The 71,670-nt window shown below is 40.1% G+C and overlaps 4 protein-coding genes and 2 pseudogenes across 5 annotated transcripts in view; 1 reads left to right on the forward strand and 5 right to left on the reverse strand.

Moving 5' to 3' along the window:
• Positions 1–4,165: 4,165 nt before the first annotated feature.
• On the reverse strand, positions 4,166–7,210 carry LOC146503356 (P2Y purinoceptor 13-like). 2 transcript variants are annotated; one of them, XM_085184813.1, is made up of 5 exons: positions 6,663–7,210; positions 6,342–6,363; positions 5,565–5,768; positions 5,073–5,462; positions 4,166–4,734 (listed from the first exon to the last, which is right to left on the reverse strand). In XM_085184813.1, exons 3-5 carry the CDS (start codon positions 5,748–5,750, stop codon positions 4,240–4,242), a joined length of 1,071 nt encoding a protein of 356 aa, XP_085040939.1. In that variant the 5' UTR covers positions 5,751–5,768; positions 6,342–6,363; positions 6,663–7,210; the 3' UTR covers positions 4,166–4,239. The 2 variants fall into 2 exon arrangements, with proteins under 2 accessions (XP_085040939.1, XP_085040940.1); XM_085184814.1 differs by lacking the exon at positions 6,342–6,363.
• A 39-nt stretch (positions 7,211–7,249) lies between these two features.
• Positions 7,250–9,293, reverse strand: LOC146503357 (P2Y purinoceptor 13 pseudogene; annotated as a pseudogene).
• A 3,766-nt stretch (positions 9,294–13,059) lies between these two features.
• LOC146503358 (P2Y purinoceptor 13 pseudogene) lies at positions 13,060–15,767 on the reverse strand (annotated as a pseudogene).
• Positions 15,768–15,828: 61 nt separating this feature from the next.
• On the reverse strand, positions 15,829–20,512 carry LOC146503359 (P2Y purinoceptor 12-like). The gene is made up of 3 exons (XM_085184817.1): positions 20,380–20,512; positions 19,809–20,065; positions 15,829–18,321 (listed from the first exon to the last, which is right to left on the reverse strand). Exons 2-3 carry the CDS (start codon positions 20,058–20,060, stop codon positions 17,476–17,478), a joined length of 1,098 nt encoding a protein of 365 aa, XP_085040943.1. The 5' UTR covers positions 20,061–20,065; positions 20,380–20,512; the 3' UTR covers positions 15,829–17,475.
• An 8,971-nt stretch (positions 20,513–29,483) lies between these two features.
• igsf10 (immunoglobulin superfamily, member 10) lies at positions 29,484–50,376 on the reverse strand. The gene is made up of 10 exons (XM_085184816.1): positions 50,065–50,376; positions 49,504–49,782; positions 45,893–46,022; positions 43,576–43,966; positions 42,225–42,989; positions 40,223–42,001; positions 38,534–40,114; positions 37,363–38,266; positions 36,003–36,369; positions 29,484–35,913 (listed from the first exon to the last, which is right to left on the reverse strand). Exons 2-10 carry the CDS (start codon positions 49,704–49,706, stop codon positions 34,363–34,365), a joined length of 7,671 nt encoding a protein of 2,556 aa, XP_085040942.1. The 5' UTR covers positions 49,707–49,782; positions 50,065–50,376; the 3' UTR covers positions 29,484–34,362.
• A 17,613-nt stretch (positions 50,377–67,989) lies between these two features.
• aadac (arylacetamide deacetylase) overlaps positions 67,990–71,670 on the forward strand; it is an 8,752-nt gene continuing 5,071 nt past the window's right edge. Inside the window, exons 1-3 of the mRNA XM_085184818.1 lie at positions 67,990–68,965; positions 70,303–70,531; positions 71,079–71,148. Of these exons, the coding sequence (XP_085040944.1) occupies positions 68,825–68,965; positions 70,303–70,531; positions 71,079–71,148 (440 nt within the window). The 5' untranslated portion in view covers positions 67,990–68,824. The remainder of the gene's footprint in view (positions 68,966–70,302; positions 70,532–71,078; positions 71,149–71,670) is intronic.

The following is a 71,670-nucleotide window of genomic DNA, read 5'->3' on the forward strand; positions in this document are numbered from 1 at the left end:
TATATGCTATATTTTTCCATTGTATAGTCACCTGAAATATATGAATACTTAGCAGTAAATCAGGAATAATAAAACAGATTTTAGCTTCATGAAATACTTTGCAACAGGGATTTTTTTGGTTGTTGCACATTTAAAAATGAGACAATGTTTAGACATCAACATGTCAAAAACTATACAAAACTACAAACTACAAAAACTTAGTGGGTGGGGGGCACTGATAGTCACAAAATAAACAAATGCTATTTTCATTACACTTACATGTTAGATTGAGCAAATATGATAAATTGTATTTCAAAAACCCATACTCAGACATTCGTGATGCATCCGTCTCAAATTACAGACGCTGATTTGATGGTAAGACAGACCAGTGACAGACCAGGATTTTATCTTTTAATAGTTTTCAAGATTTTCATGTTTAAACATTTTACAGCGTGAAAAAAAAAGCCTAAAAGGGGGTCAACCGATCATCTTGAAACTTATTTGATATATGAAGTTTAAATTTTATAACAGCCCAACTTTGGACTATAAATCTTTTATACAAATCAGAGAGAGCTGAGCAGAATGCTCACGTTGATTTAAGAACGGCATGACCCATGTGCCAATTCGATATTTTGTGGTATTTTATGTTTTTACCCTCAAGCGGGTCACCTCAAAAACTGTACCCAGTGTTCATCTGTAGCGCGTGTAGGCTGACTGTCCACTGTTTATCTCAGCAAGCAGTCAGTATGCTGTGAGTCTACTCTGCAGGAGGTTGTAACGTTTTATGAAAGGAGACAGATACAGGTTGAGGAGTCAGTGTCGCTGTCCGATGACACAGACACAATTGTTGTGGAACTCCTGAACTTTTCTGTCAGTAAGGACTGCTGTCTTTGGTACTCTGCTGTCTTTGGTACTTTGTTAGTTGCTGTTAGCATCTCTTAGCTGCTAGCAGCTTAGCAGAGAAGACAGTTTCTTCCCCCAGGCTGTCACTCTGACGAACACTGTGAAATAACCCAATGTTATATTACTCCATCCATCCATCCATCCATCCATCCATCCATCCATCCATCCATTTTCCTCTGTTTATCTGGGGAAGGGTCTCAGGGCAGCAGCCTAAGCAGAGAAGCACAGACCTCCCTCTCTCTGGCCACCGATTCCTGGTTGTGCGGCAGAACACCAAGCTGTTCCCAAGCGGGCTGCAACATATAGTCTCTCCAGTATATCCTGGGTCTGCCCCTGAGCCTTCTCCCAGTGGAACATGCCCCGACACCTCACCCAGGAGTCTCCCAGGAGGCATCCTTGTCAGATGCCCTAACCACCTCAACTGGCTCCTTTCGATGTTTTACGCTCAGCTCTCTCATTGCAGCACCACAGCACCAATCTGTCTGGCGATCTCCTGCGCTCCTCTCCCCCCTCACTCGTGATCAAGACCCCGAGATACTTCAATTGATTCTGATTCTATGTATATATTTTTTCAGATTTTTTTTTTACTGTATTGTAACCAAATGTAGATTCTGTACAATATAAATATATAATCCTAACATATTTAATTAGTTGACTCTGTATAAAAAGAAACAAACCAAAAAAAAAACCCAAAACAGAACAAGTCAAATTATGTTAAAAAATACTGTTGAACAGCTTCTTGCGTTCTGCAGAGACTGCTATGTGGACATCGGTTTCTGATAGTGGTTTGAACTCACCCTGCAATTAATAGACAACTATGTCACAGCTGGCTGTGGTGATCTAAAATGTGTAAAAATAACATACTTGACCTGCAGTTTAAGTCTAATAAACTTCCTAAAATGACAGTGAGTGTTTTAAAATGGTTTCATCCCAGCTGTTGCCACCTGTGTATATATTGTGTGAGTTTCCCTTTGTTTGTCGTCTGTTCGTCTAGCTCAGGTACTAGATGTTTCATGTTTCGTGTTTCCACATGTCTGCTTTTGGGTCCACGTTTCAGCCTTCACACGGTCTGTCAGTGCAGACCCTGACATTACTGGTTTTGCTGACATGTGAGCTACACAACCATGCAAGTAAATGTCAGTCCCTACCTCATGTTATAGATCCCTAGTCATAGAATTCTGTTTCTGCGGAAATGGGTAGGTAACATTATCTTTGGGGGGTTTATTTAATTTCCATGAATGTAATTTGGTATTTCTCATAATTCACTACTATCATCTGTCAGAGTATTTAATCTGAAGGTGATGAATGGTCCTTCCCCCGGCTGCAGTTGCTACTCTCCCCACTCAGTAGCTCATTAATTTCCTGCCCAAATATCAGCCTCTGTCGTAACCAACAGTGGGTGGGGTGGAGAAAGATCATATTTCATTATTATAATAATCAAACCCACATGCAGACTGGATTATAAATCAGATGGGAAGTGACATTAATTCTGCCGAACCAGTTTGTGAATGTCCAGAAGCCCATCTTCGGGGTGTGGTAGTGTGGGGAAAAAGTCCATTAATTCCAGATCTGTATTCTTTTTCTCATCCCTTGTTCAATATGAAAATTTATCAGAAGCTGCTGCAGCATTGTGAAAGGCAGTATACTATACTTGGAAATTCTTGCAGCATTGCTGGGCGTTGTTCTAGTTGGGCTGCAGTGGTTGTTATCAAATAGCTGATCTCCTGCAGTGCGCTATGTGTCTGCGTTTCTGTCCTCATGTTGGACAGGGTGTTGTTCGTTGTTCCTTTTTTTTACCTTCATTGTTTTTTTCAAAAAATGTCCCAAATATGAAATAACACTGAAATTAGATACAAAAATAGGCAAATATTGTCATCACAAACAAACAAATAATTCAAATAACTAAACACCACGAAAGGTTATTTGAACGTCTGTGTTTCTCAACCATATTCCTGTCAAGCTTTCATAATGCACTGACCTTTTCTTTCTATTTAATTGGCATCTTTTCTTTAAGTACCAGATGTGACAGACTGACCAACACCAATATTTACGTTTCCCCAAAACAGATATTTCAATTTTATATTTGCCATTATGTTTGGTTTTCTTTCATTATTAATATTCACTTTCAATTCAGTTTCAACACGTTCTCACTCCCAAAGCGTCACATTTTACGCTAGGTGACAAATCGTCAACATATTACGTTTTCGGCTACCCACCACGTTCCTAAATGACGACCTCGGAAAAATGAGGAAATATGTGAACCGTATGGACTCAATCTACACATGTTCGCTCTTTTCCTTCAGATCGCTTAGAAACACGCTATTTAACATAATTAAAGTCATGGTTAAGGTCAGGAAAAAGGTTATGGTTAGGGCTAGGGATAAGGTTAGGTTTAGGGCTGGAATACAGGGCTGGAACGTCTATTACGAGCGTCATTGCACTGGATTTCGGCCATAACCCGCCACGTACCATAAGAACGCCGAAGGTCTCCTTTTGCGTTCCTCAGGAACGCCGCGGGACGTGACAAAACGTCGGCATGTTACGCCTCGGGAGTGAGAACGGGCTGTTTAAGCAGACTAAAGATAGGGACCATACCACTGACCTTCTGATTAGCAAACAGCGCACTTTATCACCTGATGCAGACACAACATTTGTCAAGATCATGATCTCTTATGCACGATCTCTCATACTTGAATCGTCTGTGTTCAGAAGCCAACAAAAAGAATACAACAGATTCAATTTCACGACTAACGCTAGTTCAAGACATATTTGAACCCCCTAAACTTAACTTCAAACCTCATCTATTTGTATGTAGCTAGTGTTGTATATGTTTTGGCTTGCTTTTTAGCTTAGCCACTAATGATGCTTGTGTGAGCTTTGTTAGCCTCAGCAAAGTACATAAAAGTGAACACTGTGCAACTGCAGCATGAAAAATATAATTTTTATTAAACTGATAGTAACATTTTAATTACTGGAAGCAGAGTTTGTTAGTCTATTCTTCTTCTTTTCAATGATAATTCAGTCCCTTGTCAAGATCTTCACCACGTCAAAGTTTTTGCAAAGGGAAAGTGCAGTTTATGTAAGATTAGAAAGGAGGAAGTGTAAATGACAGCAAGTGCAAGCAAGGAAATGTGATGGATGACTTAGCAAAAAAACCCCAAAGAAACTTGGTTAGTACTGTATGAAAAGCAGTAGTTGTAGCTCACAGAGACTTTTTGGCTTTCCTTCTTTGACACATTGTCTACTCATCAGTTTCTTATAAACTTGCATTCGTTTTTACATGTTTTGTTTTGTTTTTACAACCGTCTTATTAGGAGGAATTACTATATACAAAATAAACATTCTCCCAGGGTGCTATTAATTGTGTCCCAGTGTGCACTGTTCACTGGCTTCTGACGTGCCGTTGTGTGACAGCCTTTTACTGTAGGCTATCTGTGAGATCTCAAGTTGCGTTGATGTGGCTGAGTCAAAACCTTTTTGGAGAGACTTAATACAGAGTGCAGCAGTCAGTCTTTTCCTGAACGCCTTGCATAGAAACACGTAGATAAGCGGGTCTAGGCATACATTTGTTGCTGAAAGCCACAGGGTGGTTTCCTTGGCAAAGTAGACGGCATTCTGAGCCTTGCAGTCACTTGTTGCGCTCCGCGTTTGGGTGAGGGTATAGGGAACCCGGACGAAGTGAAATGGTGCAAAGCAGATAAAAAACACACCCACTACAACGAAGACTTTCGCTTTGGTTTTGCGACTGGCACCTCGAGATCTACTCTTTGAGGCTTTGTATGACTCATAAACCTTCTTGCTGATGAATGTGTAGCAGACTACCATCAAAGCAAGCGTCCCCCAAAAAATAACCTGGGAAAACAAAACAAGAAAAGGGGAAATCAGAGGAGCACCTCGCAGCTTTTCTCCAATTAATTTAGGTCAGCATTAGCAGTAAGATTCTAATAACTGCAGAAGGACATCGTGGATTCTGTTTAAATCAGCTGATTTTGCAGTTCAGATATATTAATAGCAACACTTCTCTATTGTGCGAAATTCGCTTACACATATGCTTATGAGTAACATTAAAAAGCTGACAGCAGTGTCATCTGTGGGATACATTTAAAGGAGCTGATTCTGAAATTTTATGGAAGGAGGTTGAATATGAATGTTTGCTTAAATTTCAAAGTATTTCCTTAATTCATAGTTACCTGACAGAAGTAGTTGAAACCTTCATGCCACAGCAAGCCAGCCGGGCTCTTCATGGACGTGCACTTCAGTCTGTTTCCGGACGGCCGTGGCAGCTTGTCACTTAGAATAACGTTGGGTAACGCTAATGATAGCATGACCACCCAAACAGCTGCACTTAGGATCTGACCAACACGGACCCGCTGAAGGGCACACTTCCCAAAGGGCCTGACAATCTTCAGGTAACGGTCCAAGCTAATGAGACCCAGCAAGAGGATGCTGATGTACATGGTGATGTAGAAGAGCACCGCAGAGTATCTGCAGTGGAAGGCGCGTAGCTGCCAGGAACCCACACCTGCATCCGTTAAGATTTTCAGAGGGATGGTCAGAGTCATGAGCAAGTCAGCCACCACCTGTTGTTGAGCAAATTTTAACTTTGTTATTGTAATCCTGTTTTTTTTTTTGTTGTTTCCAGCGGAGACTAAACCTACAAAGTAAAAGCCTTGGTGTCTTACCACATTTTTTAGGAAGACCAGAAATGTTGAAGTGCTTTGGATACTGAAGAAGATCCATGCAGCGAGGGAGTTCAGTATCAGAGCAACTATGAAGAGGACACTGTATAGGCAGGGGAAAACCACAGCTGTTATGCTGGTATCCCGAACACACTTGAAGGAGGTGGTGTTGGACAGGGTGTTGTTCATACTGTGATCCTTAGTTGGCTTTTGACAGGGTGAGAGAGTGGAAAAAAGATGACAGAGACATCATAAGAAATGATAAAAACACTGTAATATGCTGTTTCTAGAATTAATATGAGATAATTATAGCATTGTTTTGTCCCTAAGAAAATGTAGCTGAAGTACTTTATTATTATAATTACTTATATGACAGATATTTATTCATTTATATGACAAGAGTTACAAAAAAATTGACCACAGGAATTATCAGATCATTTTGAATGTTACAGCTGCTTAAAAGTACCAATACTTTGTTTGTTGTAGTCATGTAGATGCAGACTTAATATATACTTTAAATGCACAGTCTGTGCTTCTGTTCATTCTATACTCCCTATGTCCTCTCTTCTTTTTGCTCTGAAGAATAGCACTGAGGTTATACACATGGACTATGGCAACTAATACACACTGCTTTCAAACCTTTGTCTGGTTTAGTGTGCACTCAAATGTTAATTAGATTTTCTGCAAGTTACATTGTTAGGCAAATTAAGTATTTGTGCCCAGTTTCACAAAGTAATTTATCTGCAAGATGTACATGACAAGCCAGTAATTGAGTCTTACCTTCTTTTTGTGTCTTTATCGTCTGTGTAGGTGGGGCATGAGAAGAATAATGACAAAATGCAACGGAAAATACAATGTTTCATAAAAAGGAAGAAGTGAAATAGCAAATTCCTCTTTTTTCTTCTTAACCACAGGAAAAAATGAAGAAAAATAAAAAATGAAATAAAACCGAAAACCTCCTGCTGTTATTTTAGTGCTTTAATCAGTCCAGGAATACTGGTTCTGGCTTGAGTCTTGAATCTTTATGTCTTTCTTGGTATTTCCTCCCCTCTGTCTCTCTCTTTTTAAGTGTTTTTGTGTGTGTGTGTTTGATGCTCTTACAATGGGTGGTCCCTGGAGCTAATGTGTGGCTGTCTTGTCACAATCCCAATGAGTTTGCCAGTCTTCCTCCGGGTGAAAGACCCTTTCCTTCCTTGCTTCCTGTTCCAATTGTCTGCCGAGAGGCTTGCTCTACTCCGTGCCAGTCCCTCTGCCTCCGCTAGCTTGCGTCAGACTTAGTAGCTGTTAAGAGGCGAACACCACAGCCACAGACTTATTTGCAGACCTCTTGCGCCCTACAGCTCTTCGCTCCACCTCGCAACTAATGTTCAATATTTACGCCTTGTTTCAAAAAGTCTCCACCACCAGCTGTGGTTTTAGTGGGCAACAGTAACATGCAAAGCTTGCACATTGCTCTTACTGACTTCACTTGAAAGCAAGCAAGCTCTACCATGATGCATCACATTTAATGTAAAAAAAAATTGGGAAGAAAATGATATTATTTCTGTTTGAAATAGCGTGTATTTTCTGTAAATAGTATCAAATTACAACAACAACTGACTGATTGACCATCCCCTTCCACTCTCGCTTTCTTGTTAAAAATAGGACATTCTGAGAACATTGCAAAAACAACTTCCTGTGGGAAGTTTTATGACAGCTGCAAAGCAAGTTGAGAAATAGCTCGCATGTTTCTATTACAAGTCTGCAAATTATGTTGTTGCTTAACACACATCACACATATAGATACATATCATGACAGATAAACACAAGATAATTCCATGAACCGACAGTCAGTTTGGCACACACAGAGAAAAATATATAAGTAAAAGCTCAGTGAGATCAGATGGAATATACAGACATATATTTTAGCAGATTAATAATTAGTAAGCAATGCAGTAGGACATAAACTTGTTGCATAAATGGTTAACATCATACAAAAAATGTCTTTTAGACAAACTCTTTATTGCCATGAACCTTTTTTACTTTAACCACAGTCATTACAAAACATCTGCATGAAAGACAGATGATTGAATGTGCTTTGCATGATAATCGCGTTGTCTCCATTCGCCTTCTGATTAAAATGCAGTGCTACCTTTGCATAAAATCAGCATGAGAATACCACTCACTCATGTTACAGTTTTTCAAACTCTTCATGTGGTACATTTAGTACTAAAAGGACAATTTTACACGATTTAAAAGAGTAAATAATGCAATTAAATGTTAATAAATACAGGAATAATTAAGTCCACTACAGCAATAACATCTGAGCCGATCTAATCGGGGATAATAGTTTGTAAGATCTATCAGAATTTAGTCCGTTGCAAAGTGGTGTCTGGTTTCTCTGGTGCTGAAGCCAATTTAAGTGAGATGGCAACATCTGCCATCAAAGATACCAGTTTCTCTTTGAACTCTCTGCACAGAAAGACATAGAGAAGTGGATCTATGCACGTGTTTGTGGTGGCAAGCCAAAGGCTGGCATCTTTGGCAAACTTGCTCAGTTCAAACAAGCAGGAATTACTGGCATAGTTGGCTTGCTGAAACGTGTATGGGATCCTGACTATGTGATATGGTCCAAACGCCACAAAAAAGACAATAATGACAAGAAAAACGCGTAGTTTGATTTTCTGCTTTCCATGGTTGTTATTGCTGCCCGAGTTTCGAAATGACTCGATGACTTTGTTTGTGATGCAGATGTAGCAAACCACAATGACCAAACTGACAATCCAGAAGAAAATATTGACAAAAATCACTGTTTTTGTATGATATACAAATCCTTCTGTTCCTTTCATTTGCATACAACTGATGGCCTGTGTCGAGTTGGGTAATTTATCAGTTAAAATTATATTTGGTATACCTGAGACTCCAAATATTGTTATCCAGACTATGCTTGCTATCACTTTGCTAAATGTCACATTCTGGCCAAAGTTTCCGTGGGGTGTCATGATTTTGAAGAAACGGTCTACACTAATTAAACCCAACAAACCAATACATATGTACATTAGACTGTACATAACGACACTGAAATAACGACATGACAGTTTGAATAGAATTTGTGACGCGCCCGACAAGTCAGATGCAATTTTGAATGGGACGATCAAGGTTATTAAAGTGTCAGCAGCAATCAGATTTTTCAAATACACCACAAAGGTGGTGGTGGACTTAAGGTGTAGGGACACCCAGGCTGCTACACCATTCAGCAACAAGGCTAAAGGGAACATCAGATAGTAGAGGGCTGGGATAACATTTGGGTTGTAAGTGAAACTGTGGCACTTTGAATCATTTTGAGCTGTCGCAGTTGGCATCGCTCCGCCTAGAGAAGGAAAACATGTTTTAAACGGCCATAGTTCCAGAAAAGAAAATCCCTATATAGTCTAGTAACGTATGTATTTTAAACAGATTGTTCCTTGAATGCATTCAACTTGAATGGACATGAAACACTACATGTATCATTGCTACTTTGAACAAAAAAACTGTTATAGATTTAAAACTGTCTGTGTAGTTGGATTTAAGTGCTTAAAGTGAAAGCTTTCAGGACGTGTTTAGTGCCATTTTGTGCCAGTACAGAAAGTGACGTCACTGGTTAGCGGTTGTTTAGTTGCTGCTAAGACACTTAAATTGGTTTATGTAAGCTAACTAGTGACAGGTCCAATAACTGAGTGAAAAACAAGGAAACTGGAACTGATAAGCAGTCTAAGGGGGTAAAAGTTTTATATTTATATATAAAAGTCCACTTTCACCGTCTGTCTCTTGAGCATTAATTGTTTTTTCATTGCTAGCTAGCTGCACTAAAATGGGAAAATCCACTGGTTAACCATGATGTTATGGTTTGTAGAGCATTTATAAATGAGGATTGTGTTGATGAGAGCCAAGCTGGAGTCTGACATTCAGTTTGGTGTTTCAGCTGGCTTAGTATACAGAAGCATCTGTGCCGAGTATGGCCTGGAAACCTCAAGGGCAAAATAGGAGACACCCCTAGGGCGGTGGAGAATGACCGAGCTAAGATTCTGTGGGACTGCCAGATACAGACAGACTAAATAGTGGTGGCTAACCAACCAGACATGATAGTGGTAGACAGGCAGCAGAAGACAGCCGTAGTGATCGACGTAGTGTACCAAATGACAGCAACATCAGGAAAAAGGGAAACGAGAAGCTGAAGAAGCACCAAGGGATCAGAGAAGAGCTCGAGAAGATGTGAGGGTGAAGGTAGCAGTGGTCCCAGTGGTAGTTGGAGCACTCAGTGCAGTGACTCCCAAGCTAGCCGAGTGGCTCCAGCAGATCCCAGGAACAACATCGGAGATCTCTGTCCAGATGAGCGCAGTCCTAGGAACAGCTAATATACTGCACAGGATCCTCAAGCTTCCAGGCCTCTGGTAGAAGACCCGAGCGTGAAGGATATACCGCCCGCACGGGCGAGAGGGGAATTTTGTTTATATAAAATAGTCCAAGTACATCTAAACGGTTTACACCATAACAGATTACTACATGCATGTCACACCAAAAACCTAATTAAGTTTCTTACCAGAACCGGGCGATTGTGGCTCAAGAGTTGGGAGTTCGCCTTGTAATCGGAAGGTTGCCGGTTGGACAGTCTTGCGTTGTGTCCTTGGGCAAGACACTTCACCCGTTGCCTACTGGTGGTGGTCAGAGGGCCGGTGGCGCCAGTGTCCGGCAGCCTCGCCTCTGTCAGTGCGCCCCAGGGTGGCTGTGGCTACAATGTAGCTTGCCATCACCAGTGTGTGAATGGGTGGATGACTGGTTGGGGTCCTTAGGGACTAGTAAAGCGCTATATAAATACAGGCCATTTACCAAAGCAAAATTGGGAATCCTTATATCCATCAGCGTGTCCGCAGGGAAACAATCCTCTCCTTCAATTAGATTTGGACTTTTTTATGTTTGGATTCCTGATCATGCTTTGGTAAGAAACTTATAGGGTTATTTGTGGTGAATGTAGTAACCTGTAGTAAACTGTTTGGATGTGTTTGAGATTCCACAAAATGTTATTGCATAAAACAGCACTGATCGAATGTTGTGAACATCAGGGTATTGCAGGAAAAATGACTTCGGTGCACCGGACTCAAGCAGGATCTCCTCCACAGGGTCCTCATTTGTAAAGTGCTCTACAAACCCTAACATCATGTTTAACAGGCAGATTTTTGCATTTCAGTGCAGCTAGACAGCAACTAAAAACAAATTACTGCTTAAAAGACACAGAGTTAAAGTAAACAGCGCATCCTTTTTTGCAAGTTTTTTAAAATTCCTTATTACAGCCCTGCATAGACTGCTTTCCAATTTTAAGTTTTCTTTTTTTCCTCTCACTTGTTGGCTTTGTTACTGTTAGCTAACATAAGCTAATTCATGTTTATTACCAGCAACCAATCAACAAACCAACCCAGTGATTCTGTGTTACAGTGACAGTCTTTAGAGCAGGGCTCCATGGTGTAAATTAGCCATAATACATGTAAAGTGTCAAGTCCACTTTAATGTTCAACAATTCATGACTTTTTTATTACTTCGGTGTTTTGAGTTCTTTACTCACTCTGATTACTCTGAAAGGCTGCATCCCACGTGGCATCCATTATCGCTTATCTTAGTCCAAGCTGCAGGCTAAACAGGGCAAAATAAGTGGTGTATTATTATGTTGTTTTAAATACATTTATTTATTAACAGTATTTTATTTTCAATTTTCCATTACAAATAAATGACGTCCTTCAATAACTGTATTCAGTGTTAATTACTCTTCTGAATTCCCAGTTATGAAAGCTAATCAAAAAGTAAATACATTATAATCCAAAGGCTACAGATTATATGCATCCTTATCCTGGCAGGATAATTCATTCTCTTTATAGACTTTACAAAGGAGATTTGATAGAAACATAACTAATCCAAGAAATACATTGGTTGTTTAAATGGTTAAATATGTTTGTTGGTATAGAAACTTATACATTTCTTACAGAAAAATCTTTCTGTTTAACTTTGCTATGCAGGATATATTTAATGAATTATTCTAAGCTAGAACAGAAAAATCTTTTCAGTGTACAACTGTAGACTGAATTCAACGTTATTACACTACTCTCGAGAAGTAATTAGTTGAGAGGTTATTTTTGTCACCCCTGATTATGCTATCAAAGTGAACACTATGCTCTTAAATAAAGATAAGAGCACATCTTGAGAATAACTTACAGTTGATGACTTGAGTGGTTCTTCTAAGGCACAAGATAATGCTTGGCAATGCACTGACATGGCAGGCGCTTAAGAAATACTGTTGATTTTCATGGCAAACAAATTCAGCTGTGAGTCTGGTAATTTATCAGAGCATATGCAAAAACAATAACAGCTTATTGCTCTCTGCCGAGAAACAAAACAGATGCCATAAATCCAGCTCGCAGTGTAAACTGTGCTTAGACCTGAAATTCAATGGGGTGAACCAGTGTAGTCAGGGTGACCCATGATTTTTAGTGCCTGCATATAGACTTCACACATCACTACATCTGCCTCACTTTTAGATTGAAGCATTTATGGGTGCGTATAGAAAAGACCTCTAACTCCCGTGTTTTATGTAACTCGTCATCCTCAAAGTTACTCTCCACTCATCATAGTTTTGACTTTTATTGCCGATGTAGGAAATAAACGTTTCTTCTGAAAAATATTATTACAGTGTTTTTAATAGATTGATTGCATTTGCATCGATGTGTTGTTTATTGCACTAGTTAGTTCAAGAAATAAATTGACAATCATGTAGCAAGTGACCAAAGCATGATATCAGATGTTAAAGCAAAGTGAAGTTTGTTGTCTTCTTAAAAAAGGAAATGCAACAGCTGTCAAGAAAGTTTATCGTGCTGAGTGAGGACTTGTGCTGAAGAACAAAGAGGACACAGTTGCATATACACATTTATTCCTTAGAGAACGATTAAAGATTTTGAAAAAAATTACACAGGCTATAAAAGTCTCTAAATAAGAAATTAACTCTAAAATAAGAATGACATGAATTACATTGTGACAACTTAATAGTGCACTTTAACAGTAATCTTATTATATCTTGAAAAAGGATTTATGAGAATTCTTGTGGTTAGCGCTTAGCAGTAGCAGTTTAGCTCTTATAATAAAAGACACAATTACATTCTTTTGTGCGGCAAAAATGCATTTATATAAAGCCGAGTTATCTTTCTATGGTGTGTGAAAAACAAAGCAACAGATGATAATTGAGTTAAAACACTGAAATAATGATAAAACAACATCCATCTATCCATCCAGCATCCACATATTCACCCATTCAAAGAATATGTACATTGCTTAACACATTAATTAGTCCAGCTGTCATAAAAAAAGAAGACACAAATATTTTAGAAAACTATCAAAAACTTATAAAAACATATATTGTTATATATCTGGAAAATAAGAAACTGAATTTATGTGTTTATGTAAGTATAACATTTTTTTTTTTTTTTTTTTAAATTGTGTGTGTGTGATTTTGAACCCAGCCCTTGGAATCCAGAGTTGATGATTTTGGTTCTCAACAAATTTCAAAATTAATCTAAGTGAAGATTTTCAACTTGAATGTTTCACCGTTAAAGCTCCAGTCTGTGATTTAAGTGGTCCCGAAATAATCTGAACTGTATATTTATATACATATGTAGAATAACCAGCACATGTATGTATAAAAAACACACAGCTTTGATTAAAACAAAAGGCAAATGGAGATTTGCTGAGTCTTTGATTAGCTAGAATAGAACTGTAAATTTACATTTCATTGTACTTATTTTGCAAGCAACATAACATTTATTAATCTATCTATGCATTGTCTTATTTCTGTTGGGGGACCTTCACTCTCAATAGATGCTGATCCTTATTGGGGCACTAGAGGGTGGTACAATACAAACTTTAAAGATCAAAAGTGCTTGCTATGGTTTTGTTATTAAACTCTGAGTAAGTCAGAGTTTAATCAATTTAACATAAAACACTCACCTAATTTGTTACCAAAGATCAAATACTTATATCTCAGTTTTTAAAGGTTCACAAATACAGAAAAATAGCCTTTGTCCCACTTTGTTTACTGTGACATCACATTTTTGTCACTGGAATGAACACCAGCACAGATACTTTTCTTCATCTCCACTAGTTTTCTCTGTACTCCTTGCACAGGAAGATGTAGAGAAGAGGGTCTAGGCAGGCATTGATAGTAAACATCCAGGTGGCTAATTCACTGACTATCTTTAACCATGTTGGAGTGCAGACATCAGTGTCAGAGAATTCATTTTGTGTCATAGGAAAGCGAATTAAGTGGAGTGGCACAAAGCACACCCAAAAAACAAGAAGGATCAAGAAGACTAGCAGCTTGGTTTTCTTCTTTCCCCGTCTGTTATTGCTCCCAGAGTTTCTGAATTACTGCACTACTTTCATGGTAATGCAGATGTAGCAAAACACAACCAGTATGTTGACACACCAGAAAAGAATCTCCATAAATAAAGCCACACATTTATGGACGTTTTTGCCAGCTGGAGGTTTCAAAGACCTACATAAATCACCAGTTTGAGTAGCAGGAACCTGGTCAGTGAGAATGATATTTGGAATAGCAGTACCACCAAACAACAGAAATCAAACCAAAGTGGACATTATTACACTGAACTTCATATTTTGTCCCAGGACTTTTCCACATGGTCGAACAATTTTGAAGAAGCGGTCCAAACTGATGAGACCCATTAATGCAATGCTTGTGTACAAAGAGCAGTAGAAAGAGACGCCAGCATAACGGCAGATGAAAGCTCTAAACTCAACTGTTGCACCCGGAAGCATGCTGGCTGCCTGTAGTGGGATCATGAGTGTAATGAGAAGGTCAGCAGATTTTTCAGATACACTATGAAGGTAGAAGTGGACTCTAGATGTAAAGACACCCAGCCTGCTATTCCATTAAGTAATAATGCAATAGGAAACATGAAGAATAAAAGATACGAGAGAACTATGTGGAAGGCCACCAGGCCGGGAGAGCGACAGTCAGAGGAGAGGTGTTCTGTGCTGTTTGACATCGTCAATATCTGGAAAAAACGAGCCCGTTCTCACTCCCGAGGCGTAACATGCCGACGTTTTGTCACGTCCCGCGGCGTTCCTGAGGAACGTAAAAGGAGACCTTCGGCGTTCTTATGGTACGCGGCGAGTTATGGGCGAAATCCAGTGCAATGACGCTCCCGCGGTAATAGACGTTCCAGCCCTGTATTCCAGCCCTAAACCTAACCTTATCCCTAGCCCTAACCATAACCTTTTTCCTGACCTTAACCATGACTTTAATGATGTTAAATAGCGTGTTTCTAAGCGATTTGAAGAAAAAGAGCGAACATGTGTAGATTGAGTCCATACGGTTCTCATATTTCCTCATTTTTCCGAGGTCGTCATTTAGGAACGTGGTGGGTAGCCGAAAACGTAATATGTTGACGATTTGTCACCTAGCGTAAAATGTTACGCTTTGGGAGTGAGAACGTGTTGGAGCCAACACATAGGGGTCAAAATCAAACTAAGCATTTGTCTGTTTTTTTTTTTGGTTTTTTTGGCAAAACCAACCTTTCTCTCCCACTAAGGCCTCATTACACTGCAGATGTGCAGACTAACTGTAGTTACTGTGTGCATAGTTGCTCTCATAGTGCTTTCTAGTCTGGTCGAAATCCAGTCTGGTCTAGCCTGGTCGTTTTTTGGCTCATGAGTTCCATACACTTGCAGTACATTGCTGTCTACAGGAAGATGTATTCTTCTTTTCCCCAAATCTGTGAAGTTTCCCTCCAGAAGTTATTGGCTTGTCTCGCAATGATTTGAAAGATGAATTGTACAGACGCAAGTAGCAGCAGACATACGCTCACAGCGTCTCTTTAAGTTCAGAGCTTATAATATTACTGATGCGATGCACCAGGTGCATGCTAGGTGAGTGGCAGTACTGGACATGAGAGGGGACCTATGCCTGCATTTACAGTATGTGCAACAAGCAAACACAAATAAGCTGCGAATCAAGTGCGATATTTCATGTGCGATATGACAACACAGTGAGTGACTTAGCTCCGGAGAGGATAAAGAATGGGGCGTGAAATGAGCTGGAACGAGATTACTTGTAGCACTTGTTTGTACCAGTGTAAATTTTTCCACTTTGCCCACTTCGACATGATTTACATTTTTTATAGTTTAGAAGACATTTGTTACTTGGATTTGTTTTTGAATGCTACCCCACACTATTTGAATGCATCCTGAATGATGGCTCGCTGAATGCAGTACATAACACATGCAATCGCCTATAGATGCATTAGCATAACTACATTTTCAAATACCTCATGACATGTATTGAGTCACAGCCTTGCTTTATCTCGTGAAGTGTACTGAGGCGCTTCCCTTTCAGCCTAATACAAACCATTTGCTTCATAGGTTAACATGTCAAGTACTTACTGACGGTTTGGTTCCTGGTGATGGCAATAACATGATTCTGTTCTCAGTGAGTTACACATGTATGTCAGTAAATATTTTTCAGCTTGAATTCATGAAGAGCCGACGCGTGTCCTGTGTGAGTGAGCAGACCTGATTGTTTTTCCTCAGTCAGAGACACGCAGGGACACAGGTAAACAAAACTGAAGCTATACAAATGCACTGTTAAGTCATAAAGAGACCTTATGCTCTTTTTAAACAAACAACATTTAGGGAAACGAATGATTTATCACTCTGATGTTAACCAGTCCTACATATATATTTAGTTTCAGATAATAGTGAAAATAGTGTAAGCCACTCACCACAAGGAATGGTCAAGTCCTTAACTCCAAACTGCACAACATGAAAGATTAATGCAGTAAACAATGAATTGAAAGTGTCTTTGTGCCTTTTCAACCAGAGAGATGCAAATCTGTGAGCAGATTCAAATGACACATATTGGTAGGCCTTGTGTTTTCAGGCCAGAGGGAAATGATTTATGAAGCTGGAAATCGAGGTTGTTTTATTACAAGCATTTATTACTAATGTGTATTAGCTTTTTTGGACTTTTTTTAAATTTAGTTGGGTATTGTTTTGAAATGTGAATAATTAAATAGATTTTTATAGAAGTAGACAGTCCTACAATAATTACAAAAGATAATAATAATAATAATAATAGCCTGTGTAAGGAAAAGCCACAGAAAAGCTGTAATTGACACTTGATTTCCTTTATTGTTGTTTCATTATGTGTTTCTGTTTTCTTTTTGCTATGCAGTTATGACAGAAAGCAGCGCTTGCTTTTGGAGATCCCTGATATGTCCAGCTTCAGTTTCAGTTTTTTCTTAAATCTCACTCAGTGCTAATGCAAGCAGCAAGTACCCCCGTGCAGCATAAAGACATCACAGTGTACTAACAGGCGATTGCATATAATACTTAGGGTTCATTATACAGATTTTTACTACAGTTTCACAGTAAGATATTCTCTGGAAGTCATAAAGTTAGTATTATGACTGCTTCTCAATTCTTCTTTTGTTGGCAGTGTGAGAATACAAACAAAAATTCCCCAAAATGTTATGTCCACCTTCAACAGAAGTAGAAAGAAGAAGTAAGAAAAAGTGATAGAGAAGAAGACTAGAAAAGCAAACATCGGCAACACCGCGTACATGTGTTGATTCGTTTCAGCTTCTCGTTGTGGTAATACTGACAGTGTAAAATCAAATATATGGTTTAATGTCATTTACAATGCTATTAGTATTTTTGTAATATTATAAGTTGGTAATAAAGACAAATACAGGCCGTGGCTTACTCTTCTACAGCCAGTGACAGGCTTTAGATCACTATATCGGTCCCTTGCAGTATGTCATACAGTTGAATTTGGATTTAGTTGACTTCTTTACTATACATCATCATAAATGCCTTCATGTCTTTCTCAGGTCCAGTGATTTTATGTACTAGCAGTGGAGTTTCCCTGAGGGGAGCTGCACGTGTCGGTATCTGATCCGCTTCCTGTTAGCCAGCTACAAGTACCAGGAAGTAGGTGCAGGGTATTAAACAGAGTGGTCCTGAAGGATTTACAGAGAAAGAAGTAGATGAGAGGATCCAGGACAGAATTCAGGGATGAGAGGAAAAGTGTACTTTCTTTCAGCTGAAAGAAGAAGAGCTTGAGTTTGCAGTCAAAGCTTTTGGCTCGGGTCTGGCTTATTGTGTATGGCACTCGGGCAAAGTGAAACGGCACAAAGCACACAAAGAACACTGCCAGAACCAGGAACACATTTGCATTCATTTTTCTTTTGGCCTTGTGAGGCTTTCTAACTGTTCCCCGACTTGCAGCTTGAGATATCGAGCCTCCGGTGCTGTGAGACTTTGTGCGAGAGTAGGAACGGTACAGCTCTTTGGTGATTAGAGTGTAGCAAACTATCACAGTTAACAGGTTGCCCCAGAAAATCACTTGACAGACATGATTTACTATCTCATGCCAACGTAGCCCCCCCTCTGTCTTCAGTTTGCTGCACTGGAAATATCGAGAAGTCGGGGTTTTACTTGTTAGGATTACATTGGGAAGACAGAGAATTACGAAGAAAGTCCAGATGGCCCCCGAAAGGAGTTTTCGATGTTTCAGCCGAGTTGAATTAGTGCCCTTAAATGGGTTAAGGGTCTTTCTGCAGCGATCAATGCTGATCAGGCCAAAGAAGAGGATGCTGATATACATGCTGAGGTAGAAAAGCACGGAGGAAACTCGACACACAAATATCCGTAGGCCAATGGACGCCATGTTGGAGTCTGACAACACCTGCAGAAACACAAACATTTGTGCTGTCAAACACCTATTCCACATTCAAACCACAATCTCTATCTCTAAGTTTGATGGGACCTATTTTCATTGGATTACCCTGAAATGTATGGTTCATAAATTGTCCGTCTTTTAATTTTCTCTCACAGGAAACTGTCTTATTAAAAATCTGATCTTTAGAGTTAATAGATGTTTATTCATCAGAGGCTTACAATTTAAAACTAATCACTTCTTGCTTGATTTCTTTGAAGTTCAGAACTCATGATTCTGACTTACCAACTGCAAATTTGTTTGCTTAATTATATTTACAACTAGGGATGGGTACCGGTATCCGGTGCCATGATGGCACCGGTTCTGACATAAACGGTAGTAACCAGACCGAAAAGCAGCGCACATTTCGGTGCTGTGATACACTTTGAATTCTAGCCAATCATTTTACGTTTCCGAGGATAGTAGGCGGGTCCAGGTACGTACGTTCTTTTAGAGCAGAGCTACAGATTAAAAATGTCCAAGGCGAAGCGGTCAAAAGTCTGGCTGTACTTCACAGCAAAATATGCAAACTCACCATCATGCAACAAGTGCTTTAAGGTGATACTGTGATACTGTCAAAGGAGGTAACACCTCAAATCCGATGAAACACCTGGCGACGCATAGCGGTTTTTTAAAAGCAGAGAAATGCGCCGTATTTGATAGCTTGCTGCGAGACCTCACACCGAGTGCATCTACTGCAGGTGTGGTGCCTGTTATCGGACCCGGAGTTAACAACATCCCCCAAAAACCCGAAGAGGAGAGTCCTGGCCCCTAGCCCTGCCAGTGTAGCAGAAATGATGAGGATGATGATGCAGCAGCAGCCGTTCTTCTCTGCGTGAGTAGCTTAATGTTGTTCGTGTGTAATTTACGTTGAGTAGGCTAACCACGTTATTACATTAATGCATGTAAGGTGAACTAGCAAACATCATCGTAGTTACATGCGGCTGTCTTCTTGTTTGATGGCAGATACTCCCTTCTCCCTGGCCAAAAAGGCTAAAATGACCAAAGAAAAAGTGGAAAACAGTTAAACATGAGAGGTTTTTGGACAAATTTGTGTTTTTTCCATTGTTTAAGCACTGCTTCCAGCCAAGAGTGATACCATATATGCCCTATAGCTGCAGAAAAGGCTAACATTGTTATCTTTTTACAAAAAAAACAGCTGAACATGAGAGGTTTTTGGACCAATTTTGTGTTCTCCATTCTTTAAGCACCGGTTCGAGCACCGTTTAAACACTGGCACCGTTTCAAAAGTACCGGTTTGGTACCGGTATCGGATAAAACCTAAACGATACCCATCCCTATTTACAACTCAGGCTCATAATCATTTCTTAGAACTTAAAACGATGAGAAAAAACATTAAAATACTTGCAAATAACCTGTGAAATACCAATAATTTCATAATTAACCATCAATAAATCCTTAACCCATTTAGATTTCCTAATGCAAGCGTGGCAAACCTTGAAAGGGAATGTGAAGGTCATGATGACATCTGCAACCACAATATTCTTCAGGTATATGATGAAGTGAGACTGCGAGGGGATGCGAAGAAAAATCCACACTGCCAGACCATTGAGTGACATTCCCACCAGGAAAAGAAAGGAGTAGAGAATGGGAAAAACCACATTCTTCAAAACATTGTCACGGGAGCAAGTGCTGTTGGCGTGGCTGTGATTGCCAGCGAACAGGGCGAAAGCTGTATTCCTCTCCATGTTGCCTGAAAAAAAAGGGAGAGGAAGTTGTTTTTCTTTAAGTTGCTCAAGAACCTTAGTCATGAAAAAGTGAATCTTTGTGTAGCCACATGCTGTATGGAGGAAGTGGCTAAAAACATCAGAAATAAACACCGTTGTTTTGCTGATGCCATTTTGTTCATGAAAACAAACACTGTGCAATACACCTGTCTTAACAGCACAATTTTTAACACCTGTTGTGTATATTTTAGCAAAGACTGCTACAGAATTATTTCAAAATTTGCTAAACATCAAATTAAACACCTTTATTAAAAATAGGCTGTAAGGTTCTGTTTTTCACCTGACAAGTTCTCTTGTGTTCTGTCAGTGAATCCACATCAAGTCCCAGTGTGGTGTCTTTCAGGTTTAATGGTCCCTTCCAATTCTTACCAGATATAGACTGTCTGGTCCGCCTAGTTTCAAAGTTTTGAAAAACGGGGCGTGTGTTGGTAGTGATGTGTGGATCACAGGAAGTTTTTCTTGTTGCCTTCTTCTTTCACTTTCCTGTCATGTGTCATTTCCAGAGTTATGTAATCAGACACAAACACCATTTTTTTATTTCACTTCTTTAACAGATGACAATAATACCACAATCTCACTGGAAAAGAAACAAAATAATGAAAGTACAGCAAAATTCATTGAATTGAATATAAATCTATTTTTTAAACTATAATACAAGTGAATCAGCTCCCCCCCCCCTTTTTTTTAAATTTATTTTTTAAATTTTTTTTAGCTTCCTTTAATTTAAATTACAACTATTTTGTAACTTTCACTGCTTCTACTTTGCATAGGCATTTTTTCAGGCAGTAATTTTTATTTTTATTAAATTGTTCTCCCAAGTCTTTGCAGTCAGGGGACAAAGGACACATTGTATTATAACCAACACATATTAATAGCTATTTACATTTCTCTATAAAACGATCCGGTCTTTAGCCGTGTCTGGGCCCAAACTCCACTGCAGGTCCGTAAGTCAAACGATCACTGCTTGATCACTGAGAGTTGAAGAACTGTCTAAATTCTTTCATATGTAATAAAATGATCAGCGTTCTGCTCTACCAGGTGTAACAATTATGGTATTTAATGGAGTTAGAAGTTAGCAAGGAGCTAGCTCGCTAGTTTCCATCTAAATATGATGTAGCATGTTTACAGTTTTTCTGCAAATATTGAAAATATCTTGCATTGCTTAGATTTTGATAATGGAAAATCTCTCTCTCACACACACACACACACACACACACACACACACACACACACACACACACAGGAAAAAATAAAAAAGAACAACAAAAAAGAGCGGCTGGGAGGCATATGGCAGTAATACCTTTTCTTCCATTGTGAAACAATATCAAGGGGTTTTCGGCAGGTTTCTGGCAGCTGCTTCACTGATGTAAAACTTTTCCACCGCTCAGAGCTCCATTCAGAATTTAAACTCAGTGCCTTCCCATGTCATTTTGATTGTAACGGTTATAACCGTGTTCCATGATGTGAAATAAACGTGTCCATTTAGACAGGCTCACCTTCTAACTTCCCTCTTCTGAGGGAGCCTGAGGAAACACCAGCCAGCTGTGATGAGATATTTTAAGTCTGGTCCAAAGGCCTTTTAGAAAACAACAACAACAACAAACAAACAAACCAAAAAACATCACGACCCTTTTAATAAATAAACAAATAAGTAAATAAATAAATAGTAAAACAAACCATTCTTATCTCTGCCTTGCCATACTGTTTTGTGACCCCTGGCTACACTTGCCTGCATTTGTTTTCATGAAGGGTTTTGAAGGCTTCAAAGGGTTCTAAGTTTAATAATCTTAATCATATGTCACATGCTCAACAACATTTCTAAAAGAAACATTTTCTGTACCTTAAAAACACAGCAAATAAGAAAATGACTCACTAAAACCTAAGCTGTAAATATTAGTATTTAAAACAAAATAAGCACAAGTATTGATGTTCAGTCCAGTTACAGTTTCAGAATATTGTGCTCGACAGTTAGAAAGTTGTGTTTTATAATTTTATGAATGATTTGCTGATGAGCACTGGCTATAAAGGCCTGTATTTACTTCTCTGTTTAGCACATTACTCTGATGCCTTCTGCCCTTCATTTTCCTGAATGCCAGCCGCATGTTAGCATGACAATGCAACAACTTCCTGTGTCTGGAAGATTGGCGTAATCATTTGGCGGCTGTTAACTTGTTAAACTTAACTCAGGGCTCAAGAAAGAAGAAAAACAATGGGTTATGAATAAACTATACAATAGCAGTGTTTAAAAAAAGAAATAATGTTATTATTTTGATTCTTACTCTAAATTGTAAGTGCGTTAAGGTTATGATGACATTTACACTGACAGGTGTTACTGTTCTGTAACATAAAACCATTGTGTAGTATCTGTTTTTGTTTTCTGATATTTTAGATTCATACTGGTGTACTGGTATACATTTATGTATGTTTGGGGGATCAGCCGCCTCTGTTTTTAAATCTTTTTTTAAGCAAGACATCCTGCCCATGTCTGTACTTCTCTGCCCATCACATGATCCTGATGGCCTTCTGCCCTGAATTTTCATCAGTCCCAGAAGCTAGCATGGCAATGCTGCAACTTCCTGTGTCTGGACTAAGACTGGCATTATCAGCAGTATTCAGTTCCTAGAAATGCTTTTCTAAATTTGTTTGTGCCTACATCTATTAGTCATGTGGTGTCAAATATCACTTTCTAAACTCTCTATAAACTAAAATATTATATGTAAGGTCATTTTTCCAATCCGCCATATTTCTATCCAGTTATGTTTGCTGCAGCTATGTTCTCGTCACATCTGGGTTTGATCAGGACTGAATCAAGCATGCGTTCTCCTGGATTGGACCCAGGATCTACACATGCTTCTTTTCAGTTTAACACTAATCTGTCTGTCTCTTTGGTTTCCCCACTTTTTTCAGCTTTGGTTTTCATAGATTTTACTCAGGTCTGACATAAGTTGGTCAGCACTACCCACTGCAGAGTTTTATTTAAAAGAATCACAGCTTACTTCCAGGGAAGGTCATTTTTGTAACCTTTTATGGGAACTGTACGGGCAAAAATCACATGTTAAAGACGCAGACCAAAAATGGCATTTATGCAAAAACACACCACAATTAAGAACAACTAGACTTTGCAGTATTTTCAGTTTTGGTTAACTTAACTTCACTGTCTCCGAATATTGGTCAAAACTATGTCTGAAAAATGTTTATTGGACAGTTTCAGATGCATAAACTATAAACACAATCCAAATTATTTTGCCTCAAATCCTCATTCAGCAAACCCCTCAGCCTTGAGGAGAAAATCCCCACCGAACACAGCCACATGGTCCCAGGTGCTCAACCCAGTTTTTGTGTTTGCTTTGGTTTATGTTCTAGTCTGTATTTGTGTCTCTGGAGCTCAGTCTTCCTAGTCTCATATCTGTGTCTTCAGTGTTGGGGAGTAACGGAATACATGTACCGCCGTTACGTATTTAAAATACAAAATATGAGTAACTGTATTCCGTTACAGTTACCGTTTAAAAAGTTGGTATTTAGAATACAGTTACTTTGTTGAAATAAATGGATTACATGGCGGTACTTCCCTGTTTCATATTGTGGCGGGTCAGGACTGTTTGGGTTTTGTTTGACAGCTACGTTCTGTTGTTCCAGGTGGCAGCGTTACGGTTGCCATGGTTACAGGGTGACGCTCTCTCTCTGCGTGTTTCCTGGGTGAGAGAGCGCCTGTTCTTGTTGTGCTAAGCTAACAGGCAGAATGCTACAGGTATAGCTCTAAAGAATGTAGCATCATAGGCAGTGTAGTCCGTGCTGCAGGGAGAATGGACTGCCATACACGTTATGTGTCTGTGAGCGAGGGAGGGAGAAAAAGGAAAAGTACGAGCTGTCATCGAGCAAAAACGGGAGCTGGAAGCATGTAAATATAATAATAACCACTGCAGCCAAGAAGAGTGCCTGACGAGCCCAGTTGTAAGTAAGCTATTAAGACTCGACTGTACACCGTGTTCGTGTTTTCCTCCAAAAACAATAAGTTCTGTTGGAGCAGCCTTTCAACGCCTCTCTCTTTCTCTCGCTAGCAAAGTTGACCCAGACAACAAAGTAAAGCTAGTTTTCAGCTACGAGCCCGACACAGAACCCACCGTATTAGCCAGAGGTCCCTTTACTACGGTTCGGAGCCGCAGACCTTCAGTAACAGTAATAAATCACAGCAATAATACATTCATGTAGTTGTAAACAGCATGATAATATATTAAGTAATCCAAAGTATTCAGAATACGTTACTCTCATTGAGTAACGTAACGGAATACGTTACAGAATACATTTTGGGGCATGTATTCTGTATTCTGTAATGGAATACATTTTAACAGTAACCTTCCCAACACTGTGTGTCTTTCAGCCTTCACAGTCATGTACCCACGTCCTTCTGTCCTTCACGTGTCTTAGTCTCAGTGGTTGTACTTCCTGTTTTATTTTGATAATCTCCTGCTTCATGTGTATTATGTTCGGTTTTGCTTCACCTGTCACGTCACTCAGATTAGTGTCAGTTGTGCTCCCGCCTGTGACTGCTTCCCTCGTTATCCTCTTTGTGTACATATTGTCTGTGTTTCCCTTGTCTATGTTCGCTGTCATGTTCTCATGCATAGCAGGTATTTGTTCTCTCCACCTGTTTTCCTTCCTGTCAGTGAATCAGTTTATTTTATGTTTTGTGACTCTTTAGTTTGTCCTTTGCCTTTTATTTTTTGTTTGCCTGTTTTTCCAGCATTAAAGCTGTGATTTTTAGTTCAGTCCAGTATTTTTTGGGTCTAGAACCCTACCTGGCATGCACCTACACCTGCAAATATGACAGATACTGGCGACTTTTGTGTCTTTAGCATGTAGGTTGTGATCAACTGACAGTTTCTTGTAAACCTCGTAGAATTTTATCAGAGGTTTGCTTCAAGTGACTATTCATTCACGTCCATTGAACAGACACTATTTCACGTCTTCAAATATATCAAGTAATTAATAGATAATTACAAAAGTTAAATATTTGAAAACAAAAGCTAAAATAGAGGAACAAGCATAACACAAAGCGTAACACAAGACTTGAGCTTTTCGCAACACTATCCCCCTCTATTCACTCGCATAGTCTTCCGATCAACCACAAACTTAAACACTGCTAACATACCAGCAGCGTCAAGCTAGCAAGCAAGCCCTGTGGTAAAAACTTAGCACATAGAGGAAAAACTGCTTTAGGCAAAACCTTAAATTGACCTGTGAGGTTGGGGTAACTTTGAATGGAGTTGGACAGAATGGAAGAAAGTCTTGTTTTCAGGAAAATATCAAACTTTTAACAACGAGGTCTAAAAGCTGTCTGAAGATGCTGCCCTTGCCTGGTTGATGCACGGGCAAGTTGACGGTGAACTTTGACCTCTGATCTTTGCTAAAAGTTTATGTTTGATCACTTTGTCATGATGACAGGTTTAAAGACGTAAGACAAAAACTTCTTACTACATCGCGAGAGAAAGAAAAACAGTGAGGGTCGTACTTGCTTGTGGTCTGTTTGACACAGTCTTTTGCCTTTATGTGCGCATGTGTATATGTATGCATTTCCTTTGGCTGGCTTTCAAATCGGTCTCTCTCCACAAAGTTGAAATGTGTGGGCTACAGTTTGTTTTGACAGTGTCAGATTTTCTTAGCTACCGCTCCTACTTGTGTGCTGCTCTGTGTAGTTTCCTGTGGGTCTGCCTTCCATATGGTTATCCACCTTGACCAACTTGACACAGATCATATAGAGATCATACAGAGGTAGACTGGTCTAGCTAAAAATAATGAGCTACAGCATCTATAGCTTTTATCAAGGATGAAACAATATTTGCTGCCGTTACATATTTATGATAAAACTCTTATGAAATGGTCTCAGTGTCATACTTAGCTTCAAGTTTTATTTCTTTAGTGGCATTTTGATGCAACTTAAGCACATTCTTCATTTCTCATGATCCCCATGTGTCCAGTACAGGTGTGCTGACTGTCTGCATTGAAATGGCATGAATACAAGACCATCAGTGGATCCAACTGGCTCCGAGTTTGTACCGGCGAATGATGTAGTTCATTCCATGTCAGGCTCCAGTTTGTTGCTCCTATGATGTTTTCCTAGCAACAGCTTTTGTCTCTGCATTGCTACAAATCACTATTCATGTCTGAGGTCTGGCATTTGCATCACTGAATGACCCAGAAACACTACTTGGCTTGCGCAACAGATTTTTTCCACAAATCCATCCATTTGTCACAATTTAGTGGAAGTGTTGTTCTCCGTACGACTGGTTATAAATGAGGACTGATGCGCCAACAGAAGTGCTGAACAAAAGTTTGTAAATTTTTCCAGATTTTGAATACATATATAATGACACTGTAACTATATATCTTAGAGTAAATGCAACACGATTGTAACTGTGCTCGGTGTCACATATAGAATTAATAACAATGTAAAGTTACACCTTTAAAAGTACTTACATGTATATTTCAAACCATCAGTACAGCTGTTCACTTACACTGTGTATTACAGTTCTTACTTATGTGGCCTAGTTCATGCCTCCCATGACCACAAGTATAACCATTTATGAATTGTTACAATACCTATAGTTGCAATGTGTTGTCTTGAATTGTTAAAACATTTTTTGTTTGTTTCTTCAATTAAGTTTTTTTTAAAATTCCAAGTAACTATTGTCATTACTGATATATTTGAGCATTTTTATGTAAAAACTACCCAGATTATTCATAATAATCAGCACAATCAGTGGTGGTTTAATGTGTGTTCCTGTGTTGATACTACTTGACATTGTGATTACACAGCAAGATGCATGGAGAAAGTCAAATGACTATTAGCTCAGCTGTTGTACGTAGCAGCCTCACCTCAAATCAAAACTGAATTTACCCAGCATCACTAGCTATCACTTACGCAACCTCCTGATGATTCAGTTTAAGGAACCAATCTGCTTACATGTCCTAATTAGGCAAGAAGACCTGCTATAAGCTAGGTAATAGGAAAAAGCTGCTATGAATACAAAGTGGTAACACACACCTACATTTTTTGTTATGTGTTTTGCTGCTCGCACCTGACAGCAGTGGCATATTTTCTTTACTTTTAAAGTCTCATCAGGGTGTTTGTTTGGTAATCCCCAAACCTACTGACCAGGAGAGCAGGGTGAATAACTGTAGCATGAGATTTGAAAAATATGAACAACAGCTCTCTTTTAGAAGCTAGCCAGTGAGGGATACCAGGCATATTTGACAGAGTGTCTCTGTGTGCTCAGCACAGACCTGTGTGCACAAAGAATGCGGCAGGCAGGCCAAGGGGCAGGCCAGAAAGTGTCACATCTGGTCCCCACAAAGGTGGGGGCTAGATGTGCTAAAAGGCCAGTGTAACAAACAAACATGAATTACGCGAAAGACAAAACGCCAAAACACAGACTCAACAATGTGGTGTATGCTGTACAGTGCAGCGAGGAATGCCCAGACCTCTACATTGGAGAGACCAAACAGCCACTTCACAAGCGCATGGCACAACACAGAAGAGCCACCTCCACAGGACAAGACTCAGCAGTCCATCTGCATCTTAAGGATAAAGGACACTCTTTTGAGGATGCCAATGTTCACATTTTGGACAGAGAGGACAGATGGTTTGAAAGAGGAGTGAAAGAAGCCATCTATGTCCACTGTGAGCGACCATCTTTGAACAGAGGCGGTGGTTTACGACACCAACTCTCTGCCATCTATAATCTAGTTTTGAGTTCCCTCCAGACGTCTTAACGCCCACTCACATCCTGGGCCATCTGACCTCAGGAAATTGCATGATAAGGTGGGGCCAGGTTTCACAATGAGCTCACCCGAAACTCTGGCTGTTGTGACCCACACCCGTTTTCACACTTTGGCTCATGCGATTAAAGGATCAGCAGGGGGTCCTTTTGTCCCTCTGTGGGGGGATATTCTCCCACTGGGTTTAAATCTGGGACTCTCCACCATTTGACCTTAGAACTGAAGAAGCTTCTCGGATGAAGGTGAAACGTCTTCAAGCAACTTAAAGAAGTCCAGACGCCTTTCTTTGCAAGCTCCTTTGACTACGATGACCTGGATGACTGAGAACCTTCACAAACAAACACAAATTAGATACTAATATGTTTTAAACCTTAAACAACACTTTACAAAGCCCATAGATTCCAGATATTTAAAGCAAACTAAATAGAAAGCAGATTTTCATCATTGTACTTGAAACAAAATCACCCCAACAAGTTTATCATTTATTTTCAACATGAGATATAAAGCAATAAAATGTTCAGAGAGTGTCCAAAGCAACCTTTATGATGACTTTAGCAGCGACTGCTGAACTCAGAGCTGTTGAGAGTTTGTTTTCCCCGTGATGTCATTGTGCTCTCTGAGGTTGCTAGGGTACCATTTATGTGAGGCAGACTAGCACAGTAGGTGAGCTGGATGAAGTCATGTAAAATTGTTTATAACTAAACCTTGACAGTTTGTATGTTTTGTATAAAGAACCCAATTTATTTCATTTTCTGGGACACTTATATTTGCTTTCAAATGATTTTCAGATTTAAATCCTTTACATATTGTTACATGTATTTTCTCAGCACTATTTGGAACGACATAGATTTTCATAACTGGGTCTATTGATGCCATCTGTTGGTTGGTTGACAAAAGATAACATGTGGCTTAATCTTATTATAAGAAGAAGCCATGTCCATGTCCAAGCCATGTCAAAGATGAGATTTTGAAATTTTCAGCTTGGAGTTCACCAAAAACCTGACACTGAGCAAAGGGGAAAACAGTATATCATCTATGACTTCAGGAACAGCCCTGCGTTGACCTTTCTCAACATCAATTGTGGCAATGGCCACAAATTCCTGGGTACCATCATCTCTGTTGACCTATCCTGGACTCCAAATACCTCAGCAGTCACAAGAAAGACATAACAGAGACTTTATTGCTCCTCCACAGAGAGTGTGCTGACATGCTGTATCACTGCATGGTACAGGGGCTGTACTGAGGGGAGCAGGATTCAGCAGATCATCAACACAGCTCAGAAGATTGTCAGGTTTTCACTCCCCTCCCTTTTATCTCAGCAGACCCAGAAACATTTTAAAGGAGTCATCACATCCTGGCTCTCACCTCTTTGACCCAACAATCAAATGACCCCTATGAGCTAGCACTTGACAACAGTGGGAAGGGAAAACTCCCAATGAGCAATATCTTAAATTATTAGAATACTCTGTGTAATATTGTCCATTATTGATAAAATCACAGTGAAACTTCAAAATACATGCACCTGCTTTTTGTCACTATCCATAATCTCATCACCATACGTGGTACTTCTTTATATTTACTGTGTAAATTACTGTATTTTTTTTTGGCTTTTCTCTTTTGTTTTTTGTTTTTTTTTGTTTTTTTTGCAAGGTGTAACCACTTTATTATTGTGTTGTACTTTGTATAACGACAGCAAAAGAAATCTAATTCGCATATAGAACTGAAGGTGAACTGGTCAGTGAAGGTGTAGTGTGTTTCTGGAAAATAAACCCTTTTTGTTCTGTGTTCTCTAACAAAATCAAGGTTGTTTGAATCTGTAGCTAGTTAAAAAAAATTGACACCTTACATAACAGTGAAAATAGATGTTTATAGAAAACCATCAATGTCACAGTAAACTGGAGCAGGTTTCAGGTTTTGTAATGAGCTTCTGCTGGTGCTGTTCTTTTTTTTTAATTTATAGCTGTGTAATGTTTCCTCAGCTGTGTTCCAGCTCCTCCAGATTGCATCTAAATTACACGCTGGCTTTATTGGAGAGTGGTAAATTAAGCTTTAGCTCCAGAGGCACCGAGGAAATGCTGTCATGTGATGTGAGATGTGTCTAAATAAAGGAATGTAATTTGCAAACATATGACTCTTTTACAGCAGTCCTCCAGCTTTGTCTTGGTCTTCTTCTACTGGAAATAATTAGGGTTCAAAAAGAATATGGGAAGCCAGTCAAACGGCAACATTCAGTAGGCTTAAAATTCAAGGAATGATTGAACAACATAAGAAAATAATGAAAGAATTTAAAATAATAAAGTCGGTATGGTTCAGTTAAGCTCTGTGTAGCATAATGACAGCACAGTGATTAAAATATGCTAATACCCCTATGCAATGTAAGACTTATGTAGCTGACCCACCCACCAGTTAAAAAAAAGCATCAGCCTAAGGCGTAAAGTGGCAGTGCCACACTGCTGATGCCGTCTAATTGGGTGAAAGAGCTCGTTTGAAAGCATGTCCCCTTGGGGACCTAATAATTTAGAGGTACTTTGATGTTTTAGTTGGGTGTTTGTGTAACTGAAAGAAAAATGCTTAGGTAAACAGAAATAGGCTGCACTGGTCCATCTGATTATTCTCTGGGGACCAAAGTACCACATCTGCATCCATAATCAGATGTAAGAACCCAGAGTGAAGTACTTCCACCGCCCTCAAGATAAAGACTGTGGGATATGGTCTCATTAAAATCTGTATACAAGTTCTTATATATAAAAACTGTACCACACCAGACACTTCTAAATATTTTAGGACCCTCTTGCTTTCAACATTTCACTTTCTGAAACCTTCAGCCAGTTTATGGTTGAAGCTGATTTATGTACTTTCCCTGGTGCAAATACTTTGCTTCTGGGTAGTGACTAAAAGGCTCACTTTAAAAAGAAAGAGAAAACTTTTAGGGCTTTTGAAAGTAGAGATGAATAATTAAATGAGCTTTTCATCTGAATTACAGGTGCTTACCTTATTTTTCTTTAAATACATATTAAATATTAACTCAAACTGAAAGATGATTAAACACAACACTGAAAAGCAATAACTCAGGGAACCACCATCCCAGAATGACAGATTGTACCTTGAAGAAAGGTGCAAAAATGGATGGTGTGGTGTGGATGTGTGGATTCTACTTTGCTGGTGTGAAATTCTAGTCGTAGCTCAGATACTGACAGAAACTCCAATCGACTGTATGAGCAAGTGTGTGTGTGTGTATTCCCACAAGGCTAAAAACCTGTGTGTATAACAGAATGAGACATTTTTTTTTACATTTTTGTTTTGAAAGGGTTTTCCACCCATAGGCAGCAAAATATCAGCAGGAGTGTGAGTACATATTTTCTGGGGACTTTACTTGTTGCCAAGTTTGCAGCTTCAAAGAAGTGAAGCAGACTGTGAGCTAACAGAAGAGTACTGTCTGAAACCGCTGTTGGTCAGCACCCAGCAGTGCTCTCCAGACATCTCAGTTTCCATGTTCATGCTGCTAACATTCTAGTTTAAGTATGGAATTCATACCACAGACCAAAACTATGTCTCACCCTTCTCTGGTTTCCCTCATCTACCCACTGTGTAAACGTCCCTTTTCCTTCACACTTTTTTTTTCACTTGCTCCTTTTCTTGCTTTTAAATGTCAGTTCTTATTCCCATACAGAAAGATGTGTAACGAGTTATTAAGCTTCTGGATTGCCACATGTTGCAAGACCAGCTTTAGCGCAATAGAACAACTCTCTGCAACTATATTGGAGGAATGAAACATCATTCTTTTAAAATACACTCCCGTGTTGGATTGTGATGATGGTTGGAAACACCGTCTATTAGATCTCTTATCAAACCAATATCATGTCATGTGAAAGTGATACGAGATGAGAGGAAATGCCACACTGTAGTAGTTATTTATGGATTTAACAATATGAACAATAGCTTTCACATAAGGTGCAATTTGATTAAATATTAAGATGAAAATACGGATTAACTACCACACTGATGTTGTGGTAGGATACTCATATGTACTGGGGGTTCTTGAAAAGAAAATGAATGGTGAAAATCCCAAAAGGAGATTCACTACATGTACAGAATAAGAAAAATGCTCTAGTTCACTAGTGAATGCATTAAATGGTAGTTAGCAAGTTCATGACGGTTTTAAATCTAACTGTGTATATTAATGTTGTGTATTATAAGTAGACTGTTACAAATTGCCACAACATTTCTAGCAAGTCATTTGATTCTGAGTATATTCTGTTTTTCCACAGTCTTCAAGGTGGCCAAGCAGTGGCCATAAGTCCACCTACCCCACTGAGAGTAAAAACAGGCTCTGCTTATCTTCTTGCAACACCGTAGTGTAGCGCTTCATGCTTGAAAAGTCTAGTTACAAAAGCTATGGCCAGCAATTGGGTCTAAAAGTGACTTTGACCTGGTGAAGGTGAATTTCACAAAAAACCCCAGTCCTCTTCTCAGTAGCTTCTCATAAAACCTTATTTTTAAATGGTACTTGTTAGACTTCCACCCTCTTCCTTTAAATATCCAAGGGAAAAGGAGAAAATGAGAAAATCACATGTTCAAAATCCTCATAAATATCCAAGTCAGTGGAACATAAACTCCATCATTCCCTGAACATGAACTGCAAAACCAGAACTGAACAAATAAACTTTTCACCGTCCACATCTCAAGAGGACACCCGGTGTTTACATTGAGGTACCAGACGTAAAGAATAGGTGGTCCTTCATAACTACTGTGATTTGTATCTGTTTGTCACCAAACTCACATATGAAAGCACTTTTCTCTCAAATCACACAGCGAGTACCTCACATTCCAGAGTTTATGGAGGACAATTCTGTTTTCCTCCATATCTGCCCGGGTTATATCACACTTGTGCAGACTGGCTTTAAACTTTGGAATTTTATTTTTTCCTTTTTTATTTCTCTGAAATCTAAAAACTGCATTTATTGGCAGGTACTGTACATTCCAATGTTCAAAGTGGTGTTTAACATTATCAGCCATGCTGGTATGGTATAGTATGGTATGGCCAGTAGCTGCATACAGCATTTCAAAACATGTCAGACTGATTCCTAATTAACTTTTATGTCTTTGTTTTCTTTTTACTTTTACACAAATGGTGAAGTATACTTACTAGAAGATACAGCATTCTTTATGAGGTCTTGTATAGATTAAGATTTTCCTATTGAAAAGCATGCATCATTATGGGCAATTCAAAATTGGAGTAATTCACTGAGAAATTATTTCCAGTTGTTCCTAAGGCACAGGGCATGACTAAAATACCATGTATCTATTTCATTAGAAAAAGGAGAGGGTGTGAATCAGCTGACATTTGCCAAGTAAGTGTGGTTAGAGAGCAAGCATAATAAGCCTTGCATAACATGTATCAAGCAGCGGTACAAACTCATGTTGAGTTCACCTCCTCTGTCTTAACATTACTCGTCACCTTCCAGTTTAATTTGCAGGAGCACAGTAAAATCAGAGTGCATGACAAGCAAAAATGAATGGCTCCCCTGTGGATCCTGCCCACTGACAAAGAGAGTGAAGGACTATTTTCATAGCTGGCCTGCACTTAAAATTCCAGAGCTGAATATGCTTCTGTGCGTGACTTTTTGGTGCCCTATAATTTAATACCTTTTGTATTTCTTTTATTCCCAACTGAGAAAATAGTAGCATAAAAAGACATGAGCCATGTTTTACTTTTTAAGTTCATGTTTTTTCCCCATACTTTGATAAAGTAGATACTACAAATAGATACACATGGACTTTATTATTGGCATAATGTATAACATTACTGTAAATTCTCATGTACAACACAACAGATTGGTAATATGTATTATATTCCATTGTGTTCCAAATAGACATATAGGAATCTATATAAACCTTAATTAACACACACACACACGCACACGCACGCACACACACACACACACACACACACACACACACACACACACACACACACGCACGCACGCACACACACACACACAATATACCATGTCCAGTGTAAGACAAGCATCATATATATATTTGAATAAACCCTTTTTCCCACTTACATTTACATACATTTTACTACATATTCTGTTGTTTTTTTAAATTTGCTGTTATGTACAAAGGGAATTATGACCTCTTGAGAGGACCAACCCCCTCTTCTAATTTCTGTTTTCCTGTTTGGCTACTATGTCCAACAGCAGGTCAGAGAAATCACTTTAGGTTTGGCTCCATGATTTGGCTCTGTTGCTCTCGTTAGGACTACCCTAAATGAGTAACAACTTTGATTTTCCAGACCCCAGCGTCCAATGTTACAAGCAAGCTTTTTTGTGCTTTGTTAATTTCTCACATAATCAGCTTCTGTATTACACATGCCTTGATCTTCACTAATCCACAAGATGATAGGTAGTGTAGAGAGCAGACAATATGTGTCTGTTAATATTTATATTAGCATATACTGTCAACCTTCAGCTATTATTTTTAATCACAGCACAAGTACATATGTGACCTTTGAATCTGTACCTAAGTGGTTTTTCGCAAGGCATTTGTATGTTCCAGAGTCTGAGGGTGTGGGCCTCTGGATGATTAGCGTACCCTGAGGGTGGAGCAGTTCACTACCCATAGGCCGCCCCTTTTCTGCTGCTGATAGAACTGAATGATCTGGAAGCTCCCATGTGATTTCTGGCTTGGGGATCCCAGTAGCAGCACAGTTGAGCTGAATAGGTCTCCCAGTCTCTGCCTTCACATTGGAGGGTGGCCCCATTGTGATCCGTGGAGGGTAGGCAATGACAATAACAGGGACAGTAAGTACAGCCTCACCAGCATCGTTTCGAGCTCTGCATATGTAGTTTCCGCGGTCATGGAGTGTAGTGTCCTGAATTATAAGAGTACCATTTTCTAGCAACTGGTAGCGTCCGAGGACTTGAGGCCGAGTAAGAGTGTGACCACCAGGAACGGTCCAGTAGATTCTTGGTCTGGGACTCCCATCAGATAGGCAGTGAATGAAGAGGGGCTCCCCTGATATGCTGCGTATGTTACCCCTGGGCCTTGTCAGGATATAAGGCTTCTGCCCAATCTCCAAAATTATTAGCTTCTCTATGTAGCCCATGAGATTCTTGGCACCACAGCGGTATTTCCCAGCATCTTCTTTGTGAGTACTGTGGATGACCAAAGTCCCATTATTGTTTATTTGGTGGCGAGAACCATGATTGGTTCCACCAATAAACCGTGTTCCATTAGGCAAAGTCCATGATATCTCTGGCATTGGCTGCCCATCAGCAGAACAATTCAGAACTGTGGTTTTCCCATTCCCAGACACAATACGTTCATTGAAGGGATTATTGAAGATTGGCCTTCGGAGCATACTTGTAACCGTCAACTGCACCACCATTACTGCCTCTCCTCCATCATTTCTAGCTAAGCAAATAAACTCTGCTGTATCAGAAGGGCGGACATTACGTATCTCAAGTGTCCCATTCTGGTGGACTTTAATCCTACTCCCAAAGTAGGGTGCTGTTAGAAAGATGTTATCAGGCATAATCCAAGTGATAGTAGGTCTGGGAGTCCCCTCAGCCATACAATCTATAAGTTTCCTGGAATATGTAGACACTATTTCTTTAATGACTGTTCTGTTCTGATGGTAACCATTGATCACAGGTGGATTCCCACCTATCTCAAGCTTGTAAACTTTTCTGGTTTCTCCGCCAGGGTTGCGAGCCATGCAAACATACTCCCCTGCATCAATTACCTTGACATCCCTAATATCCAGAGATCCATTGACATGCATTAAGTAGCGTTCATGTGACGCTGCTATTACATCGTTATTGGGAAGTATCCACAATATCTTAGGTTTAGGCTCTCCAACTGCCTCACAGTCAAAGAGGATGCTTCCACCGGGCTTCGCTCTAGCATAGGTCTGGCTGGATGGACGCATCCTAGGGGATGCTGTAACTACAGTGATATGTACATGCATCTCATCTTTGCCAACCTGGTTCTCAGCAAAGCAGGTATAATCGCCTTCCTCTGACATTCCAACCTGGAGAAACATGATATGAAAACACGATATATAAACATGATATATATGTATATATGTTTGTGCAGTTTGTGTTTGATCCAATTCAATACCTGGTTTAGATAAAGAGTTCCATTGTCAAACAGAGTGTAGCGACGTTCTCGTCCTCCTCTACTGCTGGCATCAGACTGCAAAGCACTGTTGACCACTGTACCATCTGGTAGACCCCAGGAGATATCTGGCTTTGGTGCCCCTGAGGCTTTACAGTCTACTTTTAAGTCCTTTCCATAGGGTACCTGCTTCTTGCTGTATACCTTAGTCTCTATCTTGGCTGGCTTCATTGATACACTGACTTTCATGAGTTGTAGAGCATCACCAATCTTGTTTCGGGCCACACAGAGATAATCTCCGGCATCTTTATCACTCACAGTGTTAACAGTAAGAGTGCCATTATCGAGGACCTGTATCCTGCTGCCCACCCTGGAGTAACAAATAAAAGAAAATTAGAGAGACAGTTACAAACCTGGCATTAAGATAATTTGCAGAATTCCTTGTCTATGCTTATTCAAAGCAAAACACATAAATTTGTATGGTTTCATATATTTTTTCAAACAGCTAAAATCAAAATGGTAACAGTGAAAAAGTGTCTTATCTGCTTACACCAAACAAATGTGTACAGAATGCCACTGGGAAGATATAGCAATTAAATCAGTAGCTGCTTTACATTGCCTCAGTCTTTCTGTTCTCTCTGGTGTTAGACATTGCAAATGACAATGTACCGACACACAAAGTGTTTATATAAATGGGCATAAGAAATAATGTGGTTTAAACACACAATGTTTTTTTAAAGATGTAAAATTAAGGTAAGACATGCTTGCATTATTATCACACTGAACAATCTAACAATTAGGAAAAATATAAATGAAATACACTCCAATTCCCTTCGGTATGATGACTTTTGTGTGTGTTTTTTTCAATCCTAATAGAAGCATAGAAAGAGAACCATTGTATTGAAAATATTTTCACTTTAGTCTTGATTTGACTGTGGTGAGTTATGCTCTGAATAAGTATAGTCAATATCTGCATCTCATTTCTTTACATTTAGAGAGAATTACGTGTTTTACGTGTACTTATGAGGGACATTCAATGAATCAGTGCAGGCAACAAAACCTATAAAAATATAAATGCATGTACGATTGTGTCTATTCACAATCAGTGCTTACTTTGGTAAGCATAACAGTATGCCACTGAATTGTTTTCAACAGTTTAGCTGTTTCATGAGAGGCTAAGGGCAAAAATAAGTCTGTTTTGGTGATTTTTATCCACTTTCTTCCATAGAATGTTCACTAAACCACTACAGTTTTTCTAAGCAATATTTATGCAAATCATGCACATTAAATTATTAGATTTTTGTAACTTTAATATAAAAGATAATACAATAAATACCTGTTCTACCAATGAAGGTATTTTTACCTGTACCAATAGTCCACCACAGCTTTAGAAGGTAGTTTCCAGATTATCCTAGGTTTAGGGTTTCCAGTTGCCGAACAGTTTAGTCTTAACTGATCCCCATATGACAACTCAGTCAAGCGCTTGGATATCTCCAATATCTGAGGAGGAGATTCTTGTAGTATTACTGTCAGAGTCACGACCCTTCGCTCTGAACCAGTAGAGCTGGTAGCAATACATTCATATTTTCCACTGTCTGCTGGAGTCACATCCTTAATGTGAAGCGTCCCATTCTCATACATGGATATCCGTGTATCACTTACAGGCCTGTTAGATTGTATCATTGACCCATCATGGAGAACCCAGTGAACACTAGGCTGAGGTGTACCATGACCAGTGCAGGGTAACTGTAAACTGTGGCCAAGAATAGCTTGTAGCTGCTGCCGCTTCTCCTCCATGATACCTGGTGGAGCTGCCACCACCTGCAGTCGGACTGTAGCAGTATCAGCTCCAGCAGGATTACTGGCAATGCATTTATAATGACCTCTGTCATAAACAGACACATCTTTAATAACCAGAGTCCCCACAGCAGATACTGATGCTCTTCCCTTCTCAGTGTTTTGACCCATGACTTGGGTACGGTTGGCCAAGATCCAAGATATCACAGGCATGGGCCGGCCCTCTGCTTTGCATTTCAGTTCAACTGTGTTTCCTGCATAAGATTTTATCTCGCGCATCTTTGGCTCTAAAATGCGAGAGGGATAGGCTACCACTGAGAGGGTGATAATAAGTTTATCTGATCCATGGTCATTCTCAGCTAGACAGAAGTATTGGCCTCGATCTTTAATATTGGCATTTGGGATTGACAGCGTGCCGTTGCTCAACACCTCATACTTGCCCATCCTCTCTTTAATGGTAATGGTTCTTCCTGCGGGACAAAGAAAAAATACAGAGACAATGAAATATTTACCTTACAAACACCAAAACATTCTACACAAATCACTTAAAACAACTGACAAAATTTAAACAGTAGTGTTACTTTATTATTGCAGCGTTTTCTATAAATGGCTTTTACTTGCACCAGACAAAAAAATTTGTTTCTACATGATGCCAAAAATACCGTCACTCCCATATCTTAATATGTATCACATTTTGGTTCTGCTAATGATAAGAATGAATGAAATCATTTTTGTACCTGTGCTGGAGGAGAATTGTTTCCATGTTATAACTGGCTGTGGGTTTCCAACAGCCACGCATGGCAGGAAAGCATCAGAGTTAGACAGTACAGTAAAGCTAGCTGCATTTCCACCCACTATCTTGGGTTTGCTTGACATGACCTTTGTAGTGGGTTCAAAACCAGCATTACTGGCACTGGTAGCATCATATCCCGAGACTTGATTATAAATAGTAGAGGTGGCAGAATCCTTGTCTGTGATGTAAGGAACGGGGGTACTGATCATGTAGCCTTGCTGAGCTGTTAGAAGGATCAGTGTATCAGAGTTATCTACACTGCCTTTAGTACCACTGCTTTTTCGAGTACCGGTAGGTCTAATTCTCTCCAACACTAAACTGCGATTGGTATCACCATTCCTTTGTGTTGGTGGTTTGATGTTGCTTTGGATTCTTGTCTGAGCTGTTGTGTAAAGCCGCTTAGTTGTATGTGGTATCAGTGTAGTAGCAGGATCATAAGTGGCAGAGGAAAATAGAGGTGTCATGGTGGAAGGATAGCTGGATGAACCGCTAGATGTCCAGTCAAAGTCCTCATATAGGTCACTCTCCTCAGATCTTCTTTCAGTGGTACCCAATACTGTGGTTCTGGCATCTTTTTGTGTGTAAATGGGATAATATTCTGAAACACTTTGTTGAAAAAGTGTGGTTGCCTCCATTGTGTATTCCATGGTTGTTGCCTCAGTTGTTGTTGCCTCAGTTGTTGTAGTTTGTCGGGCTTTGGGAATTCCAGGTTTCCTTAGGGGTCTTCTTCTCCTATAGGGCCTCCTTCTCCGCCCTAGCCTACCTCTTGTCCCACCAGGCCTCTGTCTGATTATAAGCAAATTGTCAGACAGTCTTCCAGACCCAGATGAGGTTACATCAAGATTTTCCTGCTGGGTGGGTTTGACAGTGGGTGGCGAGGGAAGAGTCTGTAATTCTGGTGGTGTTTCTGCAGTGGTATAAAACTGTGAGGAACCAGAATAACTAGTAACAGGTATAAAGTCCAAGCTGTGACCCAGTGTTGTGAACTGGAAATCAGCAGAGGATGCATCTCCATAGTCATCATCTAATGAACTACTCTGTGTGTGTCTGGATGGTGACAAACTATCAACTTTAACTAATAAGTTTGCAGAGGTAATGGGCGTAGGAGCAATGGTTGTGGTTAGGGTGCCTCTTGTTTCAGTCATAGTTGAGGTTTTATTCGCAGTTAATGGCTTCTTAAGCCTACTGAGCATCCTTTCCCTTCCTTTGTTTCCAAACAACTTGTTCCATGGAATTTTCCCCCGAATGATCTTAGAAGTAGATGTAGTAGCGGTTGTGGTTGGGACTTTAGTTGTAGGATCCAGTTCAGGAGCAACTGCAAACGTTATGTACTCATTGGAAGTCTCTGATCTAGACTCTGCACTGTTGAATGTGGCATCTGAAGTCATGTAATGACTTGTGGTAGAAGCAAGAGTTTTTTGCATATAAGCAGGTCTCTCTGTTTTGTGTAGACATGGACTAGAAGATGCTGTTGGTGTGACCACTGCCAAATCAGTGGTTGCTGCCTTATTATCACAGTTACAGGCTGAGAAAAAAAGAACCATGTTAAAAACATACGTGTTGTTTCATGACTGATTATTTATGCAACACAGAAGTACAAAACAACAGGGTTTTTAAGAACATGGTTTCTTACCTGTGGTCAACTGAATTTGATATGGCACAGAGGCATTCCCTTCTTTATTCATCGTAGATTGTTTAAGTTTATTAATAAAGGACTGCATGTCATGGATCCTGTTTGGTTTAATGATCCTTCTGCGGCCTTGGAAGGTCCTCCTGCCAACCTTTCCTCTGTTACTTTGGCGTGGGATTATATGGATGTGCTGCCGGGAGATGATAGTAGATCCTGCAGGCAGGCGCGGGGATTTTATTGTCTGGGTTGTATGGAAAATGATCTTGTCTTGCTGTCTGTCTGTAGCTGTGATTGCTGTAAATGAGGTTTGCCTTTCAGGGTCTGTGTGAAGGACTAGCTCCACTGGGCCTGGTTCATCTCTCATTGGAGTAACATTAGGGTCTGTAGTTGAAGAAAAAGCACCCTCTGTCGAAGTCTCTGGTTCTGCAGGTGCTTCTCCTGATAACTCTAGTTGGGTTTCTTGTGAAGTGTCAGTCACAGTAGGTTGGAGAGTGACTGGTTGTAGGTTCGAAGGTGGCATGCTGGTTTTTTCAAGGGTGTAAAAGTTGTTTGTCTCAACTAACCTTGGATCTCTAGTGAATGTAGACTGCATATACGGCTCTGTTGTTGCCATGTCTCTATTTTCCATTATTTTAGTTGAATTAATATGATTGCTGAATCTATTTTCCATGCCATTTTCCTTTGTTGCTAAAATATGTCCCTCACCAATTTGTGTGGTTGTTGCTGTCTCAGTCTGCCTGTCTTGAGCAAATATTCTTTGTGGATTATCTGTGGTTGGTTGGACTATTGTTGGGAGAATTATGAGATGGTCTTCATCTTGAGCTTCACCAGAGCCAATTTGATTGTCACCAGAATAACCAATATGTGTGTTTTCATATTTTACTTTCTCATTTTCTCTACCACTCTTTATTTTTGAGCCACCCTGAGCCTTTTTCATAAATTCTGCAAACGTCTGCGGGTCTACTTTCCTGGCAGCTTTATCAAAGACCCTACTATTCCAGATGTGGCTGTTGCGGACTGACCCCCTCCTTCTCTGTCCCAGTCTACCTCCAAAACCTACTCGGCCACGTGATCTGTGTCTGGGGTAAGGCCGATCTGAAGTAATGGTCCTGGACTCCTGGATAGTTCTGTCAGCATGCTGGGAGTGGTGTATCTCACTGAGTTTGACTGTGTTTTGTGTCAAGCTAGAATCCATTGCAAACTCCGTCACCATCCCTGATCCCTCACTGTTGAAAACACTTGCTGTCACGGGCCCTTCGTCTGTTACTGTCACCTGAGAAACGAGTAGGTCAACTCCAACATGATTAGCAACTAAACACCTATAAAATCCTCGATCCCTTGCTGTGATACCCTGAATCAGCAATGTCCCATTCTTAAAAATGTTTCTGTTCCCATGAGGCTTGTCAAGCACTGAATGGTCAGGCAGAATCCAAGACACTGAGGCCTCAGGACTCCCCGAGGAGCTACAGTCAAAAACAAGCTTTTCACCCAGTGGCCTAGAGAGTTGAACACCATTGACCTCAGCCTCTTCCACATCAGTGGACAGAACTGTCACTCGAAAGATGAGGATATCTGCATCCAGGTAGTTTGTGGCAATGCACCAGTAGAGGCCTGTGTCAGAGGTATCTGCACCTCGAAGAGTGAGCTTTCCTTCAGCAGTAATTATTATTCTCCTGTCCTCACTGGAATAAGGAGCTCTGACCTTGCTTCCATCTGGTAAAATCCACTCCAAGAGAGGCTTTGGATCACCCTGGATATGGCAGCTCAACTGTACCACGCCACCTACGTCAGGAGGAAAACATTTGGTAATATCATAACCGTTTTCATGCTAAAAAGTAAAGACTTTTTAGTCTTTGAAATTCTGAATTCATTTTTTTTAAATGCTTCCTATTTTATCAGTGCAATGATCATACATAAGTAAATAGTTCAGTTACTGGTATGTGCAGACCTAAGTAAAAGTCACACCTCTGAGCTAGTATATTAAGCATTAATCTCTGACTCCCACCTGTAAGTACAGTGTGCTCAGTCTTAGTTTGATTATCTCGTTTGATCATGGCCCAGGAATACCGGTCCCTCTTAGATGATGTGCTTTCCAAACGTAGGTTTACCACAGACTGGTACTTAATGTGCAGAGTAGAGAAGGTGGTAGCAGTGCGGTCTAGTTGGAAGCTCACTTCTCCCTGCATTAACCATGCAGGAGAGGCTTTAATCTCAGCCTTAATGTTTGTGTTTATTTCTTTATCTAGATCCTTTGTTTTCATCTGAGCATATCGGTACACCATTTCTGGGCTTCTGGCCAACATTAAACCTCTCTCTAGCCTCAAAGGAGAGTCACTGTAGGTGGCTAAGATCTGCCACAGTTGCTGGATGTGTTCATGGTTAATATTACACACCAAATACGTAGTTATGCAAGTGGTAAGCATGGTGACATTGTTTCCTTCTCCTTCCTCCAGGGTTTGAGTCAGGTTCTCAAAAGAAGTGGGCCGCTGTACGGTGCAGGTTAGACTGGCATCATTGTAAAACTGGTCGGTCAGGTTCATTTGTATTGAGCCTAATGGGGCAATAAAGTCCTTGGGGGAAACAGGAAAGAAGTTCCCTTCATCCAGGCTGATGTTTTTCTGCTTTAGATGGGGTTGGATCAAAGGTTTGGTGCAAGTAAAAGCATCGTTGGGTAGAAGGGATAGAGGCCTTTTGTGGTAAAGCGAAGGATTTTCACAAACAGGACATAGGCCTCTGGGATATCTCCTGTCTTGCCGGCATTTCAGCACACCTGGAAAGAATTATTAAGCAGTGCAATGTTTAGTTGGATTCATGGAAGAAAAAAAAAATCACACTTTTAAAGTTATGTTCCAGCCAAACCAAAACTGGCTAATAAAACTTGTGAACCGCAAAAGGTCATAATCACAATGCAGAATTGCGACATTTCGGTTAACCCTTGTGCTTGCCAAGTCATAAATAAAATGTATAACTTTAGTTCTTATGTGTCTTCATTGTTTTCCGTGGCCCTCATGATGAAAAGATTATATGATATCTGCTTCCTGTAATGTCTCTGCAAAGATTTATATGCTTCTCTTGGATATGCCTGTCTTGCTTGGGATACAATCCCATGCACTATTAGGTTTTAAGAGAAAAACATACTATGCTCAAACCTGAGTACAACCACAAATACTGCCAGCAGTTTTACCAGATGGGTCTTATTAAAGCTGGTAGCAAATGTCGGTTTACAGAGGTTTAGAGAAAGTTTCTCTGGCATTAATGAAAAAGAAACTGTTTAGATTTAGTAAGTGACTTTCTTAGCTGTTAACCACGGTTCTAAGTACTTTGGGAATTGTCCAAAGCACAGATGCACTCCTTACCTGTATTTCTTTGTGCCCAAAGTGAGAACCACTTCATATGGCAATCACACTCCCAGGGGTTGCCATGGAGGAAGACATTTTCTAACTGACTGCAGCCTGAAAAAATGTCTGCTGGCAGAGTGGTCAGAAGGTTGTCTGACAGGTGGATGGTTCTTACTGATGATACCTTGAAAACCTGGCTGTGTCTCAGTGTGATAAATGTGTCCGGGTGGAGCTGCTGGAGGTAGTTGCCCTCCAGATTAACCAATTCTAAGTTGGTAAGCCCAAAGAAAGCCTCCGGGTTTATAAATTCAATGTGGTTGTGGTCTATGTGGAGTCTCAGCAGACTATCCAAGCCTTTGAAAGTCTCTTTGTTGATAATCTTTAATTTATTGTATGACATCTTCAGGACCTTGGAAAACACAATTAGGAAGATGGAGATGGTGGTCAAAACAATGATAACTGAAAGCTATTATGTCAATACACAATTACATTGTTTTTATAGACATAACATGAATTATTGTCAGACTGTTTATTTAGTTTGAAAAAGTGCAAGGAATCAAGGACCATCCTTCACATAACACACACACACATATAAAATTATTGTGAATCACTCAACATTCTTTGTGAAACATGAGGCATTTACTTTTTGTGAAAATGCACCACAAAAGAGTTGATACAACTCTGTTTTTACAAAGTTTGAACTTGTGACACTGAAATTCTGTATTGAATTATGCTGCCTGTTATTGGTTAAACACAGTTACTTCTGCCTGAGTTCTTTATTAAACTTCATTACATTATAATTAGATTTGCAAAGGCAAAGGTGATACTTCTGAATCAATTTTGCCATGGTGAAAACCCTGTGCTGTAATTGGACAACTCTTATCGTTTCCCCCTCGCATTTGTGTCGTCTTTTTATGCTTTTTGAAATTTTTGTCATTTTGAATTAATTATGGATGGAAATGTGACACAACAGTCATAGTAAAGAAAATCAGCTGTGAACCTTTCATCCCTCCAAGCAGATATTATCTAAAAACCAGAAAACAAACAAAAACATATTTATGTAGGCATGCTCTACTGTTGCCAACTTAGCGACATTGTCGCTATATTTAGCGAGTTTTCAGACCCCCTTAGCGACTTTTTTTCTAAAAAGCGACTAGCGAGAAATCTGGCGACTTTTTCTGGTGTTATTGGAGACATATTTATGACGTCTTTTTGACGTGAAAGCGTGTATCGCTCTTATTCACAACAAGCAGTGGGTGCTGCCGTGGGAACCTCGCCCGTGCCAAAGCGCTCACGGGCGGAGGATAGTCCTCCCCCAACTGCTATCAGGGCAGGAGATGTTGACACCTGTGCGTCCAAACTGCAAATGAATCGTGCATGAGCGAAGCCGCTGCTCCCGCACTGACTGTAACGCAGTCAGTTCTTCTTTTACTGTTATGCTGTTTTGTGGATCAGGCTTAAAACACACACACACACAAAGTAACTCCACCAGAGTGCCTATTTCGGGTCACTTTTGCCGGTCCAAGCCCGGATAAAGGAGCAGGGTTGGAATTGTGACATTACAAAAAACAATTATTGCTAAAACAAATTTAATTCGTAGTTCTAAATAAATTCTAACTGCATTTAGGACGTTTTTTACTCACTTTATGTCTCTTCCACGATGTTATTTCTCTCTCCAACAACGTAGGTTACAATTATATTAGCATGACCAATTATGCAAATTAGGCGATGACGTCATTTAGCGACTTCTAGCAACTTTTAGGACAGCCAATAGCGATTTTTCTTACTGAGGAGTTGGCAACACTGTGTGTATGTCATCACAGAAATACTGAATTAAAACTATATGATGTCAGCAGTAAGGTTATTTTTGTAAACTAAAACCAAAGTTAGATGTGAAAAACAATATAGTTAACTAAAGTAATATAAAAATGCAAACTATACTTTTTGAAAAAAAAAAAAAACCCTCAATTTTGTGAACTTGGAAAACTAACTGCAATCCTTGGTTTTACTATCTGTTTGTTTCGGAAAACCTTTATTGCAACTTGCAACTACAACTGATGAGCCATGTCTATTGAAACTGTGGATGTGGATTTCTCCAATCTTGTGTTTGACGTATGCCCTCCATTCAAAAATGAAAACGAACATGTAAACTAATTTATTTAAAAATAACTAAAACAACACATTTTCAAATTTAAAATATAAACTGAAATAAGAAAATCTACTCTAGAAAATAATAACAAGTCAAAATGAAATAAAAATGAGGGTTGTCACACAAAGATATATTTTGGATGTTGCAGTGAGGTTGGCGAGTAATTTGTTTACAAAGGATTTTTACCTGTAATGACTTAAGGTCTTTGAAGGCTCTGTCTTCAGTAGTGTGTATCATGTTGCTGTGCAGCAACAACAGTTCCAAGTTTTCAAGCCCTGAAAGATCATTTTCTCTCAGGATAGTTATGCTGTTGTACCTAACGGCATAGAAATGAAAAAGCTTTGGTTACTGATCATCATTTTTAATGAGCCTTCAAATATACTTTGCAGAAATATTACTGAAATGCAACTGAAGTTCTGCACATATAACCTAAAAGGTGGACTTCCACAGCATGTCTTTTATCCTGTCTTCCTTCTCTCACCCCAACCAATCACAGCAGATGGCCCCGCCCCTCCCTGAGCCTGGTTCTGCCGGAGGTTTCTTCCTGTTAAAAGGGAGTTTTTCCTTCCCACTGTCGCCAAAGTGCTTGCTCATAGGGGGTCATATGATTGTTGGGTTTTTCTCTGTATCTATGAAGCGCCTTGAGGCGACTTTTGTTGTGATTTGGCGCTATATAAATAAAATTGAATTGAATTGAATTGAATCAATGCTGGTGAAAGATCTCAGCGAAAAAAAGCATTCATTCTAATGCAGAACCTGTCTACTCAGACAAATACGTGAAAACACCTCACTAGGTGAACTATATATATTGCCCTCAGTATTGACATACTGGACATTAGTATTGTGCTGACTATATTACCTGTTCCTCATTCAGGCAATTTAATTTAATAATTAATTTAATAATTTTAATTACCATTTTGATACCATAACCTGCCAGGCTGTGTGCATACTAAAGCATCTCAGAGAAAGCTCTTGTAGCAGGAATCAGTATACATGAAATTTCAAGTACTTTTTAACTGTTTAAAGGTGGTTTTTGCATGTGTGTGTGTTTGGGGGTTGGGGGGTAAGGGACCTTGGCTCTTTCTCATGTTACACTACTTCTAACACATGATGGATGGTAGTACTAGCCATGCTAGGTCAGGGCCACATTTTACCATGTTGACACATACATGCATGTGAAGAGAAGTTTAAAACAATGCCAGTAAATGTTGTTGATTACTAATATTGTGATACATATTAATGAAAACAATTCATAGTGTGTACCCAGTAATGTTTGAGTTCACTCTGTATGTGTCAGCAGGCACCAAGACGTGCCCTTGGAGTTGACACTTGTAGAGGAAATTATGACTACATAATTAACTGTTAATTCTGCCTGTATTAATCCTGCCAAGACATCTCAGGATGTCTGCAGTAAATACTCTGCTCTGGCCTGGTCACATTCTGAAATGAGGTCTAATTAGGTACAATAATTGAATGCACTTGTGTGTCATTTGATTGACAAATAGCTTTACAAGCAGGCTGAAGTAGCACCGGGCCACCACAGACAGGATAGAGGTATGGCAGCTCTGTTTATGCATCATGTATTTCAGAATCTTTAACATAATAACAGCCAGAGGCATTCAGTAGACGATTTGGTGATGAATGATGATTAATTTTATGATGAATTCGTTCAGTGGCTGTGGTAACAGCTACTAGCTGGATGACAATGGCAATGGGATGCCGACTAGAGTGGTGATTTACTTCTTTGCTGTTTTTTTTTTTTGTCGTTGGTTATTTTTTTGAGAAACTAAGCCTCTCAAAGCACATAAAACTAAACACTGCTAAAGTTCTCCGGTTACGATTGTTGATTGTTGATGGTTGATGGCTAATGCTTGCTAGCTATTGCTTGTTAGCTAATGGCAAGATTGGCTTTGTCGCCTAACCTGAGCTAATATTTGCTTGTTGATTAACCAGCTTCACAAATTGAAGCTATAAAGTTGTGTTTTCTTGAGTCAATGACATATTAAATAAACATTTTTTATCTCAATTCTGAAAGGTTATTTCTTTTCCATACAGTAATTATACAGTGGGGCAAAAAAGTATTTAGTCAGCCACCGATTGTGCAAGTTCCCCCACTTAAAATGATGACAGAGGTCAGTAATTTGCACCAGAGGTACACTTCAACTGTGAGAGACAGAATGTGAAAAAAAAATCCATGAATTCACATGGTAGGATTTGTAAAGAATTTATTCGTAAATCAGGGTGGAAAATAAGTATTTGGTCACCTCAAACAAGGAAAATCCCTGGCTCTCACAGACCTGTAACGTCTTCTGTAAGAAGCTTTTCTGTCCCCCACTCGTTACCTGTATGAATGGCACCTGTTTGACCTCATCATCTGTATAAAAGACACCTGTCCACAGCCTCAACCAGTCAGACTCCAAACTCCGCCATGGCCAAGACCAAAGAGCTTTCGAAGGACACCAGGAAAAGAATTGTAGACCTGCACCAGACTGGGAAGAGTGAATCTACAATAGGCAAGCAGCTTGGTGTGAAAAAATCAACTGTGGGAGCAATCATCAGAAAATGGAAGACATACAAGACCACTGATAATCTCCCTCGATCTGGGGCTCCACGCAAGAGCTCATCCCGTGGGGTCAAAATGATCATGAGAACGGTGAGCAAAGATCCCAGAACCACACGGGGGGACCTGGTGAATGACCTGCAGAGAGCTGGGACCAAAGTAACAAAGGTCACCATCAGTAACACACTACAATGGCAGGCAATCAAATCCCGCAGTGCCAGACGTGTTCCGCTGCTGAAGCCAGTGCATGTCCAGGCCCGTCTGAAGTTTGCCAGAGAGCACATGGATGATACAGCAGAGGATTGGGAGAATGTCATGTGGTCAGATGAAACCAAAGTAGAACTTTTTGGTATAAACTCAACTCGTCGTGTTTGGAGGAAGAAGAATACTGAGTTGCATCCCAAGAACACCATACCTACTGTGAAGCATGGGGGTGGAAACATCATGCTATGGGGCTGTTTTTCTGCCAAGGGGACAGGACGACTGATCTGTGTTAAGGACAGAATGAATGGGGCCAAGTATCGTGAGATTTTGAGCCAAAACCTCCTTCCATCAGTGAGAACTTTGAAGATGAAACGAGGCTGGGTCTTCCAACATGACAATGATCCAAAACACACCGCCCGGGCAACAAAGGAGTGGCTCCGTAAGAAGCATTTGAAAGTCCTGGAGTGGCCTAGCCAGTCTCCAGACCTCAACCCCATAGAAAATCTGTGGCGGGAGTTGAAAGTCCATGTTGCTCGGCGACAGCCCCAAAACATCACTGCTCTTGAGAAGATCTGCATGGAGGAATGGGCCAAAATACCAGCTACTGTGTGTGCAAACCTGGTAAAGACCTATAGTAAACGTTTGACCTCTGTTATTGCCAACAAAGGTTATGTTACAAAGTATTGAGTTGTATTTTTGTTATTGACCAAATACTTATTTTCCACCCTGATTTACGAATAAATTCTTTACAAATCCTACCATGTGAATTCATGGATTTTTTTTTCACATTCTGTCTCTCACAGTTGAAGTGTACCTCTGGTGCAAATTACTGACCTCTGTCATCATTTTAAGTGGGGGAACTTGCACAATCGGTGGCTGACTAAATACTTTTTTGCCCCACTGTATGTGGTCTAGTTATTAGACTAAACCTGTTTGACTTGTAGAAATACTTTTTGTAATGCTATTCTGTTTAGTCTGCAGTTTAAATCACTCAGTAATTCTTCACCGAGAGTGTGTGTACTTCAACTCTTACCCGAGGTTAATTTTTTCAACAGCTGGCAGGATGTGGTCAGGTATTGAAGTCAGGTATCTGAAGGTGCAGTGCACTTCAGTGGTAACATCGCAGGCGCATGGTTTGGGACAGTCAGCACTTGAAGGCAGCGCAGCAGCCAGGAACAACAAAGTCTTTAGCAACCACCTCTGCAGGTATGAAGAGCTGCACACACACTCGGTCATTGTGCACAGAGTTGGGGGCTTCGGTTGCACAGGAAATTAGAGCAAAACTTTGTCGCGAACCATTAATGAAAACCACCTGAAGAGAGAATGATAAAGATATATAGATAGAAAAAAATAGATTTAATTTCCAAGCCATTTCCTTCATTCGTTCCATTCTATTCTTGTATATTTTAATTTCCGTCTTTGTTATTCGTTGCTATCAAAGAAGAAAACTTAGGGATAAGCATTCAAGTCAAAATGTGTCCATGCAGTTGCAAAATAAAATAAAAACAACGAGAAAAATAACTCTGCAGAAGTTAAATATCTGCAGACAGAAGAATTTAAACCATGAAAAAAAGATGGATACAGTTTCTCTCACCGCACTAAAACATCTGTAGAAACCGGAATTGCTGCAGAAGCACGAATTAGAAATTCCTAGTCAAACTGTTTAAAGTCCACATTCAGTTTCAGTAGTTCTCCAGTTTGAGTTCTTAGATGAGCACACTCTGTAAGCACAGAGGGACTAGAGTCATTTCTCTGCGAGCGCCTGCAGCAGAGCAAACGCTTCAGTCTCCTCCTTCTCCTCCTCCTTTATAAACTGCAGTAATGCAGTTCTAGACAAACTACAAATAAAAATGCAGGGAGTTGCTTTGTTTGAAAGATCTCATAGACAGTTAAAGGCCAACAAAAGTCTTCCTCATCTTGAGTTACTGGGGATGATATTGGAAATATTAACTGCTGCCAAGACAAAAGAAGCTGACACTTTCCTGATATGATTTATTGTATATTTCTTTCATATTTTCATTGAATCCTGCTTTTCTGTGATTAAAAACGTACCCCAAGCTTGTCCACACATACTCCACAAACTCTTTTTTGTGAAAGTCTTTCTGTCAGATTAAAACACATTTGAGCCACAATGTGTTACACATTATAGCAGCAGCCGGTTCGCTTCCCTCTCTCCTATCAAATGGGTAATTTGAATAAATTGGTCTTGTGTGTGTTTTTTGGGGGTTTTCTTATGATAAATTCCACACATAAATCACTATTCTGGCATGCAAACGGGGAGCTGAGTCATCCCCCCGCATAAAAAACAAAACAAAACAAAACAAAAAGATACCATTCATTTAACTAGTGTGTTTTATCACAAAAGTCACTGAAGTTATACACAATGCACACAGACTGTCATTCATTTACTGTTATAACCTGTTCTCTTGTTAAGATAAAGTGGATATATTGTGCTTTTTTGCCACTTTTTTATCTCTGTAGCCACTGCTCAGAAACCACCAGCTATCAGATACCATCTTTTCTCGTAGGGCAAACAAAATGAATTAATGACCGGATAATAAAAATGTAATAAAATATATTATCATACTAATAAAATAATGATGAATGGCTTAAGATCTTGAGCAATAAAAGACGCTTTTATGGTTGTGACACTCAGCAGCTGGCTCAGTTTATCAGAAACTACTCACAGAAAGTGGACTGGTATTCGTTTTTTAGATACTTGTGACTAATGAGTCACTGCACTGTGTAACCTTTTAGATTCATTTAGAACCACAGAGGACGAAGAGATGATTGTGTGTTTTTGGATTAGTTATTTGTGTAGATATAGGGCTTCCCATTCATTGGTCACAGGCAAGGTTGGCATATTCCATCGGTGTTGTTTTTTAACTTGTACATCTGGATAACACACCATCACACATGGACACAAACACCTCCTCTCCTCTCCTCTCCTCTCCTCTCCTCTCCTCTCCTCTTCTCTTCTTCTCTTCTCTTCTTCTCTTCTCTTCTCTTCTCTCCTCTTCTCCTCTTCTCTTCTCTTCTCTCCTCTCCTCTTCTCTTCTCTTCTCTTCTCTTCTCTCCTCTTCTCTTCTCTTCTTCTCTTCTCTTCTTCTCTTCTCTTCTCTTCTTCTCTCCTCTTCTCTTCTTCTCTCCTCTTCTCTTCTCCTCTTCTCTTCTCTTCTCTTCTCTTCTCCTCTTCTCTTCTCTTCTCTTCTCTTCTCTTCTTCTCTCCTCTTCTCCTCTTCTCTTCTCTTCTCTCCTCTTCTCCTCTTCTCTTCTCTCCTCTCCTCTCCTCTCCTCTCCTCTCTTCTCTTCTCTTCTCTTCTCTTCTCCTCTTCTCTTCTCTTCTCTTCTCTTCTCCTCTTCTCTTCTCTTCTCTTCTCTTCTCTTCTCTTCTCTCCTCTCCTCTCCTCTTCTCTTCTCTTCTCTTCTTCTCTCCTCTTCTCTTCTCTTCTTCTCTTCTCTTCTCTTCTCTTCTCTCCTCTTCTCCTCTTCTCTTCTCTCCTCTCCTCTCCTCTCCTCTCTTCTCTTCTCTTCTCTTCTCCTCTTCTCTTCTCTTCTCTCCTCTCCTCTCTTCTCTTCTCCTCTTCTCTTCTCTTCTCTTCTCTTCTCTTCTCTTCTCTTCTCTTCTCTTCTTCTCTTCTTCTCTCCTCTTCTCTTCTCTTCTCCTCTCCTCTTCTCTTCTCCTCTTCTCTCCTCTCCTCTCCTCTCCTCTTCTCTTCTCTTCTCTTCTCTTCTTCTCTTCTCTCCTCTCCTCTCTTCTCCTCTTCTCTTCTCTCCTCTTCTCTTCTCCTCTCCTCTTCTCTTCTCTTCTCTTCTCTCCTCTCCTCTCCTCTCCTCTTCTCTCCTCTCCTCTTCTCTCCTCTTCTCTTCTCTTCTCTCCTCTCCTCTTCTCTTCTCTTCTCTTCTCTTCTCTTCTTCTCTCCTCTCCTCTCCTCTCCTCTCCTCTCCTCTCCTCTCCTCTCCTCTCTGTGATATCTAACTTAAATAAAGTAAATAAAGTGCCGAGCAACTGTCACTATGTGATAGATGTAAGCGTGCGTTTGATTTACTAACTGGTTAGATTGTACTGATATTGTGTTCTCCCGCTCTGTTGACCCCTACGCTTTTGATTTACTTCCCTACTGCTGTAACGATTGGAGTTAGTGAGCCTCTCTTCTCGTCTTTCACAAGTAATCCTATACAAACACGACTTATTATGTCGAGTTTCATGTCCAACACAGTTAAAGTGGGTTTAATCTGCTAACAGAACAGATTTCTTATTCTCTCTTTTGGGCAGACACATATTTGAGCTAATTATGTCTTGATCCAAGTCATCATTAGAACTGAGAAGTTAAGCCTCTTCTGAGACATGGAAAAGGGTAGTGATAAGAGGCTTAGTGGGCTGAATAGGGGAGATGATGGGAAGAGCATAGTTTACAACAGCCTGTGCTTGCATGTGGACGGCCATGTGGCCAGTACAACAGGATTTGTTTGTTTGTGATTCGACTGATCAGAAAGTTGAGCTTGCTCCATCCTTCTTCTGGCTGAGGAAACTGTTTCTCTTGAGCTTTAATTCACTCCAGATGAGGAGCACTGCAAGGGCAGCTGTATTGTTCTCCAAGCCAAGTGCTTAAAATGAGAGGCTAAGTTAGATTTAAAGGTGTTTTTTTTGAGACTATGTTTTTTTTAATTAATAATGTTCAGCTAATGGAAAATTTCCGTTTATACACACAGAAGCACCACGGTTAATTACATATTGCTGTCTTTTCTCAATATTCAGTGTAGGCTAAAGGGAATGTGGAGAAATGTTGTGGTAGCTGAGAAATCTCTGGAAACACACAGTTTCCAGTTTAGTCCTTCTCATTCAATGCTTGGTTTTCACTGGGGGCCCTCCTCTGAGAGGGTGAATGACAGGAATAGTGTGGTTTGAAAACAATATCGCCTGACATGAGACACTCTCTACATCCCTGACATGTTTTTCCTCATAACAACTCAGCATATTTTCTGTTTTTCTGTATCAAGAAATGTTTACTTTAGATACATCTGTGTATGTAGTTTACTTTAAAAATGAAACTCTCTCTAATTATCCGGTCTATCTGTGTGTCTGTGATATGCAAATTAACTGATGTTTACGTGTCTACACATCTATCTGCAGGTGTGCTTTATAGAGCAGTAAACACACCGAGAGGTCTTTTTGAAAAGCTTTAGCGTCAAACAGGCTTTGTATATTAGGGAGACTGGAAAGATTGATCGTTGCATAAACCTAGAGTTTAGCAAAAGGAGGGATTACAAAATCCAGGCCATGCAGACACAAGAACAGATAGCCAGATTTTTTTTTCTTACTTTGATGCATCGATGTAGGAGAACATTTTCTTTTTTTTCTCATCTGTTCATCTGACCCTTCCAGACCAGTGTGGGTTGGGAGCCATCCACCCCCATGTCATTTAAATTTATTTGGATACTGTCAACAAATTGCTACACAAATGTACAAGGATGGGTGACATTTCACTTTTGTGGAGTCTTTAAATGACTGTCTTTGTCAGATGTAAGATATCTACTATTTTCAGTCTGTTACTCTGACATTCCTCATACACTTTGTTCAATCCCACTCTTCCTTTAGCTACTTGACATGACGTTCCAGCCTTATTTAAGCTATGGAAAAGTCTAGATACATGTTTATATTTGTAGCAGTAGGTAACAGTGAAATTCTAATTCCAGTTCCATTAGCTGATAAATGTGTTTATGTATGCAAGAAAATGAAATATATCCTGTTTGAGAACAAAAACAGTGTGTGGTGCAGAGTGCATTAGTTTGTTTGTTGTCTGAGTTTTCGGAAAATCTGTTGCACTGGAATTCAGTTCTGTGTTTCACTCCTGGACAAGGTCTTTACTCAAGTTTCACAAATTCTCAACAGCACTGATGAAAGCGAGCCCAGTTCTCCTGACATGCCTGACCGATGTAACATTTGTCAGACTGTTAACAGCTGTCTGCTGTGAAGCTGACGTGACGTTTGGCATTTATGGGTCATGACATGGAAGGTTAGAAGATATTTGGCTCAGTCAGAGAGCCCTATCGTTTCCCATATCTTGTTGTTGTTTCGTAAAAGTCTCTTGTTGTATAGCAACTTTATTAATCAAGTTTGCATATCATCTGCATAGATAACATGAAGGTGATTTGCTACATTTGCTACTGTAATGAGGTTTTCTGGAACAGTTTAAGTGCAGTGGTCTGATGAAAGATACCTCAGCAGTAGCAATTAAAAAACCCCCAAAAACAACGTTTTTTTACACTCAATACTTGTGATTGTACCGCACCCTTTTATCAGATAATGATGAATGAATTCTTTTGCAAAAAATGACTGTTATTTGAAAGCTAAAACATCTGCTCACAGATTTATTCAGTATGTTACCCTTTGTGATTCAAGATGTGCTAAATGAAATACTCCCTGAAAGTGAAAGCAAACGTTGGCTTGATATGCTTTAACAGATAAGTGCAGGATTTGATAGTTCTCAATATTTTGTCTTTTACAATTTCCAAACATAAGTTGAGATTTCTGGCTATTCTTAGCATCTTTACCGTCTGCTCTGCAGGGCAGATGGTAAAGATAAAGTAGGTAAAGGTAAAGTAGGGCCTTTCGTTGATGGTTTAATCCTCTGTTTATTGTAATTTTATGCGGCTGATATATAACGAGTGAAGAAACATGCTCTCTGTTGCCATTCAGACTCTGACACTGTTAACACATTAGTCTTCTTGTGTACAAGCACGCTTACCTTGAGCCTTTGACCCCAGGCCAGGGTCAGGTAGCTAAAGTTAGCTCTGAAGTGTCAGTCACACTCTAGCACTGAGGAAATCACATGACCTGACTGTATGAGAGCAACAGAATTTCCAAACAGTCTCTTTAACAAGTATTTCACGCTCTCACACACAGAGATAAATTAAAATGACTTGTTTGACTAAATTTGGAGATTTTAAATTTCAGTTTAATGCATAGTTTTGTTTACAAAAACTCATAAATCTGAGATTTGTGCACCTGATGTGTTTGATGGATATACATTTGCAGCTTATGTATCTCTGACATTTTTGCTCAGCTATCACTTTTAAAAAATAATTTGGTGGTATTTCTTTACTAATCACTGATACGCTTAGAATCCTGCTTTGTTTGGCATTGAACTAGCCAGCTCTGATCTCAGCGATAATGAAAAGCATTTTATCCGCAGCAGGATGCTTGCGATAGCAAGAAAATGCTGGAGTTTCTTAGCGGGCTGCTTAATAAATTCCTAATGGATCTGTGTTTTACTGCTTTACGATCACCAGTATATTCTCGTTTTCACAACTGCACTGTGATTGTTTGATTACTGTTAGTGAGTATTTTAGTCTTTGTGACCACAGCAAAACAAAGACAGAAGGATTTTGGCCTCATGAGTAAAAACAGATGTTAGAATAATGAGGCACAACAATTCAACAATCATTTTTTACTCAGATCCTTTTGTCTTAAATTCAATATCGCAAAAGCCTGTTTGGGACTGGCTTCTGCTGTCAGAATCATTTTTTGTACTCCTGATTACAAACTCCTGGTGTTTTTGAACTCTGCTGGACTTTATCCTGTTTCTAATATTCCTTTTTGTGTTATGTGCACATCTGTATTCAATCAAAACGAGTAAAACTGCAAAAGTGAACAGGGAACAGACGTGAAACTTAAATTCCTTCTGAAAAATTGGTTTATGGAGGATTTCACTGTCAAATTCAGTGATTTTGCAGCACTGCTTTTATCATGGGATTGTATGCTCACGGACTATCATGATCATTTGAAAATGAACTTAGCTGAAATAATGCTTTGATGAGCATTTATAGTACCATGAACACATGTGGCTGTTTTTGATTATTTTCAGCTTTATCAGTCATCAGTTTGTTAATGTTGGCTAGTCAACAACTATTTGTTCCTCATAGTAATGTTTATCCATACTTGTCTCAGACTAGCGGCTAATTAGCTTTAAATTGCTTTTTCCATAAGACAGAAATCTGTAAACAATATTTTACCAGAGACGTAATTCTAATCTATCAGGCTGACCTTTTGTATCTTCTGTCAGCATCCCTTTATTATAAACCGTGACCTAAAATTAAAGTCCATTATTATTATTGAATATGACAACAGTTTTCTGTAGCTCAGACCTCCGCTCTGGACTAACTTCATTAGTCATGTTATAAATAATTAGGATCTTTAACATATTGTTACTATTGTTTTTTCCATGTGTCATTTTTTGCTGAAGTTCAGACGGAGCATGAAAATGGGGAAGAAAGGTGATTTAAGTGATTTTCAACATGGCATGGTTGTTGGTGCCAGATGGACTGGTTTAAGTGTTTCAGAAACTGTGGATCTGCTGGGATTTTCCCATACAACCATCTCTAGGATTTACAAGGAAATAAGAGAAAATCCACTGGATGAAAATGCATTGTTTGATGCCAGACGTTGGAGGAGAATAGCCGGCCTGATTTGAGCTGAGAGAAAGGCAGCAGTGACCCAAACAATCCCTTAATACCAAAGTGTGAAGAAGACCATCTCTGAAATACACACTGAGCCTTGAAGCACATGGACTAGAGTAGCAGAAGACCACACCAGATGGCGCACCTGTCAGACTTAGGCTACAGTTCACATTTGTTCATCCATAATTGGACTGGAAAAATGTTGTGTGGTCTGATGACAACAGTTTACCCATCTTCTGATGGCTGCTTCCAACAGGATAAGGCGCCATGTTATGAATCTCAGATCATCTGGACCTTGTTTCTTAAATATGACAATGATATTTGTCGCCTGCCTGTCAGCCAACAAATCTCACACAGCACATGTGTGATGCTATATGGACCAAAATCTCCGAGGAACGAATCTATGCTGCAAAGACTTAGTTCTGAAGGCAAAACAGGGTCTAACCTGATACTAGTAAGGTGTACCTGATAAAGTGTAGTGAGGTTATATATGTGGGAGTTTATATATGCTACACATGGCAGGAACTTCAGGAGCTGATCACATATTAACTTAATAGTAATTCGATTCTCCTTCTTCTTCTTAGTCAGGATCTAATACTCTGCAAGTTATTTGTTACTGAAGGGAAAAGAAGAATAATTGGCAATAATTAGCTCTTTGATATTTTCCATTTACCTTTATCACTTTACTTTTGTTTTCAAGGTAAAAGTCATTTAGTCAAAATGTTACATCATCCCTTGAATCTTTTTGAGGTTTGATGTTGGAAACTCGTGAAAAATGCCTGTTATGTTTGTGCTTGTGCTGTGTGTATGTGGCCAGCAATTGGTGGTCAGTATGCCCAAGCATATGAATGTGCTTGACATCATTGATATGTAGCATGTTAGCATGTGTGAATGTGTGTGACCTTATTGTGATATATAGAAGCATGCAAGCAATACAAACTGTCATTTGACAGACTTGTAAACATCTGTGTTTCAGGTTTTGATTATCTTTCTGAATGCAGTGATCAGTTGACCTTAGCGATCCTATTTAAATGAAGTATTTTTTTTGTATTGCACGCCGTGAGTTCTGCAGCTTAATCATTGTAGCATGCCATATTTCTTACTCTTGGTCACACAGACAAGCAAAAAAACTACACAGCCTCTACTGGTGTAGCAGGACCCAGTGGTGCACACATCCTGCCTTCTTTTGTTGGCGCATGGTAATCCTAATGAACAATGTTTTGCTACTAACTAAACCAATCGTGAAGCAACTGTAACAACATGTGTTTTTGATCTAATGCCCCAGGACTATGTAAACAAAAACAACCCCTGCTACCTTACTTATCCCACTATATTTCCATACCTAGTGGTCCTTTGGGCTCTAGTGGCCCCAATAAAACCACTGCATTCCCATTGGAGCCATTAAAGGATATCAAGGGCCAAGCTGTTAGGTATGGATCACATTTCTTTTTTTTTAATCTGCATATATTGAGAAGCATCACACTGAACACATGTGTGAGTTAATTCACTGAATAAGAATGTTATTAATGGAAAACAGCTTGCAGTTTGTCAGTTGCATAAAATTAAAACCATGACCAAAAAAGTGAGTCTTTCACAGCCACGTAACGAATTAAACGACCGCTGAAACCAAAAGTACGCAGATTACAAAATGCTGCAGGTTATATAATAAGTAGAAAACTTGCTGAGCAACTGTACTGTAAATTACACAATATAAATGTCCACATAATGTAACCTCTCTCCAGTTTGAGTCATGCAGCAAGTGAAAGCAACACTTGTTTAAAAAACAGTTTCCTTCGTGTCTGTTTCAGGGTTTGATCTTCAGACTACACAAAATTTTGTGGTTGTTTTCCGATTCATGATTTGTTTATTTTTGCATTCATCTTCCCTGTTTGCTTTGTTCACCGTAACATCTGCAGTTTCTCCCACTTTGTCCTTTTTATCTTTATTCGCTCAGTTCAATAGCTAATTACTGTTTGCTGTGTACTGCCTTACTGTACCTGTCCTGCCTCCACAATAAGTTTACATTTAAGATAACACTTAACTAGCCACTAAAGATAATGACACAAACAATTTCCTGAATATATAATGATGCCCTATAACAATCTGTATCGATAAACCAATCACAAATAGTGGGAAGGTTCAGAAGTTAAGTCTGTAAAGAGACATAGATGTATCATTGATGAGTTTGCAAGATCAGAGCTCTACAGCTGAATCAAAACAGTCTGAGACACTACAAAATAAAGCTGTAATGTAGGTTCTGGATACCTTACCAAACTCTGAAAGAGCACTACTAAAAATATTGTCTGTGTTTGAGGGGCTTGTAAATTACATCACTCATCCACAGTTAAAGGCCTTATTGTGTCTCAAAGGATGCCAAAAGGACATAAATATTGAACATGTGGCTTATTGATCCTCCAGACCCTGTAGTTCTTCCAATATCTCTTTGTCCTCACTGATGGCCAAGTTTTCTCTCACAAGAACCGGAATATCCAGAAACATCCAGGAATCCTGACATTTAAAAGGCACCGAGGTCCAAAGTAGGAAGAGATGAGCCAACCTGTTATCCTGCATGACCTTATATTTTACTAAACAGAATTTCAGTTAATGGGATTAGTCACAGGATCATATTATTCACTTTCAGGCAGCGGTAAAAGCATGGTCCTATCTTTCCATCTGCCTTGGAGAACGACAGAAAATCCAGTTTGTTGACTTAGTAAAAGTTTGGAAACTACTAGGATGATTGAAACGGGGGATTTTATGTGACACTGCACCTGTTTAACCCTGTTTAAACCCTGTTTTATCCAACCGAATGGGGTCCATGCAGAAATATCGCACAGGTATTTTTTAATCATTTCAGTTTTGTATGACTTTGTCAATCAGTTTGTTCCTAATGATATTACATCATTGTGATAGCATGTGTTGATATCATCGCATTTCAACAATTTCAGATGCCATTGTTACCTTCATCATGTGAATGGTAACATCCAGACTGGAAATATTATTATTATTTTTAATATTGTTGTATTATTAAAATAATAAGAGTATTATTACTTTTATTTTGCTAGTCTGATTGCTTCTTACAGTTAATTATTCATGTGGTCTCCTAGGAGCCCACTCAGTGGTGTTAAATATGTTGGCAAAGAGGTGACAGTGCCTTTAGCAGCAGATGTGTTTGCACATTGTTCTGGTGTAATTATTCTCAGCTCTCGGGTATTATAACTTGCTTCTTTGTCTGCTCAGTTCAGACAGACACTCCCTGTGGCTGTTTGCACATTGAAAGTGCTTTTTTTTCACTCTTTAACCAGTTCTGGGTCGCAGGCCGAACGTTATACGGTGAGAAGTAAGCTACACCCCGGACACCCTTTACCTCCTGCAGAAGTTTTAAAAGTTAAGGTTTTCCTCATAAAACACTTTTGGGGAATAGCTGATTTTGACGTGTTGAAGCCTGGCAGTAGTTGATTTAGGACAGAGCACCCTCTGCTGGAGAGTAAAAGTCAATAACCAAGCAGGGTTTATACCTTAAGTATTAATGCACTGCAGCTATTTGTAATTTTCCTGTAAAAGTTTATTTAAGAAGTATTGCTTGAGTAGTCGTGACTATCATTTATGTAGTGCGATACATGGAATAGAATATTTTTATAAATAGGCTTTTGCCCAATATTGGACAAAGATAGCTGATAGCAGATGGTGCTTTCTATTTTATGTGACAGCTACCAGGAAATTAGTTGTTTTTTTTAGACATTTCTTTTCTTTCCTACTTTTTTTCTCTGATGACTACAATTCATACTGGATGTTTTCACACTAACAGTATATTTTAAGCAATATCATCTGTCTTTTTTCTGGAGTTGCGATTTAAATGATTTCCTACAGGTACTGGATGTATTGTCATTCATTTTAGTGTATTTATGCCTTGCTTGAGATGAATTATAATCAATTTTGCAATCTTTGGCTTGTCACTTGGTGGAATCAACAACTCGAGTTTTGTTATATTTTAGCTTAATCACCAAATGCGTGTGGATAAGGTTCTTCCATCGTCCTCAGCAAAGTACTTTGTGCTTAGTCCTGCTCATATTCTAACATACACAGATAAGATGGAGAAAATGGAAGAAAAAAATGTGTTACGCATTTAAATATTATCATTACCAGTGTGTGCATGATAGTGTGCTGACATTAGCTGGGCTTAGATAGTGCTTAAGTACAGCCTCAAAGCTGCTGATGTAGCTGCAGACTCCAGTTTTAATATGTCAGGCGTGATGTAAACTCCAAACCTTTTATGTTCCGCCATGTTTGGGCTGTAGTTCAAATAACTTGTCAAAACTGGTTAAAACAGGCAATGGCTGAGTTATTCTGTTTTCCAGAGCTTTTTATCTATGTTTTGAGTTGTTTAGTCAATGTGTAGCTGAATGCAACCCCCCTTGGATATCCTTGTGTCTGGTGATAACAGGAGAAATTCATGTGGAATTGAGGTTAGAGGCCAACATTCCTGAAGATAGAAGTGTTGCATAGGTAAGCACTGATAAAGAGCTTATCCACTGGTCACTCCTACACCCAGTCCAATGATCCTGAGGCGCTGTGTGGAAATAATAAACTGCAGCGTTGGTCGATATAGACTTAGGGAGGCTCTGGTGGTGAAAAGTGATAAAAACTAAAGTTCAACATTTTAGGTAAACAGCTCATTTACAGTCACTGTACAGTCCCCAAAGACCATGTGACCATGTGTATCAGGGAAAACCAAAAGAAAGACCCCACCTTATGCATTGTTGTTACGACCCGGCTCTGCTAGGCGACAGGGGATGTAACATAAATAGCCCAGAGACAGGAGGGTTACAGCATGAAGACTCATCAGCCTTTTATACTCCCAGGTAAATGCAGGCAGCCGCGTCATTGGTCCGTCGTATTCAAGGCTCCTGCAGCAGCCAATGGTGTGACTGGTCTGGCACACTCTGATCTGCATGAAGTTGGGCGGGCATAGGTCCCTGGCCAGCCAATCACCTGTGAGTCCTGGAACGCTTTGATTTCCATAGAGGAACGTGGGACCACCTGAGGCCAGGGGCCGTAACACCCTTCCCCTTAAAATACCAACTATGTTGGGCAAAAGCAGACATTACAGAGTGTGAACAAAAACAAAGAACAAACACCACAAAACACGTTTACAACTGGGACAAACCATCAGCCAAAACATTTTCAGACCCCTTTTTGTGGTAAATACTTAAGTTGTATTCCTGCAACAACAGAGCCCAGCGCATAAGGCGCTGGTTATGATTAAACATGCGAGCAAGGAACACGAGTGGGTTGTGGTCAGTGTACACAACAAGAGGTAACATGCTGGACCCCAGGTACACGTGAAAGTGCTGAAGAGCCAACAACAAAGCCAGGGTCTCCTTTTCAATGGTGGAGTAGTTTAACTGATTTTTATTAAACTTGCGGGAAAAGTAACAAACGGGGTGGTCCAAACCTTCAAAGTCTTCTTGCAGCAGCACTGCCCCACCCCCGACAGCACTGGCATCAACCTCAAGTTTGAATGGTCGCGTCAAATCAGGTGCAGCTAACACAGGAGTGTGACAGAGAAGGGCTTTCGCACTCTCAAAGCATCTTCACACTCACTTGACCATAGAAACTCAACATTTGGCCTGAGTAGGTCAGTCAATGTCTTGGCTACAGAGGAGAAATTTTTACTTAAGTTTCTGTAGTAGCCCACCATCCCTCGAAACCTACACAACTCACGCCTGGTGGTAGGTGTGGGGAACTCTTACTCTTATTACTAGATCATCTAGGTAGGCACTGCAGTTGGACAGGCCACGGAGGACTTTATTTACCAGCCTCTGGAAGGTGGCAGGAGCGTTACACATGCCGAATGCCATGACTGTGTACTGTAGAAAATCATCAGGTGTTACAAAGGCAGAGATGTTAGAGGCACATTCAGTTAAAGGGACCTGCCAGTAACCTTTAAGAAGATCTAATTTAGTGACATACTGAGCAGTCCCAATACTGTCCACGCAATCCTCAATTCTTGGGAGGGGATGTGAGTCAGCCACAGTCACAGAGTTCACCTTCCGGAAGTCTGTAATAAATCGGGGCGAGCCATCTGGCTTAGACTCCACTATACAAGGTGAGCTCCAGGGGCTTTGACTGGGCTTCGCTAAGCCATGTTGCAGCAAATAGTCAGCCTCCTGTCTCATGAGCAAGCGTTTATGGGCTTGATAAGGATGCTGCTTAATAGGTTTAGCTCCCTGGACGTCAATATCATACTCTAGCACTGTAGTGCGAGTTGGCACATCCCCGAATAAACAGGTGTATTCATTAATCAAGACAGTTATGTCTTCTTGTTGCTCTGAAGACAGATGCTCAAGCAAACTCGGCAATGCTTTCAGCATTTCTGAGTTAGACAGACGGGGTCTAGAACAGGTGGGATAACTAAGTTTTAAACCATCAACCTCGTCCACCCCTCCTTCCTCTAGGTGACTTGAGGCTACAACAGGTGCACAGATGCCATCAGGCTCTGGTGTCGACCGAGGATGGTATAATGTGGCGCGTCTGCCACATGCATCTGCGGTCGGAAGTGCAAATTACATAATCAGTCTCCCCTCTTTTCACAGACTTTAAAGGGGCCACTATACCTAGCAGACAAGGCTGAGCCCGGAACAGGCGAGAGTGCAAGAACCTGGTCACCCACCTGAAAGGTTCTTTTAACAGAAGCCTTATCATAATGGCGTTTCATTTTCCCCTGTGAAACAGCAAGGTGCTGTTTAGCCAGAGCGTTGGCTTGGTTCAAACGCTCACGGAAGTGTTTTACATACCTGCTTACATTTACTTTGGACGCCCCGTGTGGGCTCAAAAATGACTCTTTCAGAGCTTTGAGGGGTCCGCGTGGCCTATGGCCAAATACCAGCTCAGAAGGACTAAAACCAAGTGACTCCTGAACAGCGTCACGGGCATCTAATAATACAAATGGAACTCCCTCATCCCAGCTCTTTTCAGACTTTAGGCAGTATTTGCGTAGCATCGCCTTTAAGGTCTGATGCCACCGCTCTAATGCACCTTGCGATTCAGGATGATAAGCAGAGGACACGATATGTTTGTTTTGCTAGCCACTTGTTTGAATAACTTAGATTGAAAGTTTGAGCCCTGGTAAGTCTGTATGACCTTTGGCAGGCCAAACACGGAAAAGAATGTTGTCAGTGCCTTAACAACTGATTTTGCTGTAACCTTATGTAATGGGACAGCCTCGGGGAAACGGGTAGCTGCACACATGATCGTATCGCTTTCCTGATTTTATTCTAGGTAGTGGACCCACAGTCTACTGTGACATGGTCAAATGGCTGATCCACTACAGGAATGGGACACAACGGAGCTGGGGGTATGACCTGATTAGGTTTACCTGCAATCTGACATACATGGCAACTGCGGCAAAATTTAGAAACATCACACTTCATACCAGGCCAAAAGAAATGCTTTAATAGTAGCTGGTATGTTTTTGTGATGCCCAAGTGTCCTGACCACTGGCTTTCATGGGCAAGGTACACAGAGGGCACGACAATCTGCTTGACTTTACTCCATTCTGCACCTTCTGCACCTGGTGGAGACCACTGACGCATTAGAACATCATGTTCTACAAAATAGGCTTGTTGCTCTTTATTGACTTGCTCAGCACTTACCGTACGTTTGAAACAGCTCTGCAGTGTTTCATCAGCTAATTGAGCTGCTGACAGCTGGTCTCTAGTCAAGGGCAGCGAAGAGACCTTTGGAAATGGATCAGGCTCCTCAGGTTTCGCTGAGTCTGGGGGTGACAGAACATTGTTTCTTTTAGTTGGTACATCATTCTCCTCGCAAAATGAGATCATCAACACGAATCAGAGAGGGCAACATCAGTATCTTTACGAGCTCGTGCTTGAGTAATCGCACAGGCTGGCCCAGGGTGCAGGGAAACATCAGAAGTCTTCTGATTTAGGGGGTTGTCTAAAACCTCCAGACAAGGGAGCCGCAATATCATTGCCCAACAACATGGTCACACCCTCTATTGGCAAGGCCGGGCAAACAGCAACGGGGAAAAATCCTGTAACAAGTTTTGATTTGATAAAAACTCTGTGAACTGGTCTGGGAGCGTAACCCATCTCTATCCCCCGTAGAACAGAATTAAAACCACATTCACTTTCAGCAGAAAATGGTAAAACACTCGAGAGGATGACAGTCTGAGAAGCTCCAATGTCCCTTAAAATACGCACAGGTTTTAAATCAGAGGGATTGTCGGTTAGCGATGCTGAGCCATCAAAAATTAATGGTTCGAAACAGGGGTCCGGCACCATACCACCACAACCATGAACCTCATTACAGGCCTCAGCTTTCACCAAACCCACCCTTTTGGGTTGCTGAGCATTTGATGGTTGATGATGATAATGCAGCAGCCAATGGTGTGAGTGGTCTGGCACGCTCTGATCTGCATGAAGTTGGGCGGGCATAGGTCCCTGGCCAGCCAATCACCCGTGAGTCCTGGAACGCGTTGATTTCCATAGAGGAACGTGGGACCACCTGAGGCCAGGGGCCGTAACACCCCTCCCCTTAAAATACCAACTATGTTGGGCAAAAGCAGACATTACAGAGTGTGAACAAAAACAAAGAACAAACACCACAAAACATGTTTACAACCGGGACAAACCAACAACAGAGCCCAGCGCATAAGGCGCTGGTTATGATTAAACATGCGAGCAAGGAACACGCGTGGGTTGTGGTCAGTGTACACAACAAAAGGTAACAATTGTATTAAATTAAATGTCATTGTTCATGTTTACTGTAATGACAGAAAATTGCTTAGGGAAGTTCTTAGTTGTAACTGTTTTAGTAACTTTTTTCTTTTTGGCAGCAATAGAGGTCTGCTCGTCAGGAGGATAATTCTGTTCCCGATTTTGATCCTTTCTCTGGATTTGTTTAAACTAAGAAATATTTCAAATATAGCCATGCAAGGATTTAGTAAGAAAGTGTTTGTGTAGATGCTGCTTCCCCAAAAAACAAAACAAAAGAAAACCATAGTGGAACTGTGTATTATGGTGCAAACAAAATGAGCTTTGGAAAAAAGACAATGAGTTTGTTTTGGAATGCACTGTATATTATTTCTAATGTGAAACAGGGGCAAACGTTTGACTCCTCACAACCTTTGACAGCGCACACGCTCCATATAAATATTATCGTCTTATTCACTTCACTCAAGGCAGATGCTGATTATCTTATTCACTCTGTGGCAAAATACTTCTTCCATTCTTCTAGATAGATTATGCAAGCATGGCTTTTGTAGGTCAGTCTTTACTAGTTCAAATAAAAAGTTACAGCTCGTCCAGCCCTTCACATATGAAGCCAGCGATCCCTAAATGATAAATATGTAACTAGGGTGGATCAGCAACACAAAGCAACCTCCCAAGGTTGTGCCTCTGCTTTTGGCCTAAAGCTTGAAATCAGAGACAGTTATTTGACCCTGTTTAGCCTGATTATTGTAAAAACAAAAAATACACAAATAGAAGAATAGATGCAAAACAAAATCGAGAGCATAGTCCAAAAAGCTTTTTGTGTTTTTCTGGGCATTACATTTCTAAGTAACACACTTTGAAAACAATTGTTTTGCATGAAAACAACTTTGGAAGCTCGAATTAAGAGTTAGCAGAGCCCGAGTTTAATATCTGTGTTTAATATTTGTGTTCAGGTATGTTTATATATGATGATTTCATTTAATGAGATTGGAAAAATCTTGTGGATTTGGGTTTTGTTTGAGGTTAGTTGCTTAAAGTTGGCCATGCAACCTGACCTATTTTTTTATTATTATATCAAATAAATGTTCCTTCCACTCATCTCACTCTGGACTCTGGAATGAAGTGCCTTCAGATGCCTCTTGTCATGCAGGGCAGCTGCTTTGCCTCAGCAGGGGCTCTGCAATTTAAAAAGTTACAAAGTTTGCCACTCATACTTATAAGCAGGGGAGGTCTGGATTGACTTCCTTAATTATAACTATTTGAAGTGCCTCTGTAGATTTGGTAATCCCAAGAATGTGCCCATTTGTGTGTATACACACATTCATCTGTATTTATGTGAGTTTACACTGATTACACCAGCAAGCACATGAACACATATTCCTACACTTCAGTACATATCTGCTTAAGCTACCCATACCCGCAGCAGGGTGTTGGAGAGTCACGTGGCATAGCACTGCACAGCATGACTATACGTAGATGAAGACAACATACCCACCCCCACATCTTCTGACACCCATCCTCCCCATTAACAAGATGCAAAGAGTGAAGAGAGCTCCATGAAAGATTTACAAGTGATCTGAGGTGGTCTCCATCAGAAGCAGAGACGAGGCCAGTTGTTGGAGGCGAACGAGAGGCAGGGAATTCCAGGGAGAATCCCTGAGTGTCTGAAGTGCGATTTTGTATTCAGAGAAGAGATTTAGTATTCCACTGCTCAGCAGTGAGCGGTCTCATGCAGGCTTTCACCCACTGTCACGCCCTGCATCGTGCAGATTCTATCTCAATTGAGTTTGACGGCTGATGGAAGGAGACACGTACCTGCACCTTAACACCAGCCAACTTTAAATTCCAGTTCAACTAAAAGAAATCAAAAAGATCAGAACAGAGAGGTCAACACTAAGTCATAGGGAGGTATATAGTTCATAATTTCTCAGATGAACCCTATAGAGAAATCAAACTATTTCAGACCAAGGCTTTAGGATATGGATTTATTATATGGATCATTTCATTTAAAAACATAAACAGCTAGAGTTTGCCACTTTGACAGCAAAGGGGCTCCTCATTATTTACTGACCTCAGCTTCCCCGTGTCTCTTACTGGACCGTTTACCAAACAAATGCAATGAAGTAATGTAATGAAGGCTGGCCCTCATCTTCTTTTTCTCATCTTGATCCAGGATGATCCAGCTGGCATCAGCCTTCTTTTGTATTTAGAAAACTTGACAGTGCACATGCTAGGGTAGCCTTCACTACTGGCATTGCTCCAGTGTTGGTTTGAACGGTTTTGTTTGAATAAATTCCATCTGTCTCGAGTACATCTCTTGTGACGCGCCACTTCTGTTGAACCAGTTTGCCACTTTTTCTACACAAAGACATGCCCATGAAAATAAGATAAACTAAACCAAAAAGTCCTGCATCTGCAAATTTTTCTTCCCATTGCTGCAGCAAGCAGCGATCGTCCCTCCTGCAGCGTTTGAAAACGTGAGTGCATCAGAGTCATGTTGCTTTTGAAAGTCCTACCAAGAAAGCAGACATCAGAGCTGGCTCCGTCACCAATTATATAATTAGCTTGGACAGCCTTGCAACCAAATCTGCAACAGACTTTAGCTGTGTCCACATGGAAGCAACACAGACTTTCTTCTCATATAAATTCAACTGGAAAACTTGTAGCCGGGGAATGGAAAGAGTGACAGGGAAAATGAAAAAAAGGGGAATCTGAATGCACCAGCCATGTTTGAGCTCCAAGCCACGACATTCGTGCATCAGGTGCATCTTAGCATAAAGTTTAGTCGCGCGCCCCGTGTAATCTAGCGATTAGAAGGCACCTGAGGAATTTGAGTTGTAGGCCAAGGTGGGACGGTTCCTGCCTCGTGAGCACACAGCGTGCGCGCTCCTGTCTCCATATCACTGACACTTCAATTAATTCCGCTGCTCCACGAGACAGACACGCACTAAGGAGCCCACTGGAGCATCGAGAAAAGCTCAGAATTTGCGCACAGATGACCACAAAATGACACCGAGCGCTCGCTGTAGAATTTAGCTCGCGCGGATCCAAGAATTGATTCCGTGAGTAAGCTTAGTCGCGAAGCGAAGTGACTTAACAAGCGCAACAGCCCGTTTGTTTTGCACCCCGCAGTTTGTGGCCAGGGACCCACGCTGGAAAATGAGGCTGGGAAGCATAATTCTATTCGTCGCTTTCTGCTCCTTCACCGCTTATTACGTTTACGAGCCCATTCCTGAGGAGATAGAAGAGAGATGGAAACTCATGCTGACCAACTCTTTCTTTAGAAGTCTCAGCCATCTGGTAAGAGAAATAAAAAAGAAAAGAACTATTCTTGCCGTCTATCTTGATAATCCGCTCTGCTGTTACTGAAATGCAACCCCAAAGAGTGCAGGCTCTTCAGTATTGTGGATGTATGAACACACCTTTCTGATCACTTTAATGCACTGTATGTGTGTTATATAGCCACAAGCTGAGAAACGGTAGGTAAACTGCCTTTGTTCTCTGAGCAGCTAAGGTGGCAGGTTAAACGTTTGTTTTTTTGCTGATGTAGATGCACATGCTGGTTACACCAGATTATGTCAGATGCTAATCCATGTTTTGTATAGTCCTGCTCACCTGTTCTAATAATAGAACATATCAAGGGAACCCGTCTGCGTTTATGACGGATAAGACGCCGGTGGTTTACTGTAGCCCATTGTGCTACGGCTAATAGAGGTGTTTTTTTTATTGTCTTCAAATGCGGTTTGCATAGATTAGTGTTGCACCATATCATCAGTAGGCTACAGTGGGCTACAGTGTAGTTTTAATATAATGGTTAGTGGATTTATTTTGGAACACCATTTTTTCTTATTAACATCCTAAGTATTAAGTAAATCTTAGTGCTGTACTTGTTTTTAACATTGATTATTATGCAGTTAGGAAAAAAAGGTGCAGGCTACTACCTCGAACACCACAGGACAGTTCTGTTATTAAACTGGAGATGGTGGTATCTCATTTTTCCCTTTTAGCATGAGAGCATGAGAGTTACAAAAAAATCATCTGTTTTGGAGATGTAATGACCATTTTGTAACAAAATCCTGCATTTTGATTTAATACTAAAATGTTTAGTACACATCAGTTTGGTCTTTGAAATGCCAAGAAAGGGAACCCTCTTGTGGTTTTTTTTGTTTTGTATTTTTAATAAAACTACTGCCTGACAGGAGCTCCTGATGGTACTCGTCCTAGATGACTCTGATTAGTTTATTGTGGGCACATCAGCTGATTACCCTGAAGCCAGCTTTCTACTGCTTCAGCAAGCAGACATAATAGAGTACCAGTCATGCTTTTATTTCATTTAGATATGACTTCTTACAATGGTTAACTTTAGGGGACTTGACATTTTGCCAGACAGCGTTCTTGTGACTCCTTGTTTCTCTTGCTTCCTCCTTATCATGGTCACAAGTTTGGCATATTTGACCTTTTCTGTTTTGAATATTATGGATGTTAGTCTGGCATAAGTGTACATAGTATAAGCCTGTTTATCCTAACACTATCATTTGTACAAAAGGTAGTAGAGATGCCTCATGTTTCACAAACACTAACAAATTATGTGATGTGTTTTTCCTCTATACCTTACATTTGCCTTTCTCCATTTCCAGGCAGACATAAGCGAATTACTGGGCCTGAAGGACTACATGGGGGTAATGTACTTCATTACTCTTTTAGAAAAGATTGCACCTGTTTCTGATGAGCATGTCAAGGTGACAGAAGAAAAGTTTGATGGAGTAGAGGTGGTGTTATATCAACCAAAGCACCGAGGTAGTGACACAGACCTCAGGAGAGCGATCATATACCTGCACGGTGGAGGATGGTGTCTGGGGAGTTCCAGTAAGTAGTTGGGCTGGGCTCTGTTCTCCTTTATCACACTGAATAATGACTCTGTGGCTTTCAAAGGTGAACTGAAAGATGAACACATTGTGTGTTCATCTCAGAATATTACCATTGTTATTTCAAGAGAGTAGTGGTAATATTCTCTGATTGATTGATTGCGGTTCATGACATTACAGCTTCATATCGACTCCCAGTGGCTGGACTGTGACAGGATCGTAAATAATGAACAAACTGTGAATCACAAATCACAAAGCTTTCAGTTTCCTGAGGAAATAGCATGCCTTCTGCAGGAGCGGTGGGGACCTCAGGGGGTGGTTACCCTTGCTAATCCAAAAACGAGACATGCAGTTTGACACATCTCACGCTGCTCGTGCAATCTGTTAAAGGCCTTTCACAATTACAGTAACATGAATCTTTCCAGGAAGTATTGCTAAGCTGAATGCCAGGTTCATCTCTCTTACTGTAGCATCAAATTTATGAAATTTAATGCGATGTATTGTATTACTTAAGTCTTTTTCATGCTGCTTTTCTACTATCTACTTAGGAATGAGTCCATATGACCTCCTGGCCAGAGAAGTCGTCACTGAGCTCGATGCTGTGGTTCTTTCAGTGGAGTAAGTATTTTGTAGTTTATAGTCATGTATATTGTTATGAAAAAAGAGGTATTGCTGAAGCAGCATGTTTTTTTTTATGTCATTATTTCAATTCTTTTTTGTTTGTGGTATTAATAGGTCTCATCGTCTTCCCCCGACTTCTTCCCTGTTGCTCACACACAATTTTCTCTTGTCACGTCCCCATCATCCCTCATTAGTCACAGGCTAGATTGAAGTGATGATGCTGTTAAGCTCTCCATTTTTCTTTTTGTTTGGGACTCTGTAAGCCTTTTCCCCATCATAGCACTTCCACTGCTATTCTTTGGCACACCCGCCTACTTGTCTGTGTGTGTGTTTGCTAATACTAACATTATCTGCTAAATCATTTTTTTCACCTTTTAAACATCTTTTTAGATATGGGTATTTCTACCTCTTAAAATGTAGATTTTCATAGTCATGAAACCAACCCACTGTGTAGTAAAGTGGACAGCGTATGGGTTTGGGGTGTGTGGGGTATTTCCTTATCTGGCTCATCTGAATTCC

The sequence above is a fragment of the Neolamprologus multifasciatus genome, chromosome 14 (genome assembly GCF_963576455.1).
Source record: "Neolamprologus multifasciatus chromosome 14, fNeoMul1.2, whole genome shotgun sequence".
NCBI classification, from domain to species: domain Eukaryota; kingdom Metazoa; phylum Chordata; class Actinopteri; order Cichliformes; family Cichlidae; genus Neolamprologus; species Neolamprologus multifasciatus.

Coding starts and splice junctions, on each gene's coding strand:
- LOC146503356 (XM_085184814.1), bottom strand. CDS start 5,750: ATGAACAACACCCTGTCCAACACCACCTCCTTCAAGTGTGTTCGGGAT. Junction 5,463..5,564: donor TGGTCTTCCTAAAAAATGTG/GTAAGACACCAA, acceptor GCTCAACAACAG/GTGGTGGCTGACTTGCTCAT. Junction 4,735..5,072: donor GTTTCAACTACTTCTGTCAG/GTAACTATGAAT, acceptor TTGTTTTCCCAG/GTTATTTTTTGGGGGACGCT.
- LOC146503359 (XM_085184817.1), bottom strand. CDS start 20,060: ATGGAGAGGAATACAGCTTTCGCCCTGTTCGCTGGCAATCACAGCCAC. Junction 18,322..19,808: donor CCTTCACATTCCCTTTCAAG/GTTTGCCACGCT, acceptor GTGTTTCTGCAG/GTGTTGTCAGACTCCAACAT.
- igsf10 (XM_085184816.1), bottom strand. CDS start 49,706: ATGACCGAGTGTGTGTGCAGCTCTTCATACCTGCAGAGGTGGTTGCTA. Junction 42,002..42,224: donor TGAGCACACTGTACTTACAG/GTGGGAGTCAGA, acceptor CTCCTGACGTAG/GTGGCGTGGTACAGTTGAGC. Junction 35,914..36,002: donor GAACTCTTTATCTAAACCAG/GTATTGAATTGG, acceptor ATGTTTCTCCAG/GTTGGAATGTCAGAGGAAGG.